This window comes from Cyclopterus lumpus, chromosome 21 (genome assembly GCF_009769545.1).
Source record: "Cyclopterus lumpus isolate fCycLum1 chromosome 21, fCycLum1.pri, whole genome shotgun sequence".
Classification (NCBI taxonomy): domain Eukaryota; kingdom Metazoa; phylum Chordata; class Actinopteri; order Perciformes; family Cyclopteridae; genus Cyclopterus; species Cyclopterus lumpus.
The window spans coordinates 4,144,887-4,211,946 of NC_046986.1; the positions used below are offsets into that span (position 1 = coordinate 4,144,887).

The 67,060-nt window shown below is 44.5% G+C and overlaps 5 protein-coding genes and 1 long non-coding RNA gene across 8 annotated transcripts in view; 2 read left to right on the forward strand and 4 right to left on the reverse strand.

Moving 5' to 3' along the window:
* Positions 1 to 1,053: 1,053 nt before the first annotated feature.
* On the reverse strand, positions 1,054 to 2,427 carry LOC117750903 (trace amine-associated receptor 13c-like). The gene is made up of 2 exons (XM_034562341.1): positions 2,255 to 2,427; positions 1,054 to 2,068 (listed from the first exon to the last, which is right to left on the reverse strand). The coding sequence occupies exons 1-2, from the start codon at positions 2,425 to 2,427 to the stop codon at positions 1,252 to 1,254; spliced, it is 990 nt and encodes a 329-aa protein (XP_034418232.1). The 3' UTR covers positions 1,054 to 1,251.
* A 12,288-nt stretch (positions 2,428 to 14,715) lies between these two features.
* Positions 14,716 to 16,097, forward strand: LOC117750511 (trace amine-associated receptor 13c-like). The gene is made up of 2 exons (XM_034561764.1): positions 14,716 to 14,892; positions 15,284 to 16,097. The coding sequence occupies exons 1-2, from the start codon at positions 14,720 to 14,722 to the stop codon at positions 16,095 to 16,097; spliced, it is 987 nt and encodes a 328-aa protein (XP_034417655.1). The 5' UTR covers positions 14,716 to 14,719.
* Positions 16,098 to 34,406: 18,309 nt separating this feature from the next.
* On the reverse strand, positions 34,407 to 35,768 carry LOC117749999 (trace amine-associated receptor 13c-like). Its single transcript, XM_034560818.1, has 2 exons — positions 35,520 to 35,768; positions 34,407 to 35,333 (listed from the first exon to the last, which is right to left on the reverse strand). Exons 1-2 carry the CDS (start codon positions 35,690 to 35,692, stop codon positions 34,517 to 34,519), a joined length of 990 nt encoding a protein of 329 aa, XP_034416709.1. The 5' UTR covers positions 35,693 to 35,768; the 3' UTR covers positions 34,407 to 34,516.
* Positions 35,769 to 53,695: 17,927 nt separating this feature from the next.
* Positions 53,696 to 57,560, reverse strand: LOC117751007. 3 transcript variants are annotated; one of them, XM_034562501.1, is made up of 6 exons: positions 57,242 to 57,560; positions 56,701 to 56,821; positions 55,842 to 56,047; positions 55,378 to 55,529; positions 54,511 to 54,552; positions 53,696 to 54,158 (listed from the first exon to the last, which is right to left on the reverse strand). In XM_034562501.1, exons 1-6 carry the CDS (start codon positions 57,312 to 57,314, stop codon positions 54,081 to 54,083), a joined length of 672 nt encoding a protein of 223 aa, XP_034418392.1. In that variant the 5' UTR covers positions 57,315 to 57,560; the 3' UTR covers positions 53,696 to 54,080. The 3 variants fall into 3 exon arrangements, with proteins under 3 accessions (XP_034418392.1, XP_034418394.1, XP_034418391.1); XM_034562503.1 differs by lacking the exon at positions 54,511 to 54,552; XM_034562500.1 differs by lacking the exon at positions 53,696 to 54,158 and having other exon boundaries at positions 54,255 to 54,552.
* LOC117751008 lies at positions 54,079 to 54,685 on the forward strand. The gene is made up of 3 exons (XR_004611837.1): positions 54,079 to 54,129; positions 54,524 to 54,580; positions 54,672 to 54,685. It is a non-coding gene; the product is annotated as an uncharacterized LOC117751008 (long non-coding RNA).
* Positions 57,561 to 62,123: 4,563 nt separating the features above from the next.
* LOC117750513 (cytotoxic T-lymphocyte protein 4-like) overlaps positions 62,124 to 67,060 on the reverse strand; it is a 5,316-nt gene continuing 379 nt past the window's right edge. The window contains exons 2-4 of the mRNA XM_034561766.1: positions 64,257 to 64,486; positions 62,231 to 62,427; positions 62,124 to 62,178 (exon numbers count right to left, since the gene is read on the reverse strand). Of these exons, the coding sequence (XP_034417657.1) occupies positions 62,124 to 62,178; positions 62,231 to 62,427; positions 64,257 to 64,486 (482 nt within the window). The remainder of the gene's footprint in view (positions 62,179 to 62,230; positions 62,428 to 64,256; positions 64,487 to 67,060) is intronic.

Genomic DNA, 67,060 nt, shown 5'->3' on the forward strand with positions numbered 1-67,060 from the left:
ACATGGTTTTAAATTGTTTTGTTTTACAATATTTGCTATTTAAACATCTTACATGCACATATTTAAGTCAAAGAAATAATTTCTGGACTTGCGTATATATTTATATAAAAACAGGGTTAATGAGGTTTGAGCTATAGGGTTTATTGTGTAGCCACGGAAATAACATTTAATAAATAGCTTTTCGGTGAAATCCACCCAAAATGATTTGCAATTGTGACTGATACTTGTAGAGAGAGAGGGTTGTTAAGGTTTGTTACGTCATCTCAGGCAAAGATGGTAGCCTTCTGGTCTGCAGGACTAAGAAGAAATAAAACGTGACCAAAACTGCAATTCGAATAAAGCGATGTGCCGATAAGAGTGTGACAGGGAAGAGAGACGGCGTCAATGTATCTCTGTGTTTCTGTGACAGAGGGAGGGGAAAAGAGATTCAGGCTGTGTGAGAAAAAGTGTTGTTTAACATTTTCTCCAATTTACATTTAAATCATCAGTATTCTAGTCTTCATTCTTATGTTGCGTTCGGACCAAAAACATTGCACATTTTTCTCGAGAGTAGATTCCATGGAAAGTCAATGCACAGACGCGAATGGATGTCAATATTCGCAACGCTTTTGGTGTGAACGCAGCATTAGAATGCGTAAGGCCTCAAGGCAATCAATATTTATTTTTTTCTCTCCTGACTTCAGAAGTTGTAAGGATTTACAAACTTGCATTTTAGGTCATTATTACTATTGTTTGGCCACCATTCAAGTGCATGTGCCATCATCCGGTGGCCAAAACATCGAAAGCTTATTTTCTTATCAGAGTCAAGGTACATTGGAGTGATTTTGTAAACTTGCGTGAGAGAGAACAGATTTTATTTCCCCTCACACTGTGTGGTCCAACCAAACTGAGGATAATTAAGTACAGTTGCTGATCAGTTTCACAACTACAATGTGCTTCAAACAAAACTGTCTAATATATTTACAAAAATATCAGAGATAGGATACCTCTGACTTTCAAATGTTGGAACAGATTAACAGAAATAAATGTTTACATATATCTGTGTTTCCTACCATCATTGTTGTGGAAATCATTGTCAATAACAATTGTGAGGAATAATTAACATTAATGTGTGATCAGTCACTTTACATACATTATTGTAATTAAAAGGTTATCTGTGAAACTTTGTTATTCAGGAAGTTTGTATCAAACAAGTAGCCCTTCGTACTATTGTTTACACTTTCAGTTTCAAAAAGGTTGGTGACCCCTGCTCTACAGCATGTTGGTCTGACATGAGCCAGGCTGCAGTATCTTAAGAGTAACAATGAGCTTGATAGATTTTCTAAACCAGGGGTAAAAAAAGGCATAGATCACAGGGTTAAGACAGGAGTTGAAATAGAACAGACAAATTACAAAGGCAGCAGATGAGGCATTAAACAAGGTGTCCTGGCCTGTGAGTACAACACAATAATATGGGCAGATGCACAATAGAAACACAACAATAACAACACCCAGAGTTCTGGCTGCTTTCATTTCAGATTTTTTAGCAGTTACAGTCACTGAACACTTGAGATGTAAAGATGCAATCTGAGAGCGCATGGCACGAGCCTGAGACACAGCCACCACAAAAACTCTCATATACAGAACTATGATGACAGTGACAGGACCAATGAAGGACAAAAAAATATCTAGAAGTCCAGCAGTGTAGTTAATAAAAATGACACACTCTCCTAAGCAGGAATTATACCTGACTGGTTGTTCCAGGTTATTCTTCAGCATCAGACTGTTAAGGAAAATAGAAAATATCCAACACAGACAAACACAGACTTGAACTCTTTTTTGTGTGACTTTGTGGGGATAATGTAGAGGATCACAAATAGCCACATATCGGTCAACTGCTATGAGAACCATGGTTCCTATTGAAGCAGAGGCAATAATATAACTCAAAACAGTATACAAAGTACACATGAGGTCACCGAGGAACCAGCAGCCGTCTATGACCACAATTTGAAAAAACAAAAGGGGGCCCACGAGAGAATCTGAGACAGCCAGAGAGAAGAGGAGGAGGTTGGTGGGTGTGTGGAGCTGCCTGGAGAGATAAGAGAACAACATGCTGATCATTATTGGTAGCTTAAATTGTGATTAAAAGATAAAAGCAATGACTGAAACACATAAACATATTTCCCTGAAAGATATGTTATTATGTTTTCTTTCGTTCCATCAACCATTTCCTTTCTGTATACCAATTTTACAAAGAGGTAAAACATTTGAATACCTGAAGTGGGAGATGGAGATGATGACCAACAGGTTGAGAGTCACAGTGAGCAGAGAGATGGAGGGCAGTAAAATGTGAATGAGCAAAGATAGAGAGTGAGGACGCATGTTCTTCCTGCAGGAGGAGTTGAGGAGTTGTGGAAAGCAAAGTTCGGCTTCTTCAAGGGTTTCCATTCTCAGGAAGAGACGAGATGATGCTGAGCTCGTCAGACAACTGATTGATCTATTTTTTTCCTCCACATCCTCCTTCTTTTACTCTGGTGACAACTTAGTGACATCAGTCGGAGTGACTGAACTTCCCCCTGACTGTTTCATCTATCTTCATTGGATGTTTTCCTGTATTTCCCCTCCACTTTTTTCCTTTTTTTCCTAAACAATTACAATTTCCATCATACTCTTCAACGGGGAACAGCAAGGCACATCACATTGCAAAGTTTCATTTATTTTCGTCTTGGACAGTCGTGACCAAGACGAAAATAAGGGAGAGCACAGCGTCTGGTTACTATCATGCCATGAACCTGAAAAAGCTATAGATAAAAGCATATTTTCAAACCTTTTGCAATAAAGAGGTTCAACTTGATGGGTTCTGAGTTATGTCATGTGTTGTTGAACTTATGCCCCTGCACTAATTCCCTGCTTCCCCACCTCAATAGTTTTCTCTGATCACTACTCAGGAAACCCCTTTATATGTTTCTGATCTCCAGTCAGCTCTGCCAGGTTGCATCTGCACCTTCAGGCCCCCAATTGCTCAGACAACAAGATTCATCTTCAGCTGGTCGCTTGTCCCATTCTCCGGCTGGATGTCCCCTTTCCCCTCTTGTTAATCTGCCAATTAGCTCTTCTATTAGACTCCTAAATGTCCCACTCTCCCTCAAACACATTCTTACTCTCAATTCTTCAAATTGAAATGCTTGGTCAGTGGTGCTACAAACTATGACACTCTAAGACAAGGTACCCCTCTCGTGTCAGTTTTGGACGCATCAGGGACAGTGTCAGTTTCCTGCATTGTGACTTGTTAAAATCCAATTCCTTGTTCACAGTACAGTTTCTCCTTGTCACATACATACAGTCTCATTTCAAAATAAACTTGAAATGTTGGGTTACTTAGTTTTTAGGTTTATTTGTACAACAAAAGTGCTTGGTTCTGGATTAAGTCATAAAATACTTAAGACAATTTATAAAAATAAGTAAATGAAGACTTGGTTTCCAGCAAAACACAATAAGTAGTCTACTGAGTGAAAGGCCAGTGTTTGTTTGACCATTCGAACCACAGTTCCCACTTACCCTACACATACGTTCTCACTCTTTATACTTCGTCAGTTGCTCGGACTGTCTAATAATGATGCAGATGGGTCTACTTTGGTTTATGTCTCTCCCCTATATAATCTACAGTAGGGACGGCGAAGCGAGAGAGGAGAGCAGGGACACATTCTGCCTGAGCGGGCAGACAAGATACGACAATCGGCCTATGGAGGAACCAGACCCAGCAGGTGCGCTCGGGAAGGACGCCGAGAGTGCACTGCCAGAGAAAGCATGAAAGTGTAGCAACCAATAAAGCAGCGTGTTGAGAACGCTATCTTGACTGCGGAGTATCTTTGTTCTGGGGAAGACTCGCGGGGCAACAAGAACCTGTTACACGGTGTTATGTGGTATATTTTTTCAAGTAGACATCCAACAACCAAGGTTAATAAACATATTTGGACTGGGTTGTAAACGCAACAAAGACTAACTAGAAGTAGTTGCTTCCTTATTTCCTGTTTCTGTGATTCTGCTGTAACTCGGTTTTGGGAATGACTCTACCCTCCAAGCCAAGTCTGTAGGTTCTGTTTGTTCTTTATGTCTGCCGGCAAACTTCCTGTGTAGTGCCATTTGTGCTTCTGGCCTCTTGTTCCATGTCCTGAGCTGCTCCACCAATCTCAGTCAACACAATCACATCATCTGCAAAAAGCAGAAAAGTAAGGTCATCAAACTGGATTATCGCTTAACTCTGGCTGCACCTTAAGATCCTATCCATCTCTGTGATGCCCTGCCCTGATAAGTTGCAACTGTCTGAATGTTGTGTGAGGTGTGCACAATCTCACTGCACATTCATCCTTGATACATACCAGTTAATGTCAGGAAAAGGGCATACTGATATATTTTGTTCGTACACATCAGAATACATTTAAGGTCTGTCAGGCAGTCTCCCCCCGATCTTATTTAACTCACCACAGTTCAGTTTACAGCTTAACCCGAGTGTCCAAGGCATATGGCGACAGATCTGATAATATGATCACAAAATCCATCATTGATCTTTAGCAAAAGGTGTTCTAGTACCAAGTGCCTTCATGAATCACCCTCTGCTATAACCTGGTGTTTCTTATGGCCAATCCATAACTGGCACATAAGTCCAGTAACAAAGCAGCACTGGTTTTCACACTGAGCAAGCGATTCATCCCAATCCTCCCCCTTCAGGTTCCTCTATCATTGCCCATGTGTTGAAGACCTCCGGCAGAAGTAGAATGTCCCTCCAGATAAATCGCCTCTCCAGGAGTTTGGTTCCCACCAATTCGACCACTGTGGTCCAGACCTTCATATTTCTGACTCAAAACAACTTGAATTTGATGGAAAAGATATTGTACAATTCCCAGATTACCGTGCTTATTTGTCATTGCTTAAGTGTAGGTAAGTGGGTGTTGACGTAAGGAAGGATTGTGGCAGTGGGGTGTGGTTAGACTCAGCTGTAGAGTGGGTGGAGCGGGGGTGTGGCTCAGGGAACAGTGCCGGAATGATGTCTAATCAGTCTCAGCTGGGACTGAGGGTTAATCAGCCTCAGCTGGGGTTAATCGGGTTGTCTCTTCTCAATAAAGAGCAGGAGGGACTGAGAGGCGAGAGGAAAGAGCGAGGAGCGTCACCAAGCCTGTATGTGTGTTTGTTGGTCATAAAAGCATTTTGGAACTACCTCAAGCTGTGTGCTGCCTCTGTGCAAGTCCGAGACTCACCGGGTAACAGGGAAACCTGTTACAGTGGAGCCCAACGTGGGGCACAGATGGAACACCGAGAGCAGCAGCCGGAGGGGCCGAGCCAGCCGATCGTGGCGATGGCGCAGATGCTGGCAGGGATCGCGAGATGCAGAGGGACCAGGCGGAGATGAACCGTCAGTTCATGGGGGAGCTTCAGATCCAGACGGAGAGGCAAGCGTTCACCCTGGAGCAGCTCGTAGCCCGGACAGCTGCGGTTCCACCGCCGGCGGCTTCCTCCACGGTTATAGACGTGGCCCTTCATCGGATGACGGCAGGGGACGATGCCCAGTCCTTCCTCGACTCTTTCGAGGCAACAGTGGAGGCGTGTGGCTGGCCTGCTGCCGAGTGGGCGGTCCGGCTCTTGCCTCTGCATGCTGGGGAGGCTCAGACAGCGGCCCTGGGAGTCCCCCCGGCAGCCAGGTAGAGATATCCGAATGTGCGCAAGGTGGTGATCGACCGGATGAGCCTGTCCCCAGAGGACCACCAGCGGAGGTTCCGTGAGGCCAGGCTCGTCCTCGAGCACTTTGTGGGCGGATTACCGTCCGGAACCTCGGCGTGGGTCCGCTGCCACCGGCCGTCGCTGCTGGTGACTGCCATCACCGTAGCGGAGGACCACGTGGCGGTTCATTCACCTGATCAGGGGGACAGCGGTCTCATGCCGGCTTCGTTCCGGCCAACACCTGCCCCGCGGAGGAGGCTACCCACACAGGCCCTGGCGGGGTCGACGCCGGCACAGTGTCCGGCACCCCTCCCGCGGGTCCCCGAGCTACCGCCCACCGACAGCACCGGCACTCTTCCTGACCTACAGGGGGGTTCTCGAACACCAGGGCAGGAGTGTTGGAGGTGCGGGCTGCCCGCATGGTGCAGGCGATGGTGGATTCGGGCTGTACGCAGTCTATGATCCACCAGAGCCTGGTTCGACCCGGGACATTGATGGAGGCATTGTGGGTGAAGATAATTTGTGTGCATGGGGACGTTCACGAGTATCCTATGGTGTCAGTGGAAATTAGATACGGGGGGAAATAAATGCGATATCTGCGCTGTGCTCAGCGGCGACGCGAGGCCGGCCGACACTGCAGACGGGGAGGGGGAACTGGCGGAGCCTCCCGTGGAGACTCCACCGGCTCCTGAGTTTCACTCCATGGAAGATTTTCCGCTTGAGCAGTCTCGGGACGACATTTTACGCTCATTGATGGTCACCTTGTGCGCCCTGACGCAGCGCAGTCATATCCGTATTTTTCATTGATTAGGGACAGACTGTACAGAGTGAGCCGTGACGCTCAGACAGGCCATTAATCTGTCTGTCTGAGAGGGACTGAGAGGCGAGAGGGAGGAGAGAGGAGCCGTCACTGAGCCTGTATGGTGATTGTTGCAAATAAAAGCATTGTGAACTACATCGAGCCATCTTGCTGCCTCTGTTTAAGTCTGCGACTCACCGGGTAACAGGGAAACTTGTTACAGTGAGCCACTACATTATCCCTACAAAGTCACACAAAAAAGAGTTCAAGTCTGTGTTGTTCTGCGTTGGATATTTTCTGCTTTATTTTCTGAAGAATAACCTGGAACAACCAGGCAGGTTCTGCTTAGGAGAGTGTGTAATTGTCATTAACTACATTGCTGGACTTGCAGATATTGTTTTGACTTTTATTGTCCCTTTCAGTGTCATCATAGTTCAACTGGCTCAGTTATAGGTATGTCTACAGACAATAGACCTAACAATACGGTTGTGGATGCTCCCCCGCGCAAGAGAAGGCGAGCTGATAATGGGATGGTGACACTCATCGCTTGCATCAAGGCCGGTGATAGGATAGTAGCGGGTGATGATGAGGAGCCTGATGATGATGATGATGATGATGTTTTTGTTGGGAGACGACGTGGGTTCATATCTGTGAAAGATTGGCAACAGTTTCGGTCAGTTGTCTTTGTGGATCTTGATCAGCCTGGTTTTCGAGAGTCTCTTTATGTGGCTCAGTGGTACAGTGCTGCAGGGCCAAAAATGCACCATCTTACAGCAGATCGGTATAACAGACGGACGGACGTTTTTTTTTTCTTAAGTGTCTTTGAAGACCGCGAGGTTGTGATTACTAACAGAGGTCTCAAAGGGTGGAGAGAACAACATGCCATCTTACAGATGAAGATAATGACATCTGGTTTCCATTCATTTTCTTTATTCAGTGGTGGTACTGGCCTGCACTGCAAGATGTGTTTAGCCAGATTGATGAGGTGATCAGGAGACAGAGTCAACATGGCTTACAGGCTTGTTAGAAAACGTCTTGTTTACGACAATACTCCGATTGGTTGGCAGGATGTTATATCTGCTGCCTTGTGTAGACTGAAAATCATCCATCATCCAAATTGTTATATTTATATTTATAGTTGTTAAGTGTTATTTTATACAGAACATTAAAATTGTATTGTTTTATATTTCAGACTATGAAAACACAATGACCCCCTCAGCCTGGACCCCTCCCTCTTCTCCTCCTCCATCACTGATGATCTGCTCCCTGCCTGCATCACCTATGACCTTACAAGAGGGAGCGGCCTCCTGCATCGCTACTGTGAATATTCCTCAAGCCTATAACAACTCTCATCTTAGATCTATAAATATGTCCTCAACCACTCGTACAAGATTAATCATCAGAAGACTGGGATCTTTAAATTTAATCGGGGGAATACAGGACAAAGAGGCTGCATCCCGCCTGTGCCCTGTGTCATGCCCCCCGGGGCGTACATCTCGGGCAGGGACCCCCATCCTATGTGCATAGCTTGCATGGGCGCTAAATATGCTCAGGCATCACTGTCTAACCCACAGGCATGTCTGCACTGTGTGTCAATACCTGAGAAGGTCCTGGAAAGGAGGCTCAGAGTGGCGGTATCCAATAAGCAGGACCCTTACCTGCCAGAAGCCAAAACCAGCACCCATCAGCCGCGATCCTCTTTGAGCTGGGCAGACATGATGGATGCTGAATGCTCAGAGATGCCTCCACTTTTCGAGGAGCTCCTTGAGGTGGAGCCAGTCAGTGAGGACGCAGAGGGCGATGCCAACTGTGACCTACTCGACATGGACGAAATAGAGGATGAGGAGGATGACTTATACAAGGTCTACAAACGGACCGCTTCCAAATTGGGGATACAATGGCCAACAGCCCAGAATGTTAAAGGAGAAGAAAGAGACTTGTATGACAGTAAAAGGCTACCACCAGCCCAACCGCCATCAAAGCAAGTGCCTCTCTGTATGAAAAAAATGGGCAGGTACTGGTCCAGTCCTTCTAAAAGTAGGCTTCCCACCAAGGGCTACTCAATGTTGGAAATCGACAGGATAGGAGAGCTGGGTCTGGCTGGACCCCCATAAGTGGAGCCATCAGTGGCTTATCACCTCCACCTAAACCTCCGATCTCTCTCTGCTTCCTCAAACATCTATCTGCCTAGTAACTGAGCGCCTTACCTCCTCCGTTATACAGGGTATGTATCAGTAAGCTGCACAGTCAGTGTGCTCTCTAAATGCTATGACTGCTATCTGCGTACCAGGCGGAGATGGTCGGGCAGCTGGACCCAGGGTCACTTAACTCAGCCCTATGGGATGAGATCTGTGTCATTTACAATCTCATCCTACGCTTATCACACAGTGCAGTGCAAGGCTGTGGGCGTGTAATGGGCCTTGGAGTCTCAGGTGAGGCAAATACACGTTCAGGATGTCAACACACAAAGGTTCTGTCGGTCCATTCGTCCAAGAGATTTGGTTTGTAACAATCAATCTCTCGGATGCCTATTTTCACTTTCTCAGGTTTGCTTATAATGGCACGAGCCTACGAGTACCAAGAAATCCCATTTGGACTCTCATTAGCCCAGACGGTGTTCAGCAAGTGTGTGGGGGCCGCTCTGTCTCCGTTACGGAACAGCGGCATCAGGATATTCTCGTACATAGACAACTATCTGGTATACTCCAACTCACGGGAGCAGGCAGTTGGAGATTCCGCTATGGTGAGAAATCATCTCACGGATCTTGGGTTCAATATAAACTGCACAAAGAGTCGAGTAGAACTGGCACAATGTACAGAATACTTGGGTCTCAACATAAACTCCCTCTCTTATCATGTTACGCTCTCAGAGGCGAAAGTAGCATCCCTCACGCAGTGTCTCTGCATCTTCCAGCTCGGGAAAGCTGTGTCTTCAGACTATGCCTTCACCTGCTTGGCCTAATGGCGTCAGTGATATCTGTGGTACATTTGGGGCTCCTACGGATGAGGGATTTTCAGCACTGGTTCGCGGCATTGCGCCCCTTTCTGGTGTTTCCCTTTGTTCTCTGTTACTCCCCTCTGTGTTCTGCGTGCATGGCGTGGGCGTGGCTTCCACCACCTGGTACCTGGGCTAATCTCTAACACCTGCTAGTAATCCTGTTCATCAAACCCATCCAGTGAAATACCCCGGCTTCCTTCTCACTCGTAGCCAGATTATCAGCTTAGTGGTGATGTGACTCTCGGCCACTCCGTTCTTTGTCCGGTTATGACAAAGATTGTGATTACTATTTCTTGACTTTATGACTAACCCTTGTTCCTTGTGTCCAGGATTCTAAAGCCCAGAAACCGTCACTCGTGCCACCGCCGCTCCTGACAACGCCGCTCACGACATCGCCGCTCATGCCATCGCCGCTCATGCCATCGCCGCTCATGCCATCGCCGCTCATGCCATCGCAGCTCATGCCATCGCCGCTCATGCCATCGCCGCTCATGCCACCGCCGCTCATGCCACCGCCGCTCATGCCACCTCACCTTCCTACTTGCACGCACCAGCTGGTCCATTTCTTCACCTACCCTACCGTCTCTATGTCTGTACTTGGGTGCAGCCTAAACCAACAAAAACATGGTCAGAGCAACTGAAGTAGTGTAAAGAGTGAGAAAGTATTTGTAGGGTGGGTGAGAGCTGAGGTTAGAATGGGCAAACAAACACTGGCCTTTAACTCAGGAGACTGTTGACTGTGTTTTGCATGAAACCAAGTCAACATTGACTTCTTAAGGGCCGAGCACCGACAACATATGGCCAGCGAAGGCCCTAATGAAACTGTCATGTTTATTATTATTCTGCCAATTGAATTGTGTGTTTAGGGGCTTTATCATATCCGGAACAAGTGTCAGGACAAGTGAAAAATTCAATATTTTCGATAGTGTTTTTTGGCCACACCCCTCACCCCCAATTACCGATTGACTTGAAATTGAACACATATGTCCGGTTGTGTCTGCTCTACCAAAAAAGTATTATGTGGATTAAAATCTGTCTTCTTAGAGTTTCCGCTATTTTGAATTTTGTGAAAAATCCAATATTGCAAACTCCTCCTACATGCTCTGGCCGATTGATACCAAATTGGCTGTGGACCATTATTGGATCAATGTGATCATAAATGGAAAAAACACTAGTTGATATCTCCTAGTCTTTAGAAGATATGGACCAATTAACCTCTAAGGGGCGTGGCTTAGTACATCATTACATTACATGTCATTTAGCTGACACTTTTATCCAAAGCGACTTACAGTAAGTGCATTAAACCATGAGTCCAAACTCAGAACAACAAGAATCAAGCAAGTACAATTTCTTCAATAATGTTAAACTACAAAGTGCTATCAGTAAGAGACATTTAAGTGCTACTTAAGTGCTACTACGGCTTTACCTTCCCTATTCAAGTTATAGTCGAAAAAGATGTGTTTTTAGTTTGCGACGGAAGATGTAGAGACGTTCTGCTGTCCTGATGTCAATGGGGAGCTTGTTCCACCAATGAGGAGCCAGCACAGCAAACAGTCGTGACTTTGTTGAGTGTTTAGCTCGAAGTGAAGGAGCTACAAGCCGATTGGCAGAAGCCGAGCGAAGTAAACGAGCTGGGGTGTATGGTTTGACCATGTCCTGGATGTAGACCGGACCTGCAAGTACCAATGTTTTGAAGCGGATCCGGGCAGCCACCGGTGATCAGTGAAGGTCGCAGAGGAGCGGAGTAGTGTGGGTTAATTTCGAGAGGTTAAAGACCAGTCGAGCAGCTGCATTCTGGATGAGCTGTAGAGGTCGAATGACATTAGCAGGTAGACCTGCCAGGAGGGAGTTGCAATAGTCTAGCCGTGAGATGACCAGAACCTGGACCAGGACCTGTGCCGCCTTCTGAGTGAGAAGAGGTCGTATTCTCCTGATGTTGTACAGCATGTACCCACAGGAGCGTGTTATTGCGGTAATGTTGGCAGTCAGGGAGAGTTGACTGTCGAGTGTCACACGAGGCTCCTGGCAGTCAGAGTCGGAGCCAACACTGAGTTGTTGAAGTTAATAGTCAGGTCGTGGGTGGAAGAGCCTTTTCCTGGAAGGAGGAGAAGTTCAGTCTTGTCCGAGTTAATTTTCAGGTGGTGTGCAGACATCCACTGAGAGATGTCAGTCAGACAGGGAGAGATTTGTGCTGCTACCTGTGTTTCAGATTGGGGAAACGAGAGGATCAGTTGGGTGTGGTCAGCATAGCTGTGGTAGGTGAAGCCATGCGAGCGAATGACAGAGCCGAGAGAGTTGGTGTACAGAGAGAAGAGAAGAGGACCAAGGACTGAGCCCTGAGGGACCCCAGTAGTCAGAGGACAAGGCTCAGACACAGATCCTCTCCAGTTTACCGGGTAAGTGCGGTCGGTGAGGTAGGATGAAAAGAGTGAGAGTGCGGTGCCTGAGATACCCAGGTCCTGGAGGGAGGAAAAAAGGATCTGGTGGTTCACTATGTCAAAGGCAGCGGAAAGATATATAAGGATAAGGACAGAGGAGAGAAAGGCTGCTCTAGCAGTGTGAAGCTGCTCAGAGACAGCAAGGAGGGCAGTCTCTGTTGAGTGGCCTGCATTTAATACAGACTGGTGGGGGTCTAGAAGGTTGTTGCTGTGGAGATAGGAGGAGACTTAGAGATAGCTCGCTCTAGAGTTTTGGAAAGGAAGGGGAGGAGAGAGACAGGTCTGTAGTTATTGACTTCAGATGGTTCAAGAGTGGGTTTCTTCAGGAGAGGGTTGACTCTTGCCTCCTTCAGAGAGTTAGGGAAACAGCCGGTTGAGAGGGAGGTGTTAATAAGATGGGTGGGAAAGGGAAGAAGGTCAGGAGCAATAGACTGGAGAATGTGAGACGGGATGGGGTCAGGGGGGCAGGTGGTTGGGCGGGCAGAGGTTACCAAGGTAAGAACTTGATTGGGAGACAGGGGGATAAAAGAGGAAAATGAGGGGGAAGAAGATGAAGTTACTGGAGGTGTAGTTATAGAAGATGGATTAGTAAATGAGGACCGTATGTCGTCTATCTTTTTTGTGAAGTAGTCAACAAAGTGGCTTGGTAGAAGGGTGGAGGGAGGGGGGGGACCAGGGGGGTCAAGGAGGTTGGAAAAAATAGAGAAGAGCTTTTTGGGGTTAGACAAAGAGGATTCGATTCTGGATTGGTAGAACAGACTTTTGGCTGCAGAGATAGAGGCAGAGAAGGAGGAGAGAAGAGAGTGATAGGCGAGCAGGTCACTGGCGTGTTTGGATTTTCGCCATTTCCTTTCCGATGCTCACATAGTGGCTCTATATGGCACGCACCAGTTCGGACAGCCACGGAGCCGGAGAGGACTTGCGGACCTTTCGAGTCATAAGAGGATAGAGAGAATCAAGAGAGGAAGACAGCGTAGAGAGGAGTGTGTCAGTGGCAAAGTTAGGCTGCATGAGTGAGAAGGAGTCAGTTGAAGGGAGGGCTGATAGAACAGACGAGGCCAGAGAGGAGGGTGAGAGGGTGAGAGGGTGAGAGGGTGAGAGGGTGAGACGGTGAGAGGGTGAGAGGGTGCGGATGTTGCGACGGACAGGTACAGAGTCTGTTGTGGGAGGGTTCTCAGTTCCAAAGAGTGGGAGAGAGTAAGAGATGAAGAAGTGGTCAGAGACATGAAGTGGAGTTACAGTGAGGTTAGATGTAGAGCAGTTTCTGGTGAAAATATAGTCAAGGTGGTTGCCAGCTTTGTGAGTAGGAGGGGATGGGCTGAGCGAGAGAGCAAAGGAAGACAGTAAGAGTAGCAGGTCCGATGACTTCTCTGTCTGGATGTTAAAGTCACCCAGAAGGATGAGCGGGGGGCCGTTTTCTGGGAAGTTTGATAGGAGGACGTCTAGTTCTTCCAAGAAGTCTCCTAAGGAGCCAGGTGGACGGTAGAGAACAACAATGGTTAGTTGAACCGGATGAGTAACCGTCACTGCATGAAACTCAAAAGACAGTGGGGTAAATGGAAGCGGGTAGAGAGTAAAACTCCATTTGGGTGAGATGAGTAGACCTGTGCCCCCACCCCGACCAGAGGGTCTGGGTGTGTGGCTGAAGGAGAAGGCCGAGGAGAGAGCAGCAGGGGTTGATGTGTTGTCTGGTGTGATCCAAGTCTCAGTGAGAGCCAGGAAGTCCAGCGAGTGCTTGATAGCGAAGCCAGAGATGAAGTCCGCCTTGCGGTTAGCTGACTGGCACTTCCAGAGGCCCCCTGTGACGAGGCGCTGGGTCTGTGTGGAGCGGGTGGGATAAATAAGAGAGGAGGGATTTTGGATTTTGATGCATGTCCACAAACCACACAACTTCCAAAACACTTGTGGGTCAGCCAAAACAGAGGTGGACTAACTATTTTCACGCCTTAGTGCGTCCTCTCATCTGCTCAATTCTCCAGGCCGTCCTTGCTTTACTCACATACATTAACTTATTTTGGCGTGATGTTTTCTGGATTCCTTCCACAATCACTTAATTAATCCCATATTTATAATTGAAACATTTGCATTTTACATACTGTCATTCATTTGATATCTCATAATCCCTCCAACATATAAACTCATAATACACAACTGCAATCGCTCGGAGCGTTATTAAACCTAGTGTTCTTACATTATCTAGTGCCATACAATGGATACAGGAAATGTTGGACTGTTTGCAAAGCATAATTTCCAGCGTCACTCCATGCAGGAAAAAAACATCTAGCTCGTGGACGCTTTGTCCGATGGTCACAGACCTTCTCGGCCGCCGTCCAGCCAGTACCCCTGAAGTGCACAAAGGTGCAAGAGTCCGTAGTCGCTGCTTTAATTTTAAGTTGGAACTGCACAATTCACTGATTACACTTCTCAGTTTGACATAGTGGCTATTTACCTCCCCCCCAACGACAAATGATAGAACTCAGAAAGTATCAACCACTTTATTGCAAAAAGTTTGAAAATGTGTTGGCTCCATTGTGATGTGAGTTGCTTTTCCCTGTTGCAGGGTAGGATAGAAATTGTAATTGTTTTTGTTTTTTAAAGGACAAATAAGAGGGGGAGGCTAAATACAGGGAAAAGACCAATGAATATAGATGAAACAGTCAGGATGAAGTTTAGTCACTCCCATTGAAATGAAGTTGTCACCAGAGTAAAAGAAGGACGGATGTGGAGGGAGAAAAGAGATCAATCAGTTGTCTGACGAGCTCAGCATCATCTCGTCTCCTCTTCCTGAGAATGAAAACCCTTGAAGAAGCCAAACTTTGCTTTCCACAACTCCTCAACTCCTCCTGCAGGAAGCCCATGCGTCCTCACGCTCTAGCAATGCTCACTTACATTTTACTGTCCTCCATCTCTCTGCTCACTGTGACTCTCAACCTGCTGGTCATCATCTCCATCTTCCACTTCAGGTATTCATATGTTTCATCAATAAATAAAACTGGTAGCTGTAAATACAAAAATAGTTAATGGAACTAAACAGAACTCAATTACCGAACTGTTAAGGAAATATGTATTTTTTCTTTGTCATTGCTTTTAACTCTTTTAAAACAATGGACGCTATCAATAATGGCATGCATGTTGATCTCTTATCCCTCCAGGAAGCTCCCACTTCAAGTATTCAAATGTTTTACCTCTTTGTAAAATTGGTATACAGAAAGGAAATGGTTGATGGAACGAAAGAAAACATAATAACATATCTTTCAGGGAAATATGTTTATGTGTTTCAGTCATTGCTTTTGTCTTTTAATCACAATTTAAGCTACTAATAATGATCAGCATGTTGTTCTCTTATCTCTACAGGCAGCTCCACACACCCACCAACCTCCTCCTCCTCTCTCTGGCTGTCTCAGATTTCTTCGTGGGCTTCCTCATGTTCTTTCATATGATGCTCATAGACGGCTGCTGGTTCCTCGGTGACCTCATGTGTATTATGCTTAATGTTCTGAGCTATATTATTACCTCTGCTTCAGTAGGAACCATGGTTCTCATATCAGTTGACCGATATATGGCTATTTGTGAGCCTCTACATTATCCATACAAAGTCACACAAAAAAGAGTTCAAGTCTGTGTTTGTCTGTGTTGGATATTTTCTGTTTTCCTTCAGAGTCTGCTGCTGAAAGATAACCTGGAACCACCAGGCAGGTATAATTCCTGCTTAGGAGAGTGTGTTGTTGTCATTAACTACATTGCTGGACTTGCAGATCTTTTTTTGTCCTTTATTGGTCCTGTCACTGTCATCATAGTTCTGTATATGAGAGTTTTTGTGGTGGCTGTGTCTCAGGCTCGTGCCATGCGCTCTCAGATTGCATCTTTCCCTCTCAAGTGTTCAGTGACTGGAACTGCTAAAAAATCTGAAATTAAAGCAGCCAGAACTCTGGGTGTTATTGTTGTGTTTCTATTGTGCATCTGTCCATATTTTAGTGTTGCACTCACAGGCCAGGACACCTTGCTTAATGCCTCATCTGTCGCCTTTGTATCATATCTGTTCTATTTCAACTCGTGTCTTAACCCTGTGATCTATGCCTTTTTGTACCCCTGGTTTAGAAAATCTATCAAGTTCATTGTTACTCTTAAGATACTGCAGCCTGGCTCATGTCAGACCAACATGATGTAGAGAGACACTGCATGGTGGCTGAAATTAAAGAGAAAAATGTACTTTGTCTTGTGGGTGAGAATTAAATACCAGATGTAAAAGTCTTGGTACAGTGACCTTTGTGTAAAAACTTTGACATGCAGGTCTTAAATGTGTCTTTACATTGTGTGCTGTTTCAATGCTACAGTGTCATAGAAAGACAACAACTCCAGCTACTCTAGAAAGATGGTTGCCTGACTCCTTTCAAGGGGGCCTTTCAAAGATTTTTTGAGATCTCTTTCAGGTAGTTTGGAAACTGTTCAGCACCTGTACTTACTTCTCATTTTCTTTAGACCACGCAGTGTGAGGTGGATTCAAATATGTTCTCTCTTATGCAAGTTTACAAAATCCCTCCAATGTACCTTAACTGTACCTTGAAAATAACACAGTAAATATTTTTATATATATAATTTTGTATGTCCCGCTGTTGGAGGACAACACAAATTGAGCCATACCCTGTACGTTTTCTTTGGGTTCCTAAACTAAATACAGAACCCTGACATCTAAATGCACAGAGCAGCGGACACATCACAAGTTCAATATTAAAGTTTACAAGATGATGCAGCCAAACTTGGAACAATGTTAAGATTGAAGTGGGTGGCTTGCAGGTATTTTATGGAAAGGAAGGAGTGTAATAGTGTTTGTTTGGTTCATCTGTTACATATGACAGGTCTCAATACAAGTAACCGGAAGGTTAAACAAAAATAAGAAAAAACTGCTTCAAAGGCTTGAAAGACAGAAGTGGCTGACTTGCAGGTATATAATTGAAAAGAGCAAATATAATGGCTGATTGCATAAGACCTAAAGACTGATTGCCTTTAGGTCTTATGGATTCTAAGAATAAAATGATTAGCATCCTTATAATGTGATTTAAACATTACATGTCATTTAGCTGACGCTTTTATCCAAAACGACTTACAATACGTGCATTAAACCATGAGTCCAAACTCAGAACAACAAGAATCAAGCAAGTACAATTTATTCAATAAATATCAATTGGAGATAATGTTATACAACACACTTCACACAGCCAAGCCTCTCTTTCCTTCCCTCTGTAACACACATATACAATAACTCTGTCTCTCTCCTTTGTTCTGCAGACCAGAAGGCTACCAACCCTTCCATAGCTGACGTAACACATTTTAAAAGTCCTCACTCTACAAATATCAGTCAGATTTTCAATGAATTTAGTGTGGTTCTCACCGAAAAGCTATTTATGTATTTTATTTCCTTGGTTACTCAATAACCACGATAGCTCAAAGCTCTTTATCGCTGTATACACATAGAAATATACACAGATCCAAAGAAATGAGGTTGGAAGGGGGCTTTGGCCTCCAGAAAAAAAAGAATGATTTTCCCCTGATCTAAATATGTGCATTTAAGATGTGTGAAAAGCAGAAAAGGTTTTAAAACCAAGTCAGTGGGTATAAAAAATGATTTGTCAAGCTATAATTGTCAAGCCCAGGCAGAACACAGGACACAGATGCAGGTTTTTCCAGGTATAGTAGTCTTTATTGATAAGACTGACTCTCCAAGGCAGATAAATAAATATAAGCTATCAAACTTATCTAGAACACACTTCTTCCAATAAATAAATAGGAATAAGCATGGCTATAAAAGATTATCAAAACAAAAGATCTCTCCACTCTTGGAGGAAAAGAAAAAGACTTTTAACTTTATCCAACCAAAAGGGAAGGACTCTTTCGACGGAGGCAACATCACATAAACAAAAACACTCCTTAAAAACTGGAGGCACTATGGAAGATTATCAAAACCAAAATCACTTCTTACGGAGGAAACAAAAGACTATGAAAACTTCAACAATTAAACTAAATCTATGACACAAAACTTACAAAATCAAAATCACTCTCTTGGAGGAATCCAATGGAACAGAACGCGATGTCTTGGTATTCAAGGCTTAGTAACTATGGCAGGGCTATAGGGAATGCACGGACACAAGGACAGAAACAAACACACTGGCACAGGACAAGGGAAGACGCCGACTATATGTACACATGAGGGAAGTGGAGAAACAGGTGGACGCAATCAGGAATCAGGGAAGACAATCAGACTGGTGACACATGAGCAAGGGTAAGTGACCTGAAACGAGAGGAGAGTTACTATTTCAAAATAAAACAGGAAATGACAAGACAAAAAAATAAAAAAAAATAAAACAAACCCAACAACTTCACCGCGGTGCGACAGAACCCTCCCTTCTAGGACCGACACCTGACGGTCCAGGCAACTCACGGCGGTCTCTATAAAAGTCCTGAATCAATGAAGGGTCATCTATATAGCCCCGTGGGACCCACTGTCTATCCTCGGGTCCATAACCCTCCCAGTCCACTAGAAACTGTTTGCACCTGCCTCTGTTGCGTACGGCTCTTGACTTTGTAGAGTAAGCCCCCATCGGCTGCTTCTAGTGGCGGCGGGGGCTTGGTGAGTGGAACCATGGGGCTTTCTTTGGTGGGCTTGACCTGACTGTCGTGGAATGTGGGATGAACTCGAAGTGACCTTGGCAGACGGAGACGAACGGCAGCTGGACCGATTATTTCGGAGATGGAAAACGGCCCGACGAACCGCGGTGCCAGCTTCTTGGAGGGAACCTTGAGGTGAAGATCCTTGGCAGATAACCACACTCTTTGTCCAGGTTTATATTCTGGCACGGGACGGCGTCTTCGGTCAGCTTCCCTCTTTACTCTGTCCCCCTGTCTGAGGGGTACTTGATGGGCGGTCTGGCCGTTGGCCTCCGGGTTGTAAGCTGAGGTCAGGCTGGCTGTGGCACCGATCAAAATATATAAAACTATTGAAATCTAATGGATTATACTTTTGAATTATATGGCAATTGTTGAATGTATATGAATTTTAGTTTAGCTCTTTATGAAGAGGTAACGAGATGTGTGAAATCGTCTATGAGGGTTGAGTTATTTTTTCATCTGATGACTTCAATCAAGAGAGACTTCATTCAGAGTGAACAAATAAATGTTATACAAGATGCACGACAAATCTTCATCTTTTTTCATATTAACTATTTATATTGCAATTTGTGCTATATATAATTTTCACCAGTGCTGTCTCTGTGCTGTGGTGTTTTCTAAATCCTGACTGAAACTCCTCAAATAAACTATTATGATGTTGAAAGTCCCACAACTGATTTGCAACTACTTTCTCAAGGATCTTAGAGAGGAAGGGAAGGTTAGAGATTGTTCTGTAGCTAGCCAACACCTCTGGATTAAGAGAGGGCTTCTTCAGGAGAGGTTTAATTACAGCTACTTTGAAGGAATGGGGTACATGGTCTGTTAGCAAAGACACATTGACAATATCTGCTGTGTATCTGCAAACCTCAAGACTGTCCTTCCCAAACTACATCAGTATGTGGACTTCCCAACAAGAGGGCACAACATTTTGGATCTGGTCTACACTACCCACAAAGGAGCGTACAAGGTCTCACCCCTACCCCAAATAGGAATAGGAATTATGCTTTTGAATTATATGGCAATTGTTGAATCATATATGAATTTTAGTTTAGCTCTATTTGAAGAGGTAACGAGATATGTGAAATTGTCTATGAGGGTTGAGTTATTTTTTCATCTGATGACTTCAATCAAGAGAGACTTCATTCAGAGTGAACAAATAAATGTTATACATTAACTATTTATATTGCAATTTGTGCTATATATGACCGATTTGGCCATAACTGCAGTTATGATGTTTAGATTGCACTGACACACCTGGTTTGTGTTTGTGGTGAAATCTCCTGAGAGTAAGTCACATCACATGTGTGTATGTGCACTGGCTTGTTTTGTGTTTTTGAGAGTCGTGCTACTCACCTGAAGTGTAGTTGTAGCGTTAATCAATTCAGAGGAAACAAACACTCAATACTTACATCCTCCAAAAAGTCCCTTAAAATTGGCAGTTTGGGAGAATCTTCTTCTACAAATAAATGTAATACATGGTGGACGATAAATCCTCCTCTTTGCAAGTAGGCCCAGTATTGCGATGCCTCGTTTTTTGTGTGCAATTAGTGAGGTAATGAAATAAAATGCACAATGAGTGAGGTCATTTTAAACAATATGTAATGATTGATGTGATTAGGTCACATTAGACCATAGACAAGGACAAAACAAAGTAATCATAGCAGTTGATTATTCATGTGGATGTTGATAATGATTGCCTTAGTGTTGCATTTATCTCATTATTAGATTCGATTGGAGTACAGAAACCAACTCACTGCTTTAACCACACCCTCAACCTTGTTCTTGCACATGGCATTAAACAGAACATTTAATAGTCTTTCCACATAACCCTCTTTTATCAGACCATTACCTAATAACTTTTGAGTTCAGACAAAAGTCTTTCACGGGGAAGAAAGAGAAGAAACCTTCGGTAGAGCAACAGAGGAGGATCCCTCTCCCCCGATGAACAGAAGCAATAGATGTCATGTGTACAGAATGAACAGCGTTACAGAATTACAACACATTCAATATGAATAATTCGTAGTAGGCATGGACCACGATCCAGACCTCCACAATCCATGAAACAGAAGGAGTTAGGGAGGGGGGGGCGGGGCGCATCAGCAGGGCCATGGCAGGATGCAGGGCCACGGAGGCAGGATGCCAGCCCACCAGGCAGGAGGCATCAGACACAGCCAGGTCCAATGGACCCTATGAGACGTGAAGTTACAAAGACTCCTAAGTAACTATAAGCACTATTAAAGAGGAAAGTCTTAAGTCTATTCTTAAATGAGGTGACTGTCTGCCCCCCAGACTGAAAGTGGAAGCTGGTTCCATAAAAGAGGAGCTTGATAACTGAAGGCTCTGGCTCCCATCCTACTTTTTAGGATTTCTAGGAACAAGTAGCCCTGCATTTAGTGAGCGCAGCTCTCTAGTGGGGCAATATGGTACTACAAGTTCCTTAAGATATGATGGTGCATCACCAAACAAGGCTTTGTAGGTGAGGAGAAGAATTTGAAATGTGATTCTTGATTTTACAGGGAGCCAGTGCAGAGCAGCTAATACAGGAGTAATGTGATCTCTTTTCTTAGTTTTTGTGAGTACACGAGCTGCAGCATTCTGGATCAACTGGAGGGACTTAAGTGTCATGTCCAGGAAAGGTTATGTGTCTTGTGTCCATGTTGTCTCGTGATTTCCTGTTTTATTTTGAAGGTCGACTCTCCTCTTGTTTCAGGCAACTTGTTCCTTCCCCTGTGTGTTTCTCCTCTGGTCTGATTGTCTTCCTCGCTCCTGATTGTTTCCACCTGTGCCCTTACCCTGTGTATATATTGTCTGCGTCTCCCTTTGTCCTGTGCCAGTTCGTCTTGTTTCTTGTTCCCTAGAGTACCAGCCATGTCCATGGGTTTCCTCAGTCTCCAGGTCACGATTTTAAGTTACTTTTTTCATGAAGATTTTCTGTTGGTTGGTTTTCCAGTTAATTAAAACTGAGATTTTTTGTTACCTTGCTTTTGAGTCGTACATTTGGGTTCTGATCTTTGTTCGGTCTTGACATTAAGAGACTTATTAGAGCAGCCTGACAATAAGGAGTTGCAGTAAACTAGTCTAGAAGTAACAAACGCGTGAACCAGTTTTTCTGCATCTTTTTGAGACAAGATGTGCCTGATTTTTGAAATGTTACGTAGATGAAAAAATTGAGTCCTTGAAATTTGCTTCACATGGGAGTTAAAGGACAAGTCTCGGTCAAAGATAACGCCGAGATTCTTTACAGTGGTGTTGGATGCCAGGGCAATGCCATCTACAGAAACCACATCACCAGATAATTGATCTCTAAGGTGTTCAGGGCCGAGTAAAATAACTTCAGTTTTGTCTGAGTTTAACATCAGGAAGTTGCAGGTCATCCATGTTTTTATGTCTTTAAGACATGCTTGAATTTTAGTGAGCTGGTTGGTATCCTCTGGTTTGATCGATAGATATAATTGAGTATCATCTGCATAACAATGAAAGTGTATCGAGTGTTTCCTGATAATATTGCCCAAAGGAAGCATATATAAAGGTAAATAAAATGTGTCCAATCACAGAACCTTGTGGAACTCCGCGACTAACGTTGGTGGTCATTGAGGCTTCATCGTTTACCAATACAAATTGAGATTGATGTGATAAATAGGATTTAAACCAGCTTAGTGCAGCCTAGTGACCTGAAATGCCAATTGACTGATCCAGTCTCTGCAATAGGATGTCATGATCAATGGTGTCGAACGCAGCACTAAGGTCTAACAAAACAAGTACATGGTCTGTCCAGACCACGAACGGATGAGCGGACCCCTCCAGCCAGTGTCTCCACTCCTCCAAAGCTAATTTAATAGCCAACAGCTCCTGGTTTCCGACATCGTAATTCCCCTCCGCCGGGGTCAAGCAGCGCGAATAGTATGCGCAAGGGCGAAGCTTGGAGTCAGAGTCAGAGCGCTGTGACAGGATAGCCCCCAAGCCTGTGTCCGAGGCATCCACCTAGACGACGAACTGTCGGGTGTCATCGGGCTGGATCAGGATGGGGGCGGAGCTGAACCGCTCCTTGAGGAGTCCAAATGCCATGCTTCCGGCGTCCATGAGAACCTAGTCTTGGTGGAGGTGAGTCTCGTGAGGGGGGCTGCAAGCTTGCTGTAGTTCCTGATAAAACGGCGATAGAAGTTAGCAAACCCCAAGAACTGCTGTAGCTGTTTCTTAGAGGCGGGGGTCGGCCACTCCGTTACCCCCTTGACCTTCTCCGGATCAGCCCTCACCTGCCCCATCTCAATGATGAACCGAACAGAGGTTACATGGAACTCACATTTCTCTGCCTTAACAAACAGCTTGTTCTCCAGTAGGCATTGGAGGACCATTCGCACATGACGCTGGTGCTCCAGAAGATCAGCGGAATAGATGAGAATGTCATCAAGGTAAACAAACACAAAACGATTCAAGAAATCGCGGAGAACGTCATTCACCAACGCCTGGAACACAGCAGAGAGTCCAAACGGCATGACCAGATACTCGAAGTGGCCGAGGGGGGTGTTGAACCCCGTCTTCCACTCGTCCGCTGCCCGGATCCGCACCAGGTGGTACGCGTTGCGGGGGTCGAGCTTGGTGAAGATCGTGGCCCCAGCCAGAGGTTCAAATGCTGAGTTGATCAGTGGCAGGGGGTATTTGTTCCGGGTGGTGATGCTATTCAGCCCCCGATAGTCAATGCAGGGCCGGAGAGTCTTGTCCTTCTTCGCGACAAAGAAGAACCCAGCTCCGAGTGGTGACGAGGAGGGGCAAATTATTCCAGCCTTCAAGGATTGCGATATGTACTCCTCCATAGAGACCTTCTCTGGTCTGGACAGGTTGTACAACCGACTGGAAGGGAACGACGGGTCAGTGTGGAGGTCAATAGCGCAGTCGTAGAGACGGTGAGGCGGCAAGGAGAGAGCCTGCGACTTGCTGAAAACGTCCCCGATGTCGTGGTAGGCCGAGGGAATGGAGGTGAGGTCGGAAGGAGGCACGAGGTTACCCTGAGGGCATTCCCCAGGGGGTAGTGCAGATCTCAGGCAGCTGGCATGACAGTAGGGGCTCCAGGAAGAAATCCTACCCGCTGCCCAGTCGATTTGTGGGTTATGGGTGGTGAGCCATGGGTGGCCCAGAACTAGAGGGTTTTGAGGAGATGAAAAGACATAGAACCGGAGTCTCTCTCGGTGGTTCCCGGACAGGATCAGCTGAAGCGGCAGAGTTCGGTGGGTGACCCTGGCCAGGAAGCTGCCATCCAGGGCATTGACCACTAGCGGGCCTTCTAGAGTCTCCACTGGAATCTGGGCACTGGTTACCAACCCCGGGTCCATGAAATTTTGTTCTGCTCCGGAGTCCACCAGAGCAGAGAGAGCGAGTGAACGAGAGTGTAAGGAGAGGGAAGCAGGCAACAACAGTCTTGAGAGGGAGTTGGAAGAGGGCTCAGGTTTGCTCGCCAGTATTCCAACCACCACTGGCGAGCGCCCCCGTTTGGGCGAACTGGACAGGAGGAAACTGAATGTCCGAGGTGGCCACAATACAGGCACTCACCTGCTCCTAGCCGTCTCTCCTTCTCCTGAGATGAGCACGGCCGAGCTGCATAGACTCCACCTCCGAGGTGGAAGAGGGAAGCGGCCATGGAGACCGAGACTACGAGCGCTCGCCCTGATGGGCTGCCTCAGGGACACGCGACCGGAAGTTGGGGAACGATGACATCACGGCGATGTTTTCTGAGACTTGTAGCTCTGCTCCCGTTGTCTTTCCCGCATTCGGTTATCCAGCCCGATCGTTAGTCATATTAGCTCCTCCAACGAATCGGGCTTATTGGAGCTGGCCAGTTCGTCCTTCACGGCTTCCGACAGTCCGTAAAGAAACACACCCCGAAGCGCGGTCTCTCCCCATCCGGACTCGGCGGCGAGAATGCGGAAATCCACGGAGTGTTTCCGCTGCACTCGTCCTGCCCTGTTGTAAGCGGAGAAGGCGCTAGGCCGCGTCCTCCGAATCCACTGGGCGATTGAAGACCCTCCGTAGATCCTCCAAAAAAGTCACATAATCCACAGAACTAGGCTGGTTAATGCCCAGCGTATTCATTCCGTCGTAGGAATCCGGAGACGGGACGGGGGACTCCCGGATCTGCCGGGCGGGATCTGGAGAGAGGAGTGCTGGTGCTGGAGCAGGCGGATGACTGGCTTGACGGGTCAGGTCCTGCACTAAGCGGCCGATCTGGGATACCTCCGCGGACATGGACCTTTGCACTTCAGCCATGTCCATTAACATCCGCCGATGTTCAGCCAGCAGCGTTCCATGTCCAGCCAGTGTAGCTGCTCCGGTGATCGCTGGATCCATGTTGGTCAGTCTGTTCTGTCACGGGAGAACAGGGTTAGGACCCAAGAGCAGACCACAGGAGACAGGATAGGGATAAGGAACTTTATTCTGTAATGATGTTAAGCAATTCCGACGTGAGTCCCGAGGATCGACGTCGGAGGTAGGCACAGCAAATCACGGTGTGAGTCCCGAGGCACAACACCGGAGGCAGGCGGGTCGCGGCGTGAGTCCCGAGGATCGACGTCGGAGGTTTGGCACAGCAAATCACGGTGTGAGTCCCGAGGCAGGCAGAAGAGAGCAGGTACTCTGCGAACAAGGAGAGAGAGTTACCGAGCGTAACGAGCCAGTGGAGAATCTCATGGAGCGGCAGTGGGAACTACCGGGTCAGAAGACGTAACAGACTGACAACCCAGGCCTGCATGACCAGGGTTGATATGGAGACGGTGATGATCCAAACGGCCACAGCTGTGCACCACTCGGGGGTGTGGCCACGGGCAGCGTCTGGAGGTACACACCCACAGACACACACGAGCACAAGGCAAAAACACAAACAGGGGATGACAGACACATGAGGTAAGGAGACTTGGGAGAACAGAGGTAAACCCACAATGGGTCAGACAGGGATCCTGACACTGGATTAAGAGTGGGCTTTTTCAGGAGAGGTTTAATTATAGCTACTTTGAAGGAATGTGGTACATGGTCTGTTAGCAAAGACACATTGACAATATCTGCTGTGTGCTTGTTTTCCGGAAACATGGCTAAACGACAACATCCCCGACTCCGCTGTGCAACTCGAGCAGCTAACATGCTACCGAGCAGACAGAGCCCTTGCTAAAGGAGGGAAGACCCGCGGCGGCGGGGTGTGTGTTTACATACGGGATGCATGGTGTCGGGACGCTGTTGTGATATGTAAACACTGCTCACCACTGGCGGAGTTCATGATAACAAGGTGCCGTCCTTTTTTCATCTGCCAAGGGAATTTACAGCGATTCTGCTAGTCGCTGTTTACATCCTGATAATCATTCAAGCATTCTTTTCTTGTGTTATCGTTGACGTGTAAACAATGTCCATTTCGCCAACTTCTCACAACATTGCTCCTCTTCCATATCATGTATGTCAGTCACGATTTTCAACCATACATCTTGTGATGGTGGTTCAACCGTGTGCCATCTCTTCGTATTAGCCTTTTTACTAGCTGCTTGCAGAATTTTCAGCAGATACCGGTCTTCCCCTAACACGGTATCTGATGTCATATTACAAAAGTAGAGAAACAGACAGAACTTAGGTGTGTCATAGCCTAGAATTTTTACGGTAACTTGGGGTATGTTTAAGCAGGCAGCCACGTACAACAACCACACAGACATTGAGGAGTACACAGACACTGTTACTTCCTACATCAGTAAGTGCATGGATGATGTGACCCATATAAAGACCATCACCACTCGGGCTAACCAGAAGCCATGGCTGACAGGAAGTCCATCGGCTGCTGAGGGCCAGAAACAAAGGCCTTCAGAGCCGGGGATGAAATGTGGCCTGAGAAGAGCGAGAGCCAACCTGTCCCACAGCCTCAGGAAAGCAAAACAGGACTATACAAATAAGATAACCTCTCACTTCAAAGACAGCAGAGATACACGGAGCCTGTGGCAGGGCATTCAGACCATCACGGATTACAAACCCAAGCCACAGACCTGCGACAGCAACATCTCTCTGCTAAACGACCTCAACAGTCCCAGATTGATCATCTTGTCGATAGTGCTACAGGCTCACTGAGAATGACACTAGACTCGATAGCCCCTCTGAAGTCAGAAGACGGTGAGTCAAAGGAGGTTTGCTCCCTGGTAGAACCCTCAGACCCGCAAACATCACGAAAGCTTGAAAGCATATGGCGTTCCTCCCATTTGAAAGAATCACGCTTAGTTTTGCGAGAGTCTTAAAACATAGAAGTGCCGTTTATCATCAGGTCCAGGCTGCTTCGCGAAGTTTTCAACTGTCAAGTTCCTAGGTGTTTTGTGCAACTCTTGCCCAACTTGAAATGGCCTGGTACATGAACCCCGAAGGACTCTTTCCAACACAGCTCTATATTTATTTTTTTCCTTATTTGTTAATTGTTGGCTGGTTGGTCCATCCATCGGGTTGAAAACCTTCAAAAAGCAAAAGTTATAGAGAAATGTAAATACACTTCCAACAAATGAATGCAAACAGTATGCAGTACTGGCGTTTCGAGAAAGCACATCAAAACATCAATATAAATTGAACAATCAACCAAGTACACTCAAACAAAAACCCAAACTCACAAGCATTCAGCAAACCGATATGCATGCTGGCTGTGCTGCTAAGTTACCACTGTACAATTCATCAAACAATACATCCCTCCATCAATGATAGAAGCACTCCCAATACCAAACAATCATCACAATACATTTTTGTTACAGCACCAGTGGCTTCTTTCGTTGTACCATGAGTTGAATCCTTGCTTGCCTCTCTCTCTATGCTGAAATGTTTGCTGAGAGAGACCTTCCATTCTTCTTCTTCTTCTTTAATGTTTATTGGCGGTTGGCAATCAACTGTTTTGGTGCATTACACACATATATATATATATATATATATAATTCCCCCAAAATAAAGGAAAAATATATTTTAAAAAAAAGTTGAAACGGGGATTAGATTTTCCCAATAATATTTGTAATTCGAAGATACTGTTTTTTGCAGAATACCTACTATATCTAAATGTACTTTTTCCTTGCAGAGACTTCCAATTAGCTGTCATATTTCGACAGTGTAGTTTCCTCTTGCCCACAATAGTCACATTTGACTGCATCCCTTTGTAGCGTACTGTTTAGCCCAGTGTGTCCAAATCGAAGTGTTGATATCACTGCTTCCTCTCTCGTGTTCCTTCCTGTCCATCTCCTTTCTCCCACTTTCCTCTGAACTATGAAAAACCATCGCCCTTTTCTGTCCTCCTCCCATTGCTTCTGCCACCTTTTCTTTAACCTCTTTTTGCTGAAGTTGACTTCAACTTTTGGTATTTTCTGCAGCTTTGTCTGCCATTTCATTCCCCCTGACACCAACATGTGCTGGAACCCATAGGAACACTACTGTAAGATCTATCATTTGAATCCATTATAATGTTTTTCTGTATGGTCTACTGTCTAAATGACTGTTCTGTAAGCTCTGTAATGATGAACTTGAGTCCGAACAAATGATTGCCCTCAATGGTCCTGTGTCCTCTATCCACTGTAATGCAAACATTATTGCCAGCATTTCCCTGTGTAAACTGATACTCCCTGAGTAATCATTTTACCTATTTTGATATTAAGTTCTGGCACTATTGCTACCTTGTTTACTAAATTATTTGATGCGTCTGTGAAAACCTGGACATAACTGTGGTAACTGTCAATGTGTGTCTGTTGCCTCAGGGAGTATCCACGGTGCTATTGCTGGCAATGGAACTGTTGGACTGAAGTTTAATTTGTCAATGTTCATTTATTTTGCGTTCTGTGCTACTGTTCATCCAAAGCTTCTTGTCTCCCTCCTCTCCAAAAACTTAATGCCAACTGCATCCTTCGTAATTCTAGAGGCATTTCACCCATTTCCACCTCTAGTGCTGCCGTTGGAGTTGTTTTAAAATGCCCAGTGCATATTCTCCTGATGAGACCTTCCATTTGCAGCCTGTACTGACCTGCTAGTGGTGCATTATGGGACTTGCAGTGTTTTAGGCAAAGTCAAGTGAGTGGATCTGATGAGGAACTGAAATGAAACTTGACAAATGGCAAAAACAGTAAGCCAGGACCTCAAGTGGGAGCCGAACATCAGCTCCATCACCAAGAAGGCTCAGCAGAGGATGTTCTTCCTGAGGCAGCTGAGAGGGTGATTGGCTGCAATCTGCCATCCCTCCATGACTTCGCCTCCAGGACCCTCAACGGGCAAGGAAGATTGTAGCCCACCGCTCTCACCCTGGACACAGACTGTTCGAGTCCCTTCCCTCAGGCATGAAGCTGCAGTCCATCAGGACCAAGACCTCACGCCACAAGAACAGTTTCTTTCCAGCTGCAGTCAGGTTCATCAACAAAGCCTGGGACCCCAACTAACTGACTCTGACTCTCACATCCCCAGGATAATAAAGACCAGGACCCCCACTAACTGACTCTGACTCTCACATCCCCAGGATAATAAAGACCAGGACCCCCACTAACTGACTCTGACTCTCACATCCCCAGGATAATAAAGACCAGGACCCCCACTAACTGACTCTGACTCTCACATCCCCAGGACAATTTCCAACACCCTTGCACAACTTTTCTTTTCTTACTAAAATGCATTAGCCACTTATATTAAAAAAGATCTGCTTGTTTTAAAGTACTGTTATCTGTTTCTTATTTACCATATTTATATATTTATTGATTTTCTCTGTTGTTTACGGTATTGTCATGTTGATGGATTCTCTGATACATTATGATTCAGATCGTATCTGCTACGGAGAATGTTTTATTGTCCATACTTATATCACAGGAGTTGTTGACCTTGTCCTCACCGTTATCGCCCCCATTACTATCATCATAGTTCTGTATATGAGAATATTTGTGGTGGTTGTGTCTCAGGCTCAAGCCATGCAAACCCACATTGTATCGGTGACACAACAGCGTCCAGTGGGTTTAACTGCTAAGAAATCTGAGCTGAAAGCAGCCAGGACTCTTGGTGTTGTTGTGGTTGTGTTCCTGATCTGCCTTTGTCCATTATACTTTTCTGCTTTTTCAGCCATGAACCTATCTTCGACATTTGTAACTTGGCTGTTCTTTTGTAACTCTTCTCTGAACCCACTTATTTATGCCTTATTTTACCCCTGGTTTAAAAAATCTATGAAACTCATTTTAACATTTAAGATACTTCAGCCGGACTCTTGTGATATGACAATACTTTAGAGACAAACCAGTCCATGGAGATGGAAATGTATTTGCTATTGTATAGCTGGATACACTGAACTAAAGTCAAAAGTTGTAAAGGCTGGAGACAGTGTTGTTTTTATATGGTAATATTTTTACTTCATATTATTCCGGATTTGCACCTTATTGACAATTTATATTTCTAATTGCGCTCAAGTCCTGTATTATCTTATTACATCTTAAACATTTGTGAATCATGATCTTTAATAGACAATCAAGTGTGTATGGAAATATAAATATATTCAGTGTTGTATAGCTGGATACACTGAAGTAAAGTCAAAAGATGTAATGGCCGGAGACACATTGTTGTTCTTATATGGTAATGTTTGTATTTCATATTATTCTAAATGTGCGCCTTAATGAAAATATATATCTCTTTCTGCACTCCATATAATCACACTCTTTTCTACTTTGTACTCCAATACAGTTTGGTAATATCTTATTACATCTGGAATCTTTGTGACTCATTTTCTCTAACAGACAATCAAGTGTGTACATTGTCATTACTTAAGCTGAAACTATACTTGTACCCCAACAAAGCTGCTACTTTCAGTGTTGAGAAATAAAGTCAACGTGGAATATCCCTGTCGTGAGAAATAGTAAAGGTTGAAAGGCATAATAGGGGGCCTGGCTGCTTTGACTGACAGGTGGCGGACGTCTCAGATTGTTTCCAAGTGTACAGCTTCTCCACTTTACTAGCAAGGATGAAATGGAAACCATGATCCGAAAAGGTAAAGTTGTCAAGGACAGAATAAACTATACCTTTCTGCTTTTGCAGTGCATAAAACATCTTTAACCTTTGAAACCTGGCTGTTCTATTTGAACTCCTGTCTAAACCCACTTATTTATGCCTTTTTTTACCCCTGGTTTAGAAAATCTATGAAACTCATTATAACATTAATGATACTTCAGACTTACTCTAGTGATATGACAATACTTTAGAGACAAACTGGTCAGTAACAAAACTAAAACCTTCTATGAAGATGGAAATATATTCAGTGTTGTATAGCTGAATACACTGAAGTAAAGTCAAAAGATGTAATGGCCGGAGACACATTGTTGTTCTTATATGGTAATATTTGTATTTCATATTATTCTAAATGTGCGCCTTAATGAAAATATATATCTCTTTCTGCACTCCATATAATCACACTCTTTTCTACTTGAGAAATAAAGCCAAAGTGGAAGCGCCAAAAACTGTTTCCTCAAATGGCCACTTGAGGCTGGCTCCAAAAGCGAGTCCATCCCCCTAGACCAATATGTTAAAATGGCCAACAGCTCCAGCTAACTAGTCAAGCTCTACATGATGATGTTAAGAGGCTGAGTGACAGAGTGAGCAGGACACCTTCAAGACGAGGTCCTGCTTCGCCAAATATGTTATTTACACCTGTGAAGGAAAGTAACGATTAGGAGAGAGTTCAAGATCTGTGGCCAGATTGGGGAAAAAGGGACAGAAAAACAGACTCTCATACACAAACCTGACGCATCAGATTGAGGCTGAAGTCAAGGAGGCTGTGATCAAATCAATCAATCCAGGTTTGAGTATTCGAGATAAGGTCAAGATTAAAAATGACCTCACCCTGCTACAGTTGAAGTCAATTTTAAAGGGGCACTTTAAAGAGGACAGCTCTACTGACCTACAGTATATCACAAGAGAGTCGCGAGTCCCCTCAAAACTTCCTCTTTAGGGCCATTGAGTTGAAAGACTCTCCCTAACTTGGTCAGATGAACAATACAGCCCTGAGCTCATCCAGAAGAAATTCTTGAGGCTTCTCAACTCAGGACTCTCGGAGCAAGCGGCCGCTTGGTTCACGAGCTACCTTGAGAATAGGTCTCAGTGCATCAGATATGAGGGTTTATCCTCTGATATTGCAACCATCTGTAAAGGTGTGCCACAAGGCTCTGTATTAGTTTTTTTAGGTCATTCCATGGAGTAATGGAGTAAGTAGTCTGTGGTGGTGGCACTAGAGATAATTTCATATACACTTTAGTTTGTAAAATGTGTGAAAGGCCCGTTAAAACAGGAAGAAGAGTATTGTATTACCCCTTCATGTCTTTTGCTGCAGAATCACAAAATCCCCAAATGCCAACATCCCTCCATTATCCGGACAACTCCACAAAACAAATTCATTCTTGTTAAAGAATTCCTCAAACCTGGGCCCCTCTTGCTAAGAGGAGATATGTTAGCCACCACACCACCATGTTTGCCTCACAGGAGTCAGGCAAAATAAAAGAGTAGCTAGAGTAGTTGAATTTTTCCAAAATGCTTCAGTGTTGCATTGAACCAGTACACAATGTAAAGAAACATATATGATTTGAATGTAACAGTGTTTACATAAAAAGACATTCTGCCAAGACATGACTAAATTCTCACCAGCATGACCAATTTGTCTGTCGAATTTCAGCCACCATGTGTCTTTCTAAAGCATGTTGGTCTGACATGAGCCAGGCTGCAGTATCTTAAGTGTAACAATGAGCTTAATAGCTTTTCTAAACCAGGGTTTAAAAAAAAGGCATAGCTCACAGGGTTAAGACAGGAGTTAAAATAGAACAGACATGTTACAAAGAAAGCAGATGAGGCATTAAGCAAGGTGTCCTGGCCTGTGAGCAAAACACTAAAATATGGACAGATGCAAAAAAGAAACACAACAATAACAACACCAAGAGTCCTGGCTGCATTTCAGACACCTACTGAAGACGTGTCGGATTTTTTGCCAAGAACACCATTTGAAAAGTGTTTTAAAACATGTTGATTTTTAAAGTCTCAGATTTTCAGGTCGGGACTAACAGAGCTGAGGGGCAATGACAGCAAAAGCCCACTAAGGGACTTGGGGACAGCCAGCAGAGCCTTGCCTGTGGATCTCAGGCTGTGCTCTGCTCAGAGGGGGCAGCAGTTCAGCAATGTAACTGGGAGCTAAACCGGTAATGGCTTTAAAGGTTCAATACTAAAATGTATTCTAAAACCTACCAGTACTGGGGTTTTGAAGAACTTTTTATCTAGTATTAAATCCATCAGCAAAAGGCGTGAGATGGTTTCTAGGTTAAACCCTGTGATTACTAGATAAATATAAGTATGTTATTTGGGTTATACAGTGGAAATTATAGGTTCAATTTAACAAAACACCTTGCATAATCATAGTATTATTATTACATGAATATATTATTGAAAACACACATTTTGCTTATGATTATGTCCAGTTCGAGACATATTTGTATAATTCAGTCAAACTCATGCACAAAGATGAAATAGACAAGGCGTATATCACTTTATTAAAAAGAGAGACAAGCGACAGAGAAAGGGCCAAGCAGTATACAGACTATTTTCAGATTATAGTTTGGATCAGTCATTGCAACATTTAACTTGATTTTTTATCTAATACAGATAAACAAATAATGTATACTAATGCCCACTCACATGGTTTTAAATTGTTTTGTTTTACAATATTTGCCATTTAAACATCTTACATACACATATTTAAGTCAAAGAAATAATTTCTGGACCTGCGTATATATTTATATAAAAACAGGGTTAATGAGGTTTGAGCTATAGGGTTTATTGTGTAGCCACGGAAATAACATTTAATAAATAGCTTTTCGGTGAAATCCACCCAAAATGATTTGCAATTGTGACTGATACTTGTAGAGAGAGAGAGGGTTGTTAAGGTTTGTTACGTCATCTAAGGCAAAGATGGTAGCCTTCTGGTCTGCAGGACTAAGAAGAAATAAAATGTGACCAAAACTGCAATTCGAATAAAGCGATGTGCCGATAAGAGTGTGACAGGGAAGAGAGACGGCGTCAATGTATCTCTGTGTTTCTGTGACAGAGGGAGGGGAAAAGAGATTCAGGCCGTGTGAGAAAAAGTGTTGTTTAACATTTTCTCCAATTTACATTTAAATCATCAGTATTCTAGTCTTCATTCTTATGTTGCGTTCAGAAAAAAAGCGTTGCAAATTTTTCTCGAGAGTAGATTCCATGGAAAGTCAATGCACAGACACGAATGGATGTCAATATTCGCAACGCTTTTGGTGTGAACGCAGCATTAGAATGCGTAAGGCCTCAAGGCAATCAATATTTATTTTTTTCTCTCCTGACTTCAGAAGTTGTAAGGATTTACGAACTTGCATTTTAGATCATTATTACTATTGTTTGGCCACCATTCAAGTGCATGTGCCATCATCCGGTGGCCAAAACATCGAAAGATTATTTTCTTATCAGAGTCAAGGTACATTGGAGTGATTTTGTAAACTTGCGTGAGAGAGAACAGATTTTATTTCCCCTCACACTGTGTGGTCCAACCAAACTGAGGATAATTAAGTACAGTTGCTGATCAGTTTCACAACTACAATGTGCTTCAAACAAAACTGTCAAATATATTTACAAAAATATCAGAGATAGGATACCTCTGACTTTCAAATGTTGGAACAGATTAACAGAAATAAATGTTTACATATATCTGTGTTTCCTACCATCATTGTCGTGGAAATCATTGTCAATAACAATTGTGAGGAATAATTAACATTAATGTGTAATCAGTCACTTTACATACATTATTGTAATTAAAAGGTTATCTGTGAAACTTTGTTATTCAGGAAGTTTGTATCAAACAAGTAGCCCTTCGTACTATTGTTTACACTTTCAGTTTCAAAAAGGTTGGTGACCCCTGCTCTACAGCATGTTGGTCTGACATGAGCCAGGCTGCAGTATCTTAAGAGTAACAATGAGCTTGATAGCTTTTCTAAACCAGGGATAAAAAAAGGCATAGATCACAGGGTTAAGACAGGAGTTGAAATAGAACAGATATGTTACCAAGGCGACAGATGAGGCATTAAACAAGGTGTCCTGGCCTGTGAGTGAAACACAATAATATGGGCAGATGCACAATAGAAACACAACAATAACAACACCAAGAGTTCTGGCTGCTTTCATTTCAGATTTTTTAGCAGTTACACTCACGGAACACTTGAGAGGGAAAGATGCAATCTGAGAGCGCATGGCACGAGCCTGAGACACAGCCACCACAAAAACTCTCATATACAGAACTATGATGACAGTGACAGGACCAATAAAGGACAAAAAAATATCTGCAAGACCAGCAATGTAGTTAATGACAACAACACACTCTCCTAAGCAGGAAGTATACCTGCCTGGTTGTTCCAGGTTATTCTTCAGCAGCAGACTGTTAAGGAAAATAGAAAATATCCAACACAGACAAACACAGACTTGAACTCTTTTTTGTGTGACTTTGTAGGAATAATGTAGAGGATCACAAATAGCCACATATCGGTCAACTGCTATGAGAACCATGGTTCCTATTGAAGTAGAAGTAATAATAAAGTCCACAACAGTATACGAAGTACACATGAGGTCACCAAGAAACCAGCAGTTGTCTATAAGCATAATTTGAAAAAACAAAAGGGGACCCATGAGAGAATCTGAGACAGCCAGAGAGAGGAGGAGGAGGTTGGTGGGTGTGTGGAGCTGCCTGGAGAGATAAGAGAACAACATGCTGATCATTATTAGTAGCTTGAATTGTGATTAAAAGATAAAAGCAATGACTGAAACACATACACATATTTCCCTGAAAGATATGTTATTATGTTTTCTTTCGTTCCATCAACCATTTCCTTTCTGTATACCAATTTTACAAAGAGGTAAAACATTTGAATACCTGAAGTGGGAGATGGAGATGATGACCAACAGGTTGAGAGTCACAGTGAGCAGAGAGATGGAGGGCAGTAAAATGTAATTGAGCATAAATACATAGTGAGGACGCATGTTCTTCCTGCAGGAGGAGTTGAGGAGTTGTGGAAAGCAAAGTTCGGCTTCTTCAAGGGTTTTCATTCTCAGGAAGAGGAGACGAGATGATGCTGAGCTCGTCAGACAACTGATTGATCTATTTTCTTCCTCCACATCCTCCTTCTTTAACTCTGGTGACAACTTAGTGACATCAGTCGGAGTGACTGAACTTCCCCCTGACTGTTTCATCTATCTTCATTGGACGTTTTCCTGTATTTCCCCTCCACTTTTTTCCTTTTTTACCTAAACAATTACAATTTCCATCATACTCTTCAACGGGGAACAGCAAGGCACATCACATTGCAAAGTTTCATTTATTTTCGTCTTGGACAGTCGTGACCAAGACGAAAATAAGGAAGAGCACAGCGTCTGGTTACTATCATGCCATGAACCTGAAAAAGCTATAGATAAAAGCATATTTTCAAACCTTTTGCAATAAAGAGATTTAACTTGATGGGTTCGTAGTTATGTCATGTGTTGTTGAACGTATGCCCCTGCACTGATTCCCTGCTTCCCCACCTCAATAGTTTTCTCTGATCACTACTCAGGAAACCCCTTTATATGTTTCTGATCTCCAGTCACCTCTGCCAGGTTGCATCTGCACCTTCAGTCCCCCAATTGCTCAGACAACCAGATTCATCTTCAGCTGGTCGCTTGTCCCAGTCTCCGGCTGGATGTCCCCTTTCCCCTCTTGTTAATCTGCCAATTAGCTCTTCTATTAGACTCCTAAATGTCCCACTCTCCCTCAAACACATTCTTACTCCCAATTCTTCAAATTGAAATGCTTGGTCAGTGGTGCTACAAACTATGACACTCTAAGACAAGGTACCCCTCTCGTGTCAGTTTTGGACGCATCAGGGACAGTGTCAGTTTCCTGCATTGTGACTTGTTAAAATCCAATTCCTTGTTCACAGTACAGTTTCTCCTTGTCACATACATACAGTCTCATTTCAAAATAAACTTGAAATGTTGGGTTACTTAGTTTTTAGGTTTACTTGTACAACAAAAGTGCTTGGTTCTGGATTAAGTCATAAAATACTTAAGAAAATTAATGAAAATAAAAAATAGCGGGGTGTGGCTAGGCTCAGCTGCAGAGTGGGTGGAGCGGGGGTGTGGTTCAGGGAACAGTGTCATGATGTGTAAATGAGCCTCACCTGGGATCAATTATGTTCCGTGTTCCATATAAGAACAGGAGTAGCTGGAGAGGAGAAAGAGCGGGTAGCGGAGGCCCGGATCGGTCGCTACCAGAAGCATGACAAATAAATAAAAACTGTCACTGCCCTCACAATTGTGTGTGTGTTGCCTCTTTGGTGCCTGCCCGAGACTCGAACTTGTTACAGTGGAGCCAAACGTGGGTGGGCATATGGAGCACCAGGAGCAGCACGCCGAGGGGCCGACCCAGCCGATCGTGGCGCTGGGGCAGATGCTGGCGGGGATCGCAGCCATGCAGCACGAGCAGGCGGAGATGAACCGACTTTTTCTGAGGGCTCTCCAGGACCAGGCTGAGAGGCAGACCTTCGCCCTGGAGCAGATCGCCGCCCGGTCAGCTGCAGCTCCACCGGCAGCGAGGCCGTCCGCGCTGGCGGGAATCACCCTGCACAGGATGACCGCAGCGGATGACTCACAGTCGTTCCTGGACTGCTTCGAGGCTACAGCGGGGGCGTGTGGCTGGCCGGAGGCAGAGTGGGCGGTCCGCCTCCTGCCTCTTCTGGCCGGGGAGGCACAGACAGCGGCTCTGGGGCTGCCCCCGGTAAGCAGGCAGGTGTACGCGGACGTGCGTAAAGCCGTCATAGAGCGGCTGGGCCTGTCTCCGGTGGACCACCGGCGGAGGTTCCGGGAGGCCAGGCTGGGGTCCGAGGACCGAGCATTTGTTTTCGCCCAGCAGCTGAAGGACGCCGTCACCAGATGGCTGCAACCGGGAGGCTCGGTGGGGGCACAGGAGGTAGCGGAGAAGGTGGTCCTGGAACAGTTTGTGGGCGGCCTGCCGTCCCGAACCTCAGCCTGGGTCCGCTGTCACCGGCCGGCGGAACTAGAGACCGCCATCCCCTTGGTGGAAGATCACCTGGCCGTTCATTCCCCCGGGCAGCGGGACGGTGGTCGTGCGGCGGCTACGGCCCGGCCTATACCCGCCCCACGGAGGACGCTACCTCCGCAGCTTCGGGCACGGCTGGCGCCGAGGCCAGCACCCCTCCCTCGGGTCCCCGATCCACCAACCACGGCCAACATCGGCACTCTTCCTGACCTACAGGGGGGTTCTCAAACACCAGGGCAGGAGTGTTGGAGGTGCGGGCAGCCCGGGCACCTCCGGAGAGAGTGTCCGCTGATGGAGGTGGGCCAGGTGATCCGGGTTGCCGGCCCTCCAACACCCTCCCCCGGTCCGGGAGCGACGAACCCCCTTCCGGTAAGAATCCAGGGGGGTACACATCAGGCGATGGTGGATTCGGGCTGTACGCAGTCTATGATCCACCAGAGTCTGGTTCGGCCCGGGGCATTGGTGGAGGCATTGTGGGTGAAAATAAGGTGTGTGCATGGGGATGTTCATATCCTATGGTGTCAGCGGAAATTAGATACGGGGGGAAAAAGCATAATGTGAAGTTTGCGGTTAGCTCCCACCTTACGTACCCCCTAATCTTGGGAACAGATTGGCCGGGGTTTAATAAATTAATGGGACAGGCGGCGAGGGTGCGTTCACGGACGACAGGGATATGTGATATCTGTGCTGTGCTCAGCGGCGACGCGAGGTCGTCCGACACTGCAGACGGGGAGGGGGAACCGGCGGAGCCTCCTGTGGAGACTCCACCCGCTCCCGAGTTTCACTCGATGGAGGATTTTCCACTCGAGCAGTCTCGTGACGATACTCTATGCTCAGCCTTCGACCAAGTGATACGAATTGATGGTCAGTTGGTGCGCCCTGACGCAGCGCAGTCATATCCGCACTTTTCATTGATTAGGGACAGACTGTACTGAGTGAGCAGTGACGCTCAGACAGGAGAGGAAAGCACCCAGTTGCTGGTGCCGAAGAGCCGCCTGGAAATGATTTTCCAGGCGGCTCATTATAACCCGATGGCTGGTCACATGGGATATGAAAAAACACTGGACCGGATAATGACCCGATTTTATTGACCGGGCATCCGGGCGGATGTGCGCCGTTGGTGTGCGTCCTGCCCGGAGTGTCAATTGGTAAATCCCGCGGCCATTCCGAGGGCGCCTTTGCGTCCTCTGCCATTAATGGAGGTTCCGTTCAAGCGAATCGCTATGGACCTCATCGGGCCATTTCACCGGAGTGCACGCGGATATCGCTTTGTATTAGTCCTGGTGGATTACGCAACGCGATATCCGGAGGCAGTGCCGTTGCGCAACATTTCTGCAAAGAGTGTCGCGCAGGCGCTGTTTCAGATCATCTCCCGAGTCGGAATCCCGAAAGAGATTCTGACTGACCAGGGCACCCAGTTCATGTCAAGAACACAGAGAACTTTACGGGTTATTGGGCATTAAGTCTATTCGGACCAGTGTGTACCACCCACAGACAGACGGTCTGGTGGAGCGTCTGAATAAGACTTTGAAGTCCATGGTCCGTAAATTTATTAATGACGATGAACGTAATTGGGATAAATGGCTTGACTCTCTGTTGTTTGCAGTGCGGGAGGTTCCCCAGGCCTCCACGGGATTTTCTCCCTTTGAACTTTTGTTCGGCAGGACTCCGAGGGGGGTGCTCGACCTGATTAAGGAAAACTGGGAGGAGGGGCCGAGCACCAGCAAAAACGAGATCCAGTAAGTCCTGGACCTGCGAGCAAAGCTCCACACGCTGGGTAGGATGTCACGTGAGAATTTGCTCCAGGCCCAAGAGCGTCAACAACGCCTGTACGACAGAGGGGCCAGGCTGAGACAATTCACACCGGGAGAGAAGGTACTTGTATTGCTTCCTTCTTCCAGCTCTAAACTCCTCGCCAAGTGGCAAGGGCCCTTTGTGGTCACACGGCGAGTGGGGGATGTCGACTATGAGGTGGTGTGTTCTGACAGGGGTGGAGCTACACATATTTATCACCTCAACCTTCTGAAAGCGTGGAGGGAGGCGGAGTCTGTTTCTCTGGTGTCCGCGGTATCTGAGAGAGAGGAGCTGGGGCCTGAGGTCCCAAAATCCACCAATCCGGCCTCGCTCCTTTGTGAAGACCATCTCTCCGGGACCCAGAGAACAGACATTGCCCAGTTGCAAGAGCGGTTTTCTGACGTGTTTTCTCTCCTGCCAGGATGCACAAACCTCATCATGCACCAGATTGAGACTCCTCCGGGCGTGACGGTGCGGTTGCGGCCCTACAGGTTACCTGAACACAAGAGAAAAGTGGTTCAGAGGGAATTGGCTGCTATGCTGGAGATGGGGGTAATAGAAGAGTAACACAAGAAGGATGGTTCTATTCGGTTCTGTGTGGACTATCTCAGGGTGAACGATGTGTCACGATCGATGCTTACCCAATGCCCCGGGTCGACGAACTCCTGGACCGACTGGGCACTGCGCGTTTCTTTACGACCCTGGATTTAACCAAGGGCTACTGGCAGATTCCTCTGTCGCCAGAGTCCAAGGAAAAAAACGGCCTTCTCCACTCCGTTTGGTTTGTACCAATTCACCACGCTTCCCTTTGGGTTGTTCGGGGCCCCAGCCACCTTTCAACGCCTCATGGACCGGGTGCTTCGTCCACATGCTGCATATGCTGCCGCCTACTTGGATGATGTGATCATCCACAGCACAACCTGGGCGGAGCATATGCAGCGGGTGGGCGCAGTGCTGGAGTCCCTGAGGCAGGCGGGGCTGACTGCCAACCCGGGGAAGTGTGCAGTTGGACGGAGGGAGGTACGGTATCTGGGGTACCACTTGGGCGCCGGGCAGGTGCGCCCTCAGGTGGACAAGACGGCTGCCATCGCCGCCTGCCCGCCGCCCAAGAGGAAAGAAGAGGTGAGGCAGTTTTTGGGGCTGGCGGGTTATTACAGGCGGTTCATTCCGAATTTTGCAGAACTGACCAGCCCCTTGACTAACTTGACCCGGAAAGGTGCCTCAGATCCGGTCCAGTGGACGGAGCAGTGCCGGTTGGCGTTTGAGAAGGTAAAACAGGCTCTCTGTGGGGAACCACTCCTTCACACACCTAACTTTTCTCTCCCTTTTACACTGCAGACTGATGCGTCGAACAGAGGGCTGGGGGCCGTTTTGTCCCAGCAGGTAGAGGGGGTTGACCGCCCGGTCCTGTACATCAGCCGGAAGCTGTCAGAGAGAGAGGCCAGGTACAGCACAGTAGAGAAGGAGTGCCTGGCCATCCGGTGGGCGGTCGACTCCCTGCCCTACTACCTCCTGGGGCGCTCATTCACCCTCTGGTCGGACCACGCGCCGCTGCAGTGGCTCCACCGCATGAAAGATACCAACGCCCGGATAACTCGGTGGTATCTGGCTTTACAGCCTTTTAATTTCAAAGTGATCCATAGGCCGGGGACGCAGATTGTCGTGGCGGACTTCCTCTCCCGCTCTCGTGGGGGGGGGGGGGGGGGTGTAGGTTAGGCCGGATGGCACCCTGGCCTAAGACGGGCGGTGGAGGTATGTGGCAGCGGGGTGTGGCTAGGCTCAGCTGCAGAGTGGGTGGAGCGGGGGTGTGGTTCAGGGAACAGTGTCATGATGTGTAAATGAGCCTCACCTGGGATCAATTATGTTCTGTGTTCCATATAAGAACAGGAGTAGCTGGAGAGGAGAAAGAGCGGGTAGCGGAGGCCCGGATCGGTCGCTACCAGAAGCGTGACAAATAAATATAAACTGTTACTGCCCTCACAATTGTGTGTGTGTGTGTTGCCTCTTTGGTGACTGCCCGAGATTCGAACCTGTTACAACATCCAACAACCAAGGTTAATAAACATATTTGGACTGGGTTGTAAACGCAACAAAGACTAACTAGAAGTAGTTGCTTCCTTATTTCCTGTTTCTGTGATTCTGCTGTAACTCGGTTTTGGGAATGACTCTACCCTCCAAGCCGAGTCTGTAGGTTCCGTTTGTTCTTTATGTCTGCCGGGCAAACTTCCTGTGTAGTGCCATCTGTCCTTCTGGCCTCTTGTTCCATGTCCTGAGCTGCTCCACCGATCTCAGTCAACACAATCACATCATCTGCAAAAAGCAGAAAAGTAAGGTCATCAAACTGGATTATCTCTTAACTCTGGCTGCACCTTAAGATCCTATCCATCTCTGTGATGCCCTGCCCTGATAAGTTGCAACTGTCTGAATGTTGTGTGAGGTGTGCACAATCTCACTGCACATTCATCCTTGATACATACCAGTTCATGTCAGGAAAAGGGCATACTGATATATTTTGTTTGTACACATCAGAATACATTTAAGGTCTGTCAGGCAGTCTCCCCCCGATCTTATTTAACTCACCACAGTTCAGTTTACAGCTTAACCCGAGTGTCCAAGGCATATGGCGACAGATCTGATAATATGATCACAAAATCCATCATTGATCTTTAGCAAAATGTGTTCTAGTACCAAGTGCCTTCATGAATCACCCTCTGCTATAACCTGGTGTTTCTTATGGCCAATCCATAACTGGCACATAAGTCCAGTAACAAAGCAGCACTGGTTTTCACACTGAGCAAGCGATTCATCCCAATCCTCCCCCTTCAGGTTCCTCTATCATTGCCCATGTGTTGAAGACCTCCGGCAGAAGTAGAATGTCCCTCCAGATAAGTCGCCTCTCCAGGAGTTTGGTTCCCACCAATTTGACCACTGTGGTCCAGACCTTCATATTTCTGACTCAAAACAACTTGAATTTGATGGAAAAGATATTGTACAATTCCAACCGTGCTTATTTGTCATTGCTTAAGTGTAGGTAAGTGGGTGTTGACGTAAGGAAGTTGATGATCTTGTACTTCACTCAATACGGTGTTTCTTTGATTATGTCAACAATTTGAGGATACCGGACATGCAGTTGAATCCATGTGAAGCATGAGTCAGACTACTGCCTCTAGTTCATAGCCATACATACTTCGAGAGACATTATCTGATTAATCACTTCTCTGTGATTGCACTCCATTAAACAGTGTCCAATGATGTCCGAACCTTCTGGGTAGTTTGCTTGTCACTGTCTGTTTCTGTTCTGTTTTCTGTCACTCACCTTGTCTCTGGTTTCAGACAACTCCCTCCTCGGGTGCCTTCCTCTTGTGTGATTGAAAGCCTTACCCTCATTGTTTCCACCTGTGCCTCGTTGCCTGCCTTCCCCAGTGTATTTAGTCTGTCAGCTCCTTGTTCTTTGCCAGTTTGTCTCCATACGTACTATGAGCTTACCAGCGATTTCCCCGGTGTATCTTTCCTGTGCTTCAACCTGTTTTTTTTCACTACTGAGTATTTGCCCTTTTATCCAGATACCTATCCCTGTTTTGACTGATTCCCTGTGTACCGAACTTTCCTCAAGTAAAACTTTGTTTTTGCACGTGACTACCAAGCCTTGTGTCTGCTTTTGAGTCCTGCCCCCTGTGGTTCCCAGTTCCCTAACAGTACAAACTGTCCACATATGTGGCATATTATTACTTAAAACTATATAATTGAAAACTGTAGCCAAGCTGTACATATTAGGACCTTTCTTGTTCTTGTACATAGTACCACCTTTCTTTTCTATTTTTTCTATTTCTTTCTTATTAAAGTGTTATTTCTGAACTGTTGACTCGGAGAGCCCTGCACAAGATTTCCAATGCGTCTGGACTGTTGGTCTAGGCACAAATGGCAAATAAAAACTTGAAAGTTGAATATGGACTCTGTGGACTCCAACACTTTACGAGCCGCCGTTCAGGCTCAGGGTGGTCATATTCTCCAGCAGTAGGAGCAACTAGCTGTCCTCCATCAAGAGATGAAAGACATGGCGGAGAGACAGCTGAGTGTGTTGGGGGCCAGATCCACTTACTGGTCGAGAACGACCAGAAGCTCTAGACACCGCCAGCACCTAGACATCCAACAAAGGCCCCTGTCCCACCACCCACGGCGCCTCTTGCTTCTGCCCCAACTCTGTCTCCTCACCTGTCCAGACCCGAACGGTTCTTCGGGGACTCCGGCGATTTCCAGCTATTTTTGGTTCAGTGCGGCCTGCTCTTTGAGCTCCAGGCTGCCCCCTATCCCACGGAGAGAGCCAATATGGCATATATCATCTCTCACCTCTCGGGTCGAGCCGAGGCCCGGGATACTGCCGAAGTGGAATCGGAGGTCGCCGTTATGCGATTCATTGGACATATTCACTGAGACACTCTCTAGAATTCTTTAGCATACCGTGCCTGGTACAGAGGCTGCCAGGACCATATCTGGTTTACAACAGGGGAAACGAATGATCTCGGACTACGCAATTGAGTTTTGGACCCTTGCTCGAAACCTTCCTGCTTGGTCTTTCAACCACCTCAAGGACCAGCTTATCCCCTTAGAGCTCCTTCCAGGCCTAGACTCGGTCATCGCACTGGCGATGAAGATTGTTAAGAGACTTTTAGAGAGGGAGAGAGTCAGGCGGGACATGTCACTTCCGGTCCACAGGAGGCAGTCCGCTCCAGCAGCTCCTTCCTAGTGCTCCTCCGACCCACGCACGCTACCCCTCCACAGTTTGGAAGGACCAAGCCGACACCAGAAGAACAACAGCGCCTTCTACTGCAGTCAGATGGGGCATCTCATTGCCTCTTGTCTGGCAAAAGACCGGGCTCATTAGTGAAGAAGAGGGCACTGGTAAGTCGTATAGCCCTGTCCGTAAGTCCCTCTGGTTTATTCCCCAAAGTTTCACTTCTCCAACCTCCACTCTGTCAGATGGTGTTGGTGGATTCCGGTTCTGACGCTAACCTGATGGACAGTAGATTGGGTCGCAAGTTGGGGTTAGAGTTTCTTCCTCTCTCCAAAACCCTGGAGGCCAGCGCTCTCGACGAGCGTCTACACTCCCGGGTAACTCACATATCTTCTGTACAGCTAAGCTTCCCTGACCACCAGATGGAGACTTTCTGCTTTCACCTGTTCCAGTCCCTGCAACACCCCCTTATTCTGGGCTTCCAATGGTTGTCCCCACACAACCCCCATATGGACTGGGCTTCGGGGCAGTGATCGCATGGAGGAGGGAGTGTTCAGAGAAATGCTTCCCCACAAGAACACCTCTGACCTCTTTACTACTTACTTCTGAGCTGCTGCCTTTGCTGGATTCCGACTACCAAGGTGCCGGCATGCTACCATGACCGTAAGGAGGTCCGAGCCACTTCTCTGCCTCCACATTGGGAGTATGATTGTGCCATTGACCTGCTCCGTGGCTATTCTCCCTCTATGGTAAACTCCTGCGATTTGCTTCTGATCACGTATCTACTCCAATATGTCACATCTTCAGCAAGTGCTTAATATACGGTGTATGCACAAAGGTCTGGAAAGTGGTGAAGATGATTCTAATACCAAAGGACAAGAAATCAGCCTTCACATGTTCAAATACCCGTCCAATTAGTATACTCCCCATTTTGAGCAAATTATTGGAGAAAATTGTTTTCAAACAAATACAGGATTATTTTATTCGGAATAAACTCATTACTAGTTGCCAGCATGCATACAGACAGTTTCACTCAACAGCAACTGCAACTTGCCCAGCTAACTGATGATTGACTGTGTAGAGTTGTAGTGGATTTTATATATACTTGCACATGTAAATAAGAAAATTTGTTTTAAATGTATACATAAAGAAATATATGATAACTAATAAGGGATATTATGAAGAATATTCTGGAGGAATGTATTATAAAGCATAAGAGATGATCACTGTTTTATTATTGTAACTGTTTGTTGATGACAAATGTAACAATTAACTGTATGATGCATGAGAATGAATGATGTTTTATTGTTTAGAGATGATAGTTAAAATGGATGCCAATTGAAACCTGAGATGTTACGTTTATTCTGAAGGCAGGATAATATGTTTTATTCTGGAGGAAACTTCCTGTCCTTGACCGGAAGTGTGACGTTTGACCCCGCCATCTTAGAATGAATTAGCCTAGCGAACAGAACGGCAGCATTCTTTAAACTAGCCAATTGTACTAACCTTTAGGTGTGAACTCATTTGCATGACTATACTAACAGCCGTAGCCTTTGTTATGGAGTTCAGAGTTCTAACTGGAGTCGGGGAGCCAAGACAGCACCTGGCTCACGGAGCTCCTGGCTTAAAGAGGAGCTATGGAGACCTGAGTCCGTCTGTGGCGCCCCTTCTCATTCCAATTCCTCGATCGAGAACCTAATTGACTCTCATCTTTGCCATTAAATATTGTTAAACTTTAATTCATTGAATCCAGAATTTTCCTGCGGCCCGAGGTTTTGAAATATTCTTTCAGCTGATACAGATGGACAATAAGAAAATGGTCGGCACAGTCTTGCTTGACTTTAGTGCTGCATTTGATGTAATAGACTATGATATTATATTTACTAAACTTGAAAGTTAAGGATTCAGCATTATGGCACTCTCTTGGATAGTCGGTTATCTTTCTAAGCGATCGCAAAGAGTCTTTTATAATGGTAGTTTATCAGATAGATACGTTAGCTGTGGGGTTCCACAAGGAAGTTGCTTAGGCTCCTTACTCTTTTCTATTTTCACAAATGATCTCCCTTTGTCAATTAAGAATGCCAACATGGTAATGAATGCAGATGACACAACACTGTATAGTTATGCTTCAAACAAAAATTAACTTGCAACCATTCTGAATCAGGATCAGGATAATGTTGACACAGCTTCACCTGTCAATGTCAGGTGTAGTGTTGGACGAACAGTTTTCATGGTCGGAGTACATTGACGGCATTGTCACTAAAATGGGGAGGAGCATAGCTATGACCAGAAAGTGCTTTACTTATTTAACACTCTCTATTGTTTGTCAGGTGTTACAGTCCTTGGTCTTTTGTCATTCATATGGTCAGCAGCTGCTAAGAAGGACATGAATAATATCTGCACTCTCGCCTATCATGGTTCTCAGTGGAAATTAAACTTCACCTTCTCATGTTTTTTTAGAAAGGTAGTATTTAATCAGACGCCTGAATATTTCGTCAATCAGTTACAATATACATGTAACAGACATAACCATTACAGAAGGAACGCTAGTTTAGGTCACTTGATATCTCCAACCCCAAGAACAAACCTTTTTTTTATTTATTTAAAAAACAATTAAAGGCCCACCTTAGGGTATCAACCACTTATTAACTACTTGACATTATCACTTTTGTAGACTTTATTTACTTTATTTATTATTACTCTGTTTGTGCTACTTTTTAACTGTTTGTTTCACGTCATGTTTTGGATGTTTGTATGTATTACATGTTGTCCTTTCTGTGGATCCCAGGAAGATTAGCGGCCACTAAGGCGTCAGCTAATGGGAATCCAGTTAATGAACTAAACTAAGCTACTTTCTTTTAATTTGTTCTGTATACTTTATGTATTTCAGTGTATTGTAAAAAGTCCTCTATAGTGGTGATTGGAATAAAAATACACAATTCTAATGTTTGGAAAATAAAAGATTTTTATTCTCAGAAAATCTTTCTGCTGGTTAGAAATATTGTTTGTAAGTTAAACAGGTCATAATTACCTCTCTAATATGTATGTTGCTCTGAAAACACCTGCTTCAAAGAACTGGATTTACTCAAGTTTCTCACCACAACCATTATAACGTTATAGCTTGAACACACCACAATGTTTCTAAATGGAACCACCACACCAGAGTCGTATAGCTCTCCTCCAAACTTAATACCAACAACTGTTGGTGTCAACCTCCTGCCGATTTCAACAGAGAAGTTTTGTTCATAATGTTTCAATATCAGACGAGCAACTAGAAATCAGCTAGGCCAATCTCCAGATTGCATGTTAATAAATAAATAAAGGCCGATAAATTATTGTCAGTAAAGCTTTTTTTCACACTATAATGTTTATACTGTTTAATTAATACGTGGTTAACGTGACTCAATGGTATTTATTTATTTGTTCACTCTGAGTGAATCAGTCATCAGATGAAAAAATAACTCAACCCTCATAGACAATTTCACATATCTCGTTACCTCTTCAAATAGAGCTAAACTAAAATTCCTATCCCATTCAACAATTGCCATATAATTCAAAAGCATAATCCATTAGATTTCAATAGTTTTAAATATTTTGAAGATGCTTTTCACCATTACTGAAACAGTCTTCCTCATGAGTCAAGAGAAAGCACGTATTACCTGATTTTTAAAAAAGAAATAGAGAGATGCTTAAAGCAAACTAAACCTGAAATCACAAGTAATCATACTACCTCATCTCTGGCACTACAGTGACATACTTTTTTTTTTTTTTAAATGCTACTTTTGTAAGGACTTTATGTATTTCAATGTATTGTAAAATATTTCTGGAGGGATTATATCTCCCGGCTGGCCTTGGAACGCCTCGGGATCCCCCAGAATGAGCTGGAAAGTGTTGCAGGTGAGAGGGAAGCCTGGGTCGGCCTGCTGAACCTGCTGCCACCGCGACCCGACCACGGATAAGCGGGTGATAATGGATGGATGGATGGATGTAAAGTATTGTGCTCTACAATGTTGTAGTCTGGTGTTGGCTTTTGCAATTCTACTGATATTAGCACACCAAACTTTAATAACCTGACCAGGGACTACAGGCAAAAATGAGCTCTCTCTCAGCTAACTCTAGCACATGTGAATTGAAGTGGAAACTTAAATGTTGATTAATGTGGACTGTCTGTAGTAAATAAGTTTTAAAAAATGAATAAAACTATCCACATTTCTGTTCAGGTTTAGGGTCTAATCTTAGACCCCATGCAGCATCACTCTAACGCATGTTGGCCAGACAGGAAGTGGGCTGCAATATCTTCAGAGTAACTATGAGCTTAATTGATTTTCTAAACCAGGGATAGAGAACAGCATAAATCAGAGGGTTGAGACAGGAGTTGAAATAGAACAAACAGATTACAATGGAAGTAGATAAAGTATTGAACAAGTTATCTTGGCCTGTAAGAGTGACACAATAATATGGGGAGAGACATATCAGAAACACAACTACAACAACACCAAGATTCCTGGCTGGCGACTAGCTAAGTGAGTAGATGACTGATTTCATGATGGAAGCAGAAATGGAAGCTCCTGCTACTCCCGCAACAAACGACGTTGGTGACGAAGACCAACACCGGATTGGAGTATATCTCTGGCGGAGTAGGAGGGGGAGACAAGTGTCTGATCTTCGTCGTGACTGTGTGTCAGTGATTAGCAGGTCCGTCTTTCAATCAGGGGGTTGGCAGTTCAATCCCTGCCCTAGTCGATGTGTCCTTGAGCAAGACACATAATCCTAAATTGCTCTCTGTAGCTGTTTCTACAGTGTATGAATATAATGTGATGTAATGTATGTCGTTTTGGATAAAAGTGTCAGCTAAATGACATAATTTAATTTTAAAAAGTATTGTAATTATAAATCTTTAAATGTAGCTATACATGGTGTATGTTAGGCTAACATTCGCTAGCTACCGTAAATCAAATGACACAATTAATGTAGTAGACAGATCGCTAGTGAGTTAATGAGCTGAGGAAGTGTTGACAGTTGTGAGATTTTGTTGATTTGAGTCATCTTAGCTATAATCATTGTAGCACTAATTGGCTAACGTTAGCTAACTTAACGTTAGCTAGCCACCACACCATAGGATTGACAGGAGTGGCGAGAGCGCAGCAGTAGGATTTGAACCGCGTCGGAGTGCGTTTGCAGGCTGTAGACGCAGCTGTCTGTGAAGCTGAACACACCTCTTCCTGCCTCAGCGGCCTGTGAAAGGCTATTTAGCATTGCAGGACCAGTCTTTAGCCCAAAAAGTTATTTTGAAGATGAACAGGCCAGTTTCAATAAATGACTGGCTGCTTTAGTATTGATCATGTTTTAAAATAGTTATGATGGTAGCAGTCGCCCAATTGCAGATTCATCTTGAACAAAACCTTTTCCTGTTATGTTCATATCAGGCCCAGAGGAGTTTACAAGTGTTACGTGTCAGTGTTGTGTTTTCCTCTCCCTCCATGTTTTCCTTTTCAAGTGCCCATCAGTGGCCACCTGTACAGGCCAACCCGGCTGCACCTGGGTTCCAGAAGGCCAGCTAGCCAATCAGCTGGGTTGGTCGTTATAAAAGGGAGATGGCCTGAAGAGTTCAGGAGTTTCTTTTGTTTCTATGTATACGCTGACACTGCTAGAGGTGCAAGTTTGTGGTGGGAGGTTGAGGACAGTAGGTAAGTTTGGGGTACCCTGTACATTTGTGCACTCACGTAGGTACTTTGTGTCTAAAACATTATACTATTGGTTGGTGCTGCCTCTGTATTGTTTTGATGGACTTTTATTAGATATGCAGGTGAAGCCATTTTGTTTGTTTCTTTCTTCGAGGTAGTTAGCCAGGCCTAGTTTTGTTATCTTGATTTATTTTGTTTGGCACAACCACAACTGTCCCAACCTCTCCCACTTAGTAGAACTTTTGGGTTATTTGTTTAAACCGAGGCACAATAAATATTATTTTGAAACCGTTACTCCTCCTTTTGGCTTCTTTTCACTTATTCTTTGACTGCCATGTGTTCGTCTCCCCCCCCCCCCCCCCCCCGTCTCCCCTAGACCGAGAAGGTGACGTAACAACAAGGCAGCTGTTCTTGTTCTGCTGGCTGGTAATCATAGAAACTAATGAAAGCTAAGTCTGAGCTTTGGCTTCTTGACCAGTCTGTCACTACTAGTGCCCAGATGTGTAGGCGGAGGAACCCAGGAGTGTGGCAAGAAGGCTAGAGGTAGGGGCAGTCTGCTGGACTGGTAGACCACCGGAGTGAAGGGCTGAAGGCCAGCGACAGAAGTAGCCAAAGATCTGGCTGGGCATTGTGGTGTATTCTCCGCTTCCTTAGAAGATCAGCTTATAAGATACCGTTCCACATAGTTGCCCTTTTGACCTGTTGGAGAGGGGTCTGTCCCTGGGCCCGGAGGGCACCTGTTAAGAGGCCTTTGTGTGACCTCGTCTGTTACTTCTTAATCTTGATATATGGTACACATTCCTGTGTCTGAAAAGTAAGTGTTTAGATTGGGGGTTCCTGAGTCACGTTAGGTATCTCAGGAACTGAGCACGACAAAGTGGGTATATAACTGAGCTGCGGTGCAGTCTCAGTAGATCTTCCATTTGGCTGAGAAGCTTCTCCGAGCGATCTAGACGCTCGTCCTGACCTGTGATTCCTCTCTGTAATAAACTCTATTATAACAGAAAGAACAGTGTCCGCGGAGATTCCTTCATCCTCATTCTTCAACATCACTGCCGCTTGAAAGATACGACAGCATTGGCAGAGACAGCCAACAGATAATCTGACTGGGACGCATCGTCATTGAGATGACTTTAGTGCATAGGGAGTTTCCGGTCTCTCAACATCAGACAACCCCGCTCAGGTGACGCAGCCGGGACTCATCAGGCCTAAACTGGCATCCTCGTTAGGGGGTTGCAACAGTGGATCACCTATTTCCATTGTTTTGTTTGAATTCACAACGTTAACCTCGTGTTTAAAACTGCGCCCATGAGTCCTCATGTGACGAGCTGGGAATAAGAACTGGACATTAAACGATCCAAGAAAGCTCTAAAATGCACATGTCCTTAAAAGTGGCGCGCTATTTATTCGCCTTCCCGAGAGATCTCCTTGGTTGACTACACCAAGAAAATACAACTTAAACAATTACGTAGCCAAGAGGTCACGGTTTTTCTGTCAGCAACTAGCAGCTGTTGTCTTGGCCTTTTCTCGAACAGACACTTGAGCTGTCTGGATTTGACTTTTGGGACTGCCAAGCCACAGAAGGGTCTTTTATTTTGAAAAGAAAAAGGATGCAGTTTCGTGGAGAGAGCTAACCAGATTAAACATTGCCAGACAAAGAGAGCTAGAAGTCTTTATTATACCGAAATTGATTCTTGCTAAGAAAATCTGCCTCCTACAAAATAATTTTCTCTCCATCTCTCTCTCATTCACACACACACACACACACACACACACACCCTCTACCTGACTTAGCCAAGCCCATGAGACTGGATTTGTGTCAACATCCGTGAAACGCTCTCGTTAAGGATTCACACCTTCTTGTATCGACGTCACATGATTGCAAACTCTTTAATCTCAGAGGGATCAGGTGTTAAGAAAATCATCCATCTTCCAAACAGATGATGTCAAACAAACCCATGATGCAAACTCTGTGAGGAGACAAAAGAATGTAACACATGATGTAACAATTACACACAGTGCTCACTTTAATGTTTTTCATTTATTTACAATTCATGTAAGTCTAAACTCAGATTTCAGGGCATTGTTATTACTTACATGACAAAATTTATAATGAGAGCAAAATATGTGATTAGCTAACTGGCTGCTTCACTCATTGAGTCAATTGTGAAGTGTGATTTTAAATCTCCACAATCAACATTCATTATTAAACATAATGCCTTACGTTTCAGGTCATATCGGCCGTGCTGCGTGCACCTCTTTTATTATAAGCTAATGTTTTGTCAGTTGGTTTAGTTGGCTAAGTCACACACACAAGTTACACCTGTGCATTTGAGTGGTGCACCTCGTTTCAAATGGACGATGCATAAAAGTCAGATTAGTAAATGCTTTTGTTGAAACTTACCAAACAACTGGTGCAACCGGCTCCGTGAGTCAAAGTAGGCTGCATGCAAAAAGGACCAATACTTGAATCCCCTCAAAAGGTGTGTGTTTACGGTCTTGATGGCGTTTAACTTGACTATCTATAAATGCACTTTAAAGTCATTTACATGATGATGCATTTTTTAATTATGGAATGAAACAAGTGGGCCGGGGGGGGTGTAAAGGAGCTGTGACCACGTGTGTGTGTACCTGCTGTTGTGGTTTTTTACACCGACTCGTTCATCATGATAGCTGGAATGTTTCTATTCACACAGATCACACTAGATGCTGTTGTTTGCCTTCAGGCAGCTCCACACCCTCACTTCCATGGATGCACCCAGTTCACGGGCCGTCAGGCTCTGAATGCAGACTGCCTTTGTTGTTCTTCATCATCACGATCGTGTCACATCATCACCGTGAGAAGAGGTGTGTGTGCGTGTGTGTCTGGTATTTGTGGTATTCTTTTCTCTCAGTATTATATGAAGGTAGATATGTATCTTTATTACGCAAACAAAAAAAAGATGTTTTGAGATCTACTTTCTCATTTGTAAGTAAATTAATTGGTAGTTTTGCTTGTGAAACTAGAATTTGTTGCTGCAAATCAAAAACCTTTGCTGTCAAAAAAAAAAAAATGTTGTTTGCGTAATAAAGACACATAGTACTTTGATTTTTTTTCTTACTATTTGCCCTCACTAGTATTTTTCTCTATCAGCTTAGAAAGCATTTGCATTTAGTTTTTTTTTGGAATACATTTCCTAAATGCTGGACTCTGAATCTTATGATTTATATATTTTCCATCCCTGGTTTAGAAATTCTTTTAGAGGTATTGTTATTCTTTAAAGACTATTTCAGTAACTGTGAGGCTGACAAGGTGGGAAAGGAAGTGGACTCAAACCAGGATTCGTTGTCTCCGGTGTCCCTCTGTTGTCCGTTGTGAGTGTTGCATCTGCAATGCAGCCTGTTGCTGTCCTTTAACCACACGAGGATACAGTAAACTACATGATGCTCTTACCCAAATCTGCATTTAAAAAGAAACAGTTCTAGTCCTTAAAGTTGACATTTACACTATGTACAGTATATATTTCTATTATTGCACTACATGATTGTTTATTGCACATGGGTTTGCACCATGTCCCGTATATTGTTCTGTACCTGTATTGTATCTTTTTGTTCAGACCTTATGTTCATTCGTTGATTCTTTTGGTTTTGCAATGGGAACAAGGAAACATAATTTTGTTCATCCTATGTAATATTCTTCATTGTGTATATAGATGAATGACAATACATTATTTCTTATTTTAATCTTTGTAATTTCAGTTAAATGGCTGTCATGTCCTTTCTGTATATTTATTATTTTTATGACTGTTTGGAAGGATAGTTTTGGATCAGGTTTTCCAGTTTAATTTTATTAATGAAATGTAAAAGATTTTGAAAAATAATACAAGGTAATATATAAGATACATTAAAGATATTGGGATAAAACAGACAAAATAGATAATACATGTAATGAAGAATACAATTACTACCTTGGCTACAGGCAGCAGAGAGGAAGGTTCAAGGAGATCATATCAATGTGTGTATGTATTTATCATCCTCCTTCCTTTCCCTCGCTGTTTTATTCAAGGGTATTCCAGGTCAGGACCATATATATATATATATATATATATATATATATGCCAGAGCTTGAGACTACGATGCCAGCTGCATTAAAAAAAAGCAGTTTTCTCTCTCGTTATGTTGATCATGAGGCCAGAGGTGAAGAAAGATGAGTCACAAAGGTGGATTCCTTAATCGAGGAGCTTTCCTCATTTCTACATAGGTGGAGTTCTCGGGTTCTCCGTTGCTGCACTGAAACACAGAAACCGAAAAGTAACAGGGTTAGGGGTTAGGATTAGGGGTTGGGGTTAGGGGTTGGGTTAGGGGTTGGGGGTTAGGGGTTAGGATTAGGGGTTGGGGTTAGGGGATAGGGGTTGGGGTTAGCATTAGGGGTTAGGGTTAGGGTTGGGGGTTAGGGTTGATAAAAAGCGGGGTTCTCCGAGGAGAACCAAGAGGGGCACTGGCACTTGGAGGGTTGTGTTTAAAAAATTGTATTAAAATGAACAGATTAAAACCATTACAACTTTTTTAAAATAAAAATAAAATGGAAAAAAACGCAGGACAGCAGAGCCAGGCGCAAATGGGCAGGCGGAGAGGAGCAGACCATTTCTACATAGGTGGAGTTCTCGGGTTCTCCGTTGCTGCACTGAAACACAGAAACCGAAAAGTAACAGGTTACCTAAGGTTTTTTCTTCTTAATCAGATGTAGGGGTTGGGGTTATGGTTGGGGTTATGGTTGGGGTTAGGGGTTAGGATTGGGGTTAGGGTTAGGGGTTAGGGTTGGGGTTAGGGGTTAGGGTTAGGGGTTAGGGTTGGGGTTAGGGGTTAGGGTTGGGGTTAGGGGTTAGGGTTAGGTTTAATAAAAGGCGGGGTTCTCCGAGGATGGTTAGGTTTGGTTGGGGACGTTGGGGTAAACAGAGAAAGTATGTAAAAAGAGATCGCAGAAGTAAGAGCCTTAAACAGTTCATAGCTTATGTGGTTTCCTTTTGGTACCCTTTCTTTCAAAATAAAATGCTCTAAAACTTTGTCTCTATAGTTTCATCAGCCAAAAGTTATGAGATAGTAAGTGCGCATGCGCTTCAGTGGCGCTGTTCTTTTTACCTGTTATCATACAGCGCAGGAAGAAAATAAGAAAAAAAAAGAAGCTAGAAAAAACGTATCTTTATTTTTATTATCACAGCTAAATTTTGCCTGCGTATATCAATACTTGTGAATACATTATAGCCTCAAACTGAGTCCACAGTTTGTGTTTTTGAGGCGTCCCTATCCTAGTGCATACAATAAGGATTTGCCCTTGAAATGATTTTAGTGATTAAGTGACCCTGTTGTTCTCCAGACTCGTGGCGATTCTCAGCCGTTGGCCGTCCAACTTTCCCCACATGTAGCCATGAATTTATCAGGCGGATTTTCTTTTTTCTCTAGGACACCAAGACCTAGAGTGAGACTGACTGTCAGACAGACACATAGTCACCCTCAGTCTGATGTAGAAGGAGCTGATGACACAGCTGCACAGGAACATCAGAGCCAGCAGGCCAATCAGAATCCAGAAGAGCTGAGGAGAATGAGGAGCCTGGGGACAAGGAGAAGGTGACGGCTGCAGGAGGCAGGCTGCTTCCTGTTGACCTAAATAAAAAAACCACGGTGAGAAAACTTCATGTTTAAACTTTTCTGGTTCACAACACAAATACAGCGTTGATGTGTTTGACCCACAAACACAAGGTTCCACATTTCAAAACGCCAACAACGAACAGAGAAGTATTTGGAAAGTGATTATCTAAAACACAAGCAAAACAAAAAGGTAATAATTGTCATTTTACTATGTTTTTCATTTCATCAAGACCAATATAGAATATGAACGTGTTGCGTTTTCACAATATTTCTACAAATACTACAACTCTACTCCCTACAAACGTTCTGAAAGGGGGTTGAACGTACCGGGCAGGAGTTGGGTTGGCGTTCCTTTCCTTTGGATGTCTAAGTCACCTTCGTTCACCGTGACCTCACACTCGTACTTCACAGTCATGGCCTCTGGCCCGATGTTGAGCAGGACGAACAGCCATTGTTGGGGACTCTCCTGGTACATGGCCGTGTTCTCGCAGTTTTTCTTCCCCTTCTGGCAGAGCATTCTAGGTTTATCTGTTCTGAGGGTACACAAAGACGAGTCACACAGTTTGTCTCCCACCATAGACCAAGTCTTCAATCCGACTCGGACGAATTAGAGATACACTATTGCCAAGAAATGGAGACGAGAAGACCGCAAGCACACCAGGCCATGAAATAATCCTCCACATAACCCCCATAGGACGGCAAACTTTAAACATATTAAACAAACTCGGTGTGACCTTTACATGTGCTCATTGGGTGATTGCGTAAGCTTTGGACCCAGTCGAGTTTGTTTGTTTTACTTTTGGCCTCTGTGCTGGCTGAAAAGAAGAAAATGTAGCTTTTGGCCAATAAAGTGATGAAATCACCAGATATTTATGAAAATATGTCATGACACTGGTAAGTGTTGTGTTCTGAGACACTTTCTTGAAGAAAAACAAGAAACTTCTTTAAGAGAATCCACTGTTGGCCTCTGTGCTGGCTGAAAAGTCGTTTAAGACCATAAAAAGAAGAAAATGTGGCCATGTTTCCCACTGTTCCCATTGAGAGTAGAGTGATTGTTTAGTGGTTTAACGCCAAACAACCTCACATTTGTATGTATTCATAATTTATTTTTCTTGCACCTGTTTGGTTATTTTGTGGTTTTTCGAGTTGTGTGACGTGTTAATAAAACAATAATTAGGATACGTACGGTGATATGGCGTTGAGTCGAACGTCTGCGACGGAGTCGGCGTTGGCGTCGTGTTCACAGCGGATCGAGGCGGACCGGTCTGGGTTCACGGTCCGATTCTGAGGCTGAATCACCTCGAAACCTGATGAGTGGAAAAGGATTCAGCTAGTCTTTTAAAACATATCAAGCTCACGCCTTTACGATGAAACTAGTTTGCCTTTATTGTTTTGTCCATTTTCAACCCCCCCCCCCCCAAAAAAAAATCACTTCGGATTTCTTTTGAAACGTTTTCAGTCTGTATTTATTTTTCTTGTAATAAAATGAAAAGTGTCAACAATTATTCTTTATTCAGTGTGCTAATACACATAACTGTACTATCTCAGCTCGTACAAACAGCAGCATATGCAAAGCAACAGTCGGCATTATATTGGCTCATTAGGTGAATTATTAGGCTATTATTGGTCATACTGTATTTATTATAATACAACACGTGAACATACAAATTCAAAGTAAAACTATCGAAGTTGCGACCGACGGTGTTTAGTCAAATGGAGAGTCCTACCATGGCTTTGGAGGAAGATGGAGCTCAGATAAACCGTGAAGACGATGAAGATGTTACAGCTGCCGGCTGTCATCTCGGCGTGTCTGCTGAACCTGACAATCCACCACAGGACAAAGACACCGGCGTTAACCAACGTCTCGAACGGCTCGGTCTGATGCCGAGCTCCTTATTCAACAGGAAAAACAACGTTTTTCGAGGTCGGATGAGGATCCGACCCGAGTTAGTTTCTGTGCTTGGAAGACTCCAAACTTCTGTTGTTTGAGGAGTTTCTGTGGGTTGCACTCTTTCCTGTAGTGAACATTCGTCAAACAGTAGCCTCTTAAAGTCATTGTTTTTTTTTACAGAACAGCAGGATCTGTAGATCACACCACTTCCTGTGCTGCAGGAAATGTTATTGGTTCAATTCAGTAACAAAAAAATAGAAAGGTGTCTTTTTGTACCAGATTAGGCCAAGTTGTATGCAGGCTTTTTTTTCCGTTATTGTCGAACATTCACCTGTTTCCACTCTCCATCACTTCTCACTGCATTGCCCGATGTTCAATGCTGGTTCATGCCTTGCTTTACGGCCACCTGAACATGGACCTGGTCCTCAACCCACCGGCCAGCCTGCACGCCTTTATGTCTCTTCTCCAATACATCACTTGCCTGTTCCCTGTCTGCTTGGATTACATGTATTTGGTTCTATTACTTTTACCCCTTGGACTTTTGCTTTTGTTGTTTTACAAGATTAACATTGTCACACAATGGATGTAACTAGATTGCTTTAGAAAAGACATTAACAGTGAATGAAGACGCCTTTTCCTTTTCCCAAAATGTAGATATGTTCAGGTAGTGCAGTTAGTGACAGTGTGGGCTCCATGGTGGCTCTGAAGGGGGGCGGGGCTTAGTGAAAAGGTCAATTGAACTGGGTTTCAAGTAAAAGTGCTGAAAATGAAAAGCCCAACATCAATATCTCTTTCCAACAACAATCTTCTGGTTGGTAAAGATCAGCGGTAGAAGAAATATCCAGATCCTTCACTTTAGTGAAAGGTGCAACGTGTGACATCCGGTCAGAACTTTAGTAAGCTCACAATTATCAAAAGAAAGTGAAGAGGTTAAGGTGTTGACAGTATGTCAATGACCTCAATGGAACGATTGTTCCTCCAGAGGCCATTGTTAGTCACTGTACGTCCAGTCTGCTCTCAGTCCAATGAGAGGACGATAAAGTAGAGCTAACCCGAGGGCCTGTCAATCACATTAAAGGTACAAGGTCTGTCCAAGTTTGGATTTGTTTGTTTATTGGAATAAATCCAAATTTGCAAAAACGAGAAATGTACTCGTATTTTTGGATCCGTCCTCCCCATCGCCATGGGGACTACGCCAGAGGAGAGCAGAGCTTGAACCTTCTGTTAGCATTTAGCTCTAAATCAGCCAATTTACATAGATTTGTTTTAATAATATTTTATTTAGAAATATTTAAAACTTGAACATTTGAAATACTGAAGTAAATGACAAGAAACGGCATGAGCAGATGTACCAACAGTGGTTATCTTACACTTCAGTGACAACAGGTGACTGTTGACAGAGAGCTCTGGGGATTAGCATCAGTCTATCACTGAAGTCTGTCCATCATCTTCATCAGCAGGAAGTTTTCTTTGAAAAAAAACTACAAAAAATGAATCATTTGATTTGGCGTAACAAGTCAGCAGTGTGTGAGTCCACATCCTGTTTTTCAGAAGTTTGTGCTTCTGTAAAATCTGTGCGGGTTTCTCTGAGACAAATGGAAACCACAGACGCAATCAGAATGTAAAAGCCTGAACTGTGTGGTCCACTTTTGCTCTGCTCCTTCTTTGAGAGATAAATGAAACTGGGTCTTGCTTTCCTTTTCCTTTTGGTTTTAGGCCTCGCAGCAAAATAATGTTGCTTGTAATCTTGCTTGTTTCCTTCAGACTTTGCATTAGTCAGTACTAGAAAGTCCAACGCTTTGCTCCAGTGTAATATCTGTATCTCAACAACTCCCCGATGCATTGCCGTAAAGGTAGTCGATCATGGCCTCCAGAGGACAAAGCTGACTGACTTTTCCTCTGTAGCCGAAATAAGGTTATACGGTGGTTGTGGAGGAAAGCGCTAACCATTTCTGTGAGTATCGTGACCACCGATTGGACACTCACACCAACTTCACGGAAACGATTGGCCAGCCGTGCAGAGGCGATAGAGGAGTCGGGGTTTGTGCTTCTGTCGCTTTTCATGTGAACAGCTGACACGTCTTTCAGGAGAGACCATCTCAGGATCTGCACCGTTACCACAGGGCAGCGACCAGCGTTTCCGAAAAGTGAAACCTACGCAAAAGTGCCTCAAACGTACATTCTTTGTCATGGCCACCAGGGTCTATGCTTCATGTGTTCAAGCTACATTCTCTCTCCTGACCACCAGGGGGCGACTCCTCTGGTTGTATAGAAGTCTATGCTTCATGTGTTAAAGCTGCATTCTCTCTCCTGACCACAAGGGGGCGACTCCTCTGGTTGTAGAGAAGTCTATGCTTCATGTGTTAAAGCTGCATTCTCTCTCCTGACCACAAGGGGGCGACTCCTCTGGTTGTATAGAAGTCTATGCTTCATGTATTAAAGCTGCATTCTCTCTCCTGACCACAAGGGGGCGACTCCTCTGGTTGTATAGATGTCTATGCTTCATGTGTTAAAGCTGCATTCTCTCTCCTGACCACAAGGGGGCGACTCCTCTGGTTGTATAGAAGTCTATGATTCATGTGTTAAAGCTGCATTCTCTCTCCTGACCACCAGGGGGCGACCCCTCTGGTTGTATAGAAGTCTATGCTACATGTGTTAAAGCTGCATTCTCTCTCTTGACCACCAGGGGGCGACTCCTCTTTGTTGTATAGAAGTCTATGCTTCATGTGTTAAAGCTGCATTCTCTCTCCTGACCACCAGGGGGCGACTCCTCTGGTTGTATAGAAGTCTATGCTTCATGTGTTAAAGCTGCATTCTCTCTCCTGACCACCAGGGGGCAACTCCTCTGGTTGTATAGAAGTCTATATAAATGACTCTACTTCTCTTGATTTATTCCCTCAGTAAACATTGTAAACATTAGTTTTTGGTCTCAATCTCTAGTTTAAAGTCTTCTTCAATACAGCACGATGTTCATTTAGTAAATTATGGTTCTTACATAAGTTATCTTCATATTTTCACCCCGTTATCTCTATGACCGCTGATTTTTCTGAGCCTAGTACTGACATACTTATGGTACAGAAGGTGCTAGAAGACAGAAACAGGAAATGTTCTCACACGTTAGCGGGAGCCTGAAAAGTCAGACAGTAAAATGTGGCAACTTTTGGGTTGAAAAAAAAACCATCAGAAAATTAATTTTTTTATATCTCAAGCTGAATCTGAGGAAGTCGTTCATACTTTTTGTCTCAAACAGATTACAGACAACAACTGCATTGCCCTGTGCTTGATTACCAAACAAACAATTGGAGGGTTTTAATAATAATATTCTGTCTCTTGAAAAGCGCTATATAAATGAAATATTTTATATTTGATTTATATAGCGCTTTTCAAAATTACAAACATTAAAATCATAATTTAGCTCATTAAATTTGTCTTAAAACTGACAACATCTCTGTTTTCTTGAGCTTGTGATTACTTCCTGTGTTTGTTTATGTTTATGGGTGAGATATATATATATATATATATATATATATATATATATATATATATATATGTTGAATGAAACAATTTATATAATACAAATTGTATTACTTGCTGTAAAGTTAGGCTTTTTATCATGAGGGTCTATGGGGGTTGATTAGTTTTTAGAGTCCACCTCAAGTGGTAATAATAATAATACATTCCACAAATATGCAATTTAAAGTAAAGACCTTTTATTGTCAGGAAATACACAACGTGAAACAGTATATTTTGCATGCAAACTTCTACAGCTGTAATGCACCTTAACCATTCAAAGCGTTGCATTTTGTTTAAGCCAAGTTTAACTTCAAGCGTTTCACTTTTAATGTATTCACAGTGTTATTCATACAAGTCTTTCAGCTTGTAATACAGTGTGTGTTTACAACAATGTAAACATGATGTTATACTTAATAAGTAAGATATCCACAGACACCAAATATATCATTTTCTATAGCTGTGGTATGAAAAACAAAAACAACCCTCAATCAAAACAGAGGTGATATTTCATAACACGGTCAATGCTGACCCCTGTGTTCCTCGCTTTTGGGGGGGGGGTTTACTCAGTGGGTGTTTCATGCAAAGTGTCAACATGGAAGTGCAGCAGCAGGTACCGGTCCGACTGCCTCCCTCCGCCCTCGTTCCCACTGTCGGGCCTGCAAATAGAAAAACACAGCGATAACTAAAAGGTGATAGTTCCCTTTTCTTTTTTATTAGAGAGAGTAACAGCAAAGAAGGACAGAGGAGAGGACTCCGTTCAATACGGTTGTGGGAGCTCAGGGAAGGATTTAGCCTGCATCGCGAAGGCGTTACTGCTGTGTGGCAATCTGATTTAACTCATTTTGACATTTGGACCATTAAAGCATCGCATTAGCTGACATTATTTTAAAGTCTTAATAGATTTTCAAAATCCTACTGATTTTTTTATGATTTAAACCGTGTCAAATATGGTATTTAGTTTAAAGTCCAGGTTGTGTGGGCTAAATTGTAACTTTCTGCATCCATCAGTGATAACTGTTGCTAGTACTAAATACATAAAATAACAACAATAAAATGTGTAAATTAAAAAAAATCAAATAATAATGTTCTGACCTGGAAGTAGATAACGATGATGAGTACAAACAGGACCAGTATCACCAGTACAACCACAGGAACACTGGACTGGTGCCGACCTCTCATCACCTTCCTCCTCCTCCTCCTCATCATCACCCCGGTGTGCAATCTGTCCCTGAGCCGCCGGCACGGGACAGTTCGGAGCTGCTGTGGACAAAAAGGAAATGGATGACGTGAGAGTGAGACGGGAGAGTGAGACTGAGAGTGAGACAGGAAGGTCTCGGTGCGGGCCGTCCCACCTAAGACGTGAACCAGCGTGCCGTTGCCGGTGAGCCGCCGGTACGGCGGCGGGAAGAAGATCTCGATGTCGCAGCGGTACAAATCCGTGTCCGCGGCCCTCAGTCCGGTCACCGTCACCTCCACGGCGCCCTCTGTCATCTGAGCCGAGCACTGCACCTGAAACACACGTTTCGGTCCAGTTTCATTCCATGCAGATAACAAATGGTCTTTTTTTTAATATATATATCGTGATATATTAATATATTACTGTCAAGTGGAACAACGGCAAATAAGAGGCTACACACGGAAAATAAAGGATTCCAAATATTCTAAGGGCCAAATTACGCAGGTAGAAAGAAAGGTGACGGGGGGCGCCTCTACACCCACTGGTTCTGATGGCGTTGAAAAGGCGTGAAATATGCACGTTTGTGTTCTTTGAATGTGTGAAGACAACCCTTACACGTGTACCGCAGTCACAAATGTTGATTAAAGACGGAACAATCTCCTTCTTTTTTTTACTCAGCACAAATAATGCTCCCTTCTAGCCGTTGGACAGTGTGAACTCTGGCGCCACCCTCAGGCCAGAAAGATGAATTGACATACATTTAGCTGAATGCATTCATGTTACCCACAATCACTTTGTAAAGCCCCCTCAGATGGATGGACTTTTCCTCCATCACGACCAAGCCGACAATGTTACTCCAACTTTAAGGATCTTGAAATAGCAAAACTGGATCTATGTTGCAAATTGCATCCATCGCTTTTGTGCTGTTATGTGTCAGGAAGGAACACTGCTGGAGACCTTTTTAAAAAATAAATGTAAATACTCAAACAACTCAGAAGTGCCTCTTTGGATGAGATGAAACCCAATGAAGTGCCTTCTCCAGTGGCCCGATGTGCCTCCCAGTAGAGAACATGTCCTGTGGGCTCTACAGGCTAGAAAGATTTCTATGTTTGAGTCCAACTCGTTTGCGCTTGTGACCTTTAAGAATATTTTTACTTGAGCTTTATTATTTTTGCCATGTTTTTTTCTTTTTTGCTGCGTGTGTTCATTAAAAGAAGAGTCTTCTTCTTTCAATTTCATCTGTTGGTTTAATTGACCTTTGACCCGGGATATTATGATTATGGTGAGGTCAGTTCACACAGATCCAATAAAAATGTTGTTGGCTGTAGAAGATGATGATTCTCTGGGTTCTTTTATGAATTATATAATATAATAAGAATAATAAAAATGTTGTTGGCTGTAGAAGATGATGATTCTCTGGGTTCTTTTATGAATTATATAATATAATAAGAATAATAAAAATGTTGTTGGCTGTAGAAGATGATGATTCTCTGGGTTCTTTTATGAATTATATAATATAATAAGAATAATAAAAATGTTGTTGGCTGTAGAAGATGATGATTCTCTGGGTTCTTTTATGAATTATATAATAATAATAATAATAATAAAAATGGTGTTGGCTGTAGTAGATGATGATTCTCTTGGTTCTCTTATGAATTATATAACAATAATAATAATAACAATGTTGCTGGCTGTAGAAGATGATGGTTCTCTTGGTTCTTTTATGAATTATATAATAATAATAATAATAATAATAATAATAATAATTGTTTTTGAATGCAATTTGTTTTGAGGCTTTTATTATATAGAGCACTTTTAATTGCCTTGTGGCTGTAATCAGTAAACTTGCCTCAAGTATTTGGTTAATTCATGACTATCTAAGAGAAGATCAAAGTTCAGGGAATATCATTATAGAATATGTATTAACTGTTAAACATCAGGACTGTGTGTGTGGTTGGATCAGAATTAATCAAGTGACATCATCATTTTCCCATGTTCATAAAATCTCTCTCGTGAAATATGCAAAACTGTAGTAACTTTGTGTTTTTTGACGCAGGACGGCCGTCTGTTACCAGGAAGCCGGTACACAACATGTCCTCTAAGATGTCCTCCCTCTAGTTTGAGTTGTAATGCGTTACCGTCCGCCCACCCTCACGCTCACCTCTCCCCGGTGCTCCACGGCCGGCTCCCTCTGCCCGGTGAGGGTGAGGATGGACGAGCAGGCCTCCCGGGCGCCGTAGAGGCCTTTGAGCAGAGTGACGCGCAGCTCCTCGGGGTCGGGGTGAGGGTAAGGCGGGGTGAGGTCGTGGGAGGGTCGCGGTTGGACCAGGCACTTCACCTGCGCCTCCCCGTTGGCGCTCACCACTCTGTAGGGCTGGATGACCTTCACAGCTGGAGGAGGAGACGGGGAAGGTCGGGTGGAGGCAGATAAAAGAGAAGTCAGAGAGTTTTGACCCCATGATTAGACACTTTATAGAACCTCCATCCATCCATCCATTATCAGCCGCTTATCCGGGGTTGGGTCGCGGTGGCAGCAGGTTCAGCAGGCCGACCCAGGCTTCCCTCTCACCCGCAACACTTTCCAGCTCATTCTGGGGGATCCCGAGGCGTTCCAAGGCCAGCCGGGAGATATAATCCCTCCAGCGTGTCCTCGGTCTTCCCCGGGGCCTCCTACCAGTTGGACGTGCCCGGAAAACCTCTAATGGGAGGCGTCCAGGAGGCATCCTGACTAGATGCCCGAACCACCTCAGCTGACTCCTTTCGACACGAAGGAGCAGCGACTCGACTCCAAGCTCCCCCCTGATGTCCGAGCTCCTTACCCTATCTCTAAGGCTGAGCCCGGCCACCCTACGGAGGAAGCTCATTTCGGCCGCTTGTATCCGAGATCTCGTTCTTTCGGTCACGACCCAGAGTTCGTGACCATAGGTAAGGGTTGGAACGTAGACCGACCAGTAAATGGAGAGCTTTGCCTTCCGGCTCAGCTCCCTCTTCACCAAGACGGACCGGTACAGCGCCTGTTTTACTGCTGCAGCCGCACCGATCCGCCTATCGATCTCCCGCTCCACCTTACCCTCACTCGTGAACAAGACCCCGAGATACTTGAACTCCTTCGCTTGGGGTAGGCAGTTTGCCCCCACCTGGAGGGAGCAATCCGACGGTTTCCGGCAGAGCACCATGGCCTCAGATTTGGAGGTGCTAACTCTCATCCCTGCCACTTCGCACTCGGCTGCAAAACGCCCCAGTGAATGCTGGAGGTCACGGTCCGAGGAGGCAAACAGGACCACATCATCCGCGAACAGCAGAGAGGTGATCCCGAGACTCCCGAACCGGATCCTCTCCGCCCCCTGGCTGCACCTAGATATCCTGTCCGTGAAGGTCACGAACAGGACCGGTGATAAAGGGCAGCCCTGGTGGAGGCCAACACCCACCGCTCCGGGAGGGTGCCCCGGTTTCCCTTGTCCGGGCAAGGTAGCTTCAGTCCGTGGGCTGCTGTTCATCAGGGTTTATTGAACCGCTCTTAGTCTGGGCTCTCCCCCGAGACCTGTTTGCCTTGGGAGACCCTACCAGGGGCTGATGCCCCGGACAACATAGCTCCCAGGATCACTGAGCCACTCAAACTCCTCCACCACGTTAAGGTGGCGATTCATAGGAGGAGAACATAATTAACATATTATAGCTTTCTGCAAAGGAGCAAAATACTCACTTTAAAGTTCAGAGGTGGACAGTGGAAAAATGGTCATTGGCTGCTTATTTTTCTTTTTCACAGTTACGTAAAAGATAATAAATGTCATTACTATACTTTATTTTATTTTATTAAAATTAATCAGCTCTGCCAGAGGTGACGTACAAAAATCCTAAAGAACTCTGCACACCCACACGTCACTTCCTGTGTTTAAAGATGAAGGTCGTGTGGTTCCACAGCAGCGCTGCAGGTTCACGCACGTTCTCCACATCAAAATAAAATAACAACCCAACACTATTTAACAGTTAAACGTTTGACATGTCGTTTAATGGCGTTCCCGCACATGAGAAAAAAGTATTTCTGTATTTGCTGCTCTTAAATTAAATTTAAATGAATTCAAGTCCAAAATTAAAGGACAGTTTGCACAAGCAAACCCTAAAATTAAAGCCATTTCGATTAAATGTTTATGAATAATTGGTCGAAGTACAATACAGAGCAGTTTTTTTGCTCCCTTTCTCTACAAAGTGGGGATTTTCGATAGTGCGAGTGTCCACTTAAAATGTTATGATGTTATGTGTAAATCTGTAAGTAGATAAAGTTAAAATAGAGCCAACTGTAAGATGTAAATGTGTTAAGTCTAATATTAAGATGTGACAAACAGAAACGGCATGAATGGTAAAGTATTGGTTTCTATTTTACCACCACAAGGACCTCAATAATGACAATCATGAAATATTGAATTGACTCAACTGCACTTTTTCCGTCTGACGAGCACTTTTTTAGCATAATTTCCACCTTCAGATGGAAAGACTGAAGAGGAAAATATGCTTGTTTTTATTATGCTTTCTTGGTGAGCGTGAGATGAGGACACCACTCTCACATCTGTATGGTAAATATAACATAGCCAGCAGCAAGTTAGCTTAGCTTAAAAACTAAAGGAAATAGGCCATAAATATATAATGTATAACTCGGCTAACAAACAAACATGTTCATGATTGAGTCGTGGAGGTGCCGGATGGGAGAGTTCGTTAGCTTCAGACAGAACCAGGCTAGCGGTTTCCCCTCGTTTCCAGTCTTTGTGCTAAGCTAACGAGATGCTAACTCAAGCTACATATTTACTGTAGCCGACAGATGTTGGTATCAATCTTTAAAACACATTTCCAGAAATGTTGTACTATTCTTTTGACAATGCACTCCATGAGTGTAGTTAACTATTTATTTTTTTAATATTTGCTTATTCAACCCTAAATTAAAGCAGACAACACACCTCCATGCCTTTTTAC

Bases quoted from the DNA above. Each gene is read 5' to 3' on its own strand.
- LOC117751007 (XM_034562500.1), bottom strand. From the start codon at position 57,314: ATGACAGCCGGCAGCTGTAACATCTTCATCGTCTTCACGGTTTATCTG. The intron at 56,822-57,241 runs GTAGGACTCTCC...TCCACTCATCAG, and splicing joins CATCTTCCTCCAAAGCCATG to GTTTCGAGGTGATTCAGCCT. The intron at 56,048-56,700 runs GTACGTATCCTA...GTGTACCCTCAG, and splicing joins CGACTCAACGCCATATCACC to AACAGATAAACCTAGAATGC.
- LOC117750511 (XM_034561764.1), top strand. From the start codon at position 14,720: ATGAAAACCCTTGAAGAAGCCAAACTTTGCTTTCCACAACTCCTCAAC. The intron at 14,893-15,283 runs GTATTCATATGT...TTATCTCTACAG, and splicing joins ATCTCCATCTTCCACTTCAG to GCAGCTCCACACACCCACCA.
- LOC117749999 (XM_034560818.1), bottom strand. From the start codon at position 35,692: ATGAAAACCCTTGAAGAAGCCGAACTTTGCTTTCCACAACTCCTCAAC. The intron at 35,334-35,519 runs GTATTCAAATGT...TTATCTCTCCAG, and splicing joins ATCTCCATCTCCCACTTCAG to GCAGCTCCACACACCCACCA.
- LOC117750903 (XM_034562341.1), bottom strand. From the start codon at position 2,427: ATGGAAACCCTTGAAGAAGCCGAACTTTGCTTTCCACAACTCCTCAAC. The intron at 2,069-2,254 runs GTATTCAAATGT...TTATCTCTCCAG, and splicing joins ATCTCCATCTCCCACTTCAG to GCAGCTCCACACACCCACCA.